Consider the following 60,948-nt stretch of genomic DNA (forward strand, 5'->3'; position numbering starts at 1 on the left):
CCACTGCCTGGCCCCTATGGCTAACTAGTGGCTTAGCGCTGCACTCTGATCTTCAGGCAAGCTTTATTTGTTAGATCACACACAAAATATCACTGCAATTAACCATTAAATCATCTCTCCAGTGACCCGGCCCCCTCAGTTTTCCTTTCAATGCTGGCGATTGAATTCGGGACTTTATACACGCTATTGTTATACTTTTGTTTTGCTTGGCAGTCCTAGGGTCCAGTGAGCCCCGGGCTTCGTTTATACCCCACAAATGCTCTGCCACGGAACTGCAGCCCCGGCTCTCCTTTTCTAACTGTAAGACACACTTTTCAGTTGCATAAACTCAGGATCTCTGAAACCTCTCTGTTCTTATCCACTTGTAAGTAAGAGAAAAGCCACAAAGAGAGGAAACATCAGTTTGACAGGTGACAGATCAGGGTGGGAGTCCCCATATCCCTTTCATGAAGCTGGGAGCTCCAGAACAGTAACTGAGAGCCTGCCTTTATGGGTAGCACTAACCTCTGTTTCTACATTTTAATCAGTTGATAAGCCCTTCCTTGTCAATCTTTTCAATTGACCATTAGAGAATCTGCATTTGTCAGGAGACTCCATTGCTATCCTGTCTGCTGGTACATGTACAATAGAGCCTACCCCAGAGTCATTCTCCATGTTAAATAATTCTAAATTGCTTCTGTATCCATAGGGATTATTGATTAAAGACAACAAATAAAAACATATTAACCTATGCCTGGTGTGGTGGTGAATTGCCTGCAATCCCCACACTAGGGTAGCAGAGTTGGGAAGACTAGATGCTCAACTAAAGTATATCTGAGGACACCCTGGGTTATGAGAGCTTTTGTCCCCACTTCCCACCACAAAACAAACAAGCAAACAAAACTAACAAGAGCTGCCGAGATAGCTCAGCAGGTAAAAGTGTTTGCTGTGCCAACCTAATACCCTGAGTTTGATCTCTGGATGCCTTGGCAGCCTCAAGCAAGTGACGAAGAGCCGGGAAAGAAGTTGGCTCACAATGAAAGATTATTTCTCACCAACCAGCTCAGCAAAATCCAGAAGGTCTGGCTGGTCCTGGTGACACAGGCCTGTGCTCCCAGCTACTCAGAGACTCCAGCAGAGGCCGGAGGATTGAAATTTCAAAGTCAGATAGGGCTACAGAGCAAGCTCAAGGCCCTGCCTGGGCAACTTAGTGATACCCTGTCTCAAAATAAAAAGAAACAAGAAACGGGGAGCCAGGGATGTGATAGAGGGCTTTCCTCCCACGCACAGAGCCCTGGGTCTGATTCCTCATTCTGAAGGGGAAAAAGAAAAAGAAAAAGAAAAAAATTCAAGGTGGCCAGTGGTCTGGCCCGTCTGTGTTTATGTGACAGAGGCCATCATCACTGCTACTGCTGGGAAGTCATTGCTACAGTGTCCATAAAGACTATGTTAGTAATGTTTTCCTTAGAGAAAAGCCAGGCTGAGGCATAGCGGTAGAGTGATCACTTAGATTTATGTGGGGTTCTATCCCTAGCATTGACTAAGAATGTTTTGTTTTTAAAATGTATTCATTTATATTATGTACACAAGGTTCTGCCTGCGTATATGCCAACAGGCCAGAAGAGGGCACCAGATCTCATTACAGATGGCTGTGAGCCACCATGTGATTGCCAGGAATTGAACTCAGGAACTCTGAAAGAGCAACCAGTATTCTTAACTGCTGAGCCATCTTTCCAGTCCTACCAAAAAAAAGTTTTTAATGAATAAAAGGGTATTTGCATATATTCCTTGTTATGGGGTGAGTTGCCTTCTCCAAAATTCAGACATCAAGATCCTGGAACCCCTCCCTCCCCCTGTACCTCCAACTGTGACCTAATTTGGAAGCAGGCCCTCTAAGAAGTAGACTGGGCCCCTGATTTAACATGCCTAGTGTTTCATAAACAAAACAAAACAAAAAGACCAAACTGGGTTGTGATGAGCCTGTTCTACAGAGTTAAGTTCCAGGACAGCTGGAGCTACACAGAGAAACCTTGTCTTGAAAAACCAAAAAGAAAAGGAAAGAAGGAAGGAAGGAAAGAAGGAAGGAAGGGAGGAAGGAAGGGAGGGAGAGAGGGAGGGAGGGAGGGAGGGAGGGAGGGAGGGAGGGAGGGAAGGAAGGGAAGAGTGGAGGCTGGGAATGTGGGTCCAAGTTAGACCTTAAGTTCAAATCTCAATACTGCACAAATATGAAAGAAGTCAGGGCATGGACATGCATCCTACAGAGTTAAATTTTGTAGTGTTGAAGACATTTGCACATGCTAGACAAGTGCTCTACCACTATTTAATAAAACTATTTTAGGGCTGGAGAGATGGCTCAGTGGTTAAGAGCATTGCCTGCTCTTCCAAAGGTCCTGAGTTCAATTCCCAGCAACCACATGGTGGCTCACAACCATCTGTAAAGAGGTCTGGCGCCCTCCTCTGGCCTTCGGCATACACACAGATAGACCATTGTATACATAATAAATAATAAATAAATATTTAAAACAAAAAGAAAAAAAGAAAAAAAAACTATTTTATTTTTTAAGATTTATTTTTAACTATGTGTCTGTGTGTGGGTATGTGCGCACAAAGTGCAGGTTTCCCCAGAGGCCAGAAGAATGCAGGAGTTACAGGAAGTGGTGAGTTCTCTACCAGAGTAGTGGGCACTCGTACCCATTGAACCATCTTTCTAGTCTGTTTCTTTGGTGTCCTGGTTAGTTTTATGTCAGCCTGGCATGAGCTAGAGTCGTCAGAGAGGAGGGAGCCTCACTAGAGAAAACGCCTCCATGAGCTCCGCCTGTAGGCAAGCGTCACACGGACACTGGCAGAGCCTGAAGGGCTGCAGTAACAAGCTAGACAGACATCCGCAGCAGATCCGCTGCGAAGCATTTGGAAGAAGCCAGCTCCGGATGCCTTGGGCTTCAAGACTCCCAAACAGTAAACAGAAGCATCATGTCTATGGTCCAGACTACCCAGAAGCCAGTCTTCTGCCCCAGCAGCCCAGAAAGCCAAGACACCCTCTGCCATTTGCATCAGAAGCTACTTATGCTACAATAAGCGGTAGGACCTATAGGGGAGGGTGGGGTGCTGAGACCCTGGCCCCGTCTGTCTCTCTCTGCTCCTCAGCTGCCGTGAGGAGAGCAACTTCTACTCTGTGTTCATGCCTCATGCTCACACTCTTTGATGGTTAATTTTGGTTGTCAATTTCACTGGCTATGGAATCAACTAAAATACAAGCCTCCAGACATTTCTACAATGGGTTTTCTTGATCAGATTGTCTGAAGAGGGAAGACTAACCCTGAATATGAGTGGTACCTTCTAGTCCCTGGACCAAAGGACGTGGACGAAGGAAACTGTATTTTGCCTGTTTGGCTTCACTCTAGCCGCCAAGTCCACCTATCCTGCTCCTCGTCACTCCTTGGCCGCTATCAGAGCCAACTTCTTCAGGCTTCCAGCTTAGCCTGAGAACCAGCAGCTCTCCAGCAATCCTCCAAGCCTTCAGCACCAGGCTGGAACCACCAAGACATCCAGCCCTGTGGACTGAACCACTCCTGGAAACTCCGGCATGCCTGAGATGAACCAGCTTGTCGAGAAGAGCGATGGACTGCCAGGCTCCACCACCCTGGGGCTTGTGTCAAGGCACACAGCGTGGAAGGAGAATGGGGCAGGTACCAGTCAGAGTTTTCTAAAGACCAATAGAATGCATACATCTGTATATATTAGAAGAGCATTTATGAGGCTGGAGAGACAGCTCAGTAGTTAAGAGCGCTGGTTGCTCTTCCAGAGGACCCGGATTCAATTCCCAGCATTCATATGGCAGCTCACACCTGTCTGTAACTCCAGTTCAAGGTCTTCTGACACCCTCGCACAGACACACATGCAGGAAAACACCAATGCACATAAAGTAAAAGTAAATAAATCTTTAAAAATAAAGAGATTTATTAGATTGGCCTACATGGTGTGGTCCAGGTAGCCCAACAATGGCTGCCACAATGGATGTGGATCTGCCCCATTACACTCGTTGCGCTCTGGGGCCTTTGCTCAAGACCAGAAATAGCCTAGAACACACCACATTGCCCAAGGAAGCAGGGTTAGCCTCATCTACAGTGCTGGTCAGCTGAGACGGGGGAACCTGGACTGCATAGAAGTACCTCAGTGGTGTTCTTCCAAATAAGAGCAGTCAAGTGCAGCCCGGCTGGGCAGAGAGCCTCCTTAGGGACTGATAAGCATGTAAAAAAGTCAAGCAGGATCGTGTCCAGCGCACTTGTAAAGCTAACTCTGGTAAGCAGGGACAGGAAGATCCCAGCAGTTGGCCTCATTAGCCTACTTAGAAGCCCTGGGTCCGAATGAGTGACCCTCTCTCTTTTTGTTTTTTGTTTCTTTTTTGTTTTGTTTTGTCTTCCAAGACAGGGTTTCTCTGTAGCTTTGGATCCTGGCCTGGAACTAGCTCTTGTAGACCAGGCTGCTGGCCTCGAACTCACAGAGATCCACCTGCCTCTGCCTCCCAAGTGCTGGGATTAAAGGCGTGTGCCACCACCACCTGGCCGAGTGACCCTCTCTCAAAAACAAGTAGAATGGCTCCTAAAGAAAGCCACGCAAGGTCCATCCTCTGATGTGCACGTGTACACACATGCATGTACCTATGTGCATGCACACAGGTGTGCACATAGTTTGGGTGACTATTGGTTGCTATGATGAAACACCGTGACCTAAAGAAAGTCGGCGAGGAAAGGGTTTATTCGGCTTACACTTCCTCATCCATTGCTGTAGGAAGCCAGGACAGGAACTCAAAAGGGTGAGGACCTGGAGACGGGAGTGATGCAGAGGTCATGGAAGAGAGCTGCTGCTCAGCCTGCTATCTTATAGAACCAAAGATCACAACGGGCGGGAGGTCCTTCCCCTCCCTTCCCCAATCAATCACTAATTAACAAAATACTCTACAGGCTTGCCTACAGGCGGAGCTCATGGAGGCGTTTTCTCCAGTGAGGCTCCCACCTCTCTCACAACTCTAGCTCATGCCAGGCTGACATAAAACTAACCAGGACACCAAAGAAACAGACTAGAAAGATGGTTCAATGGGTACGAGTGCCCACTACTCTGGTAGAGAACTCACCACTTCCTGTAACTCCTGCATTCTTCTGGCCTCTGGGGAAACCTGCACTTTGTGCGCACATACCCACACACAGACACATAGTTAAAAATAAATCTTTTTTGTTGTTTTGTTTTGTTGTGTTTTGCTTTGCTTTGCTTTCCGAGGCACAGCTTCTTCGTGTAACAGCCCTAGCTGTCCTGGAACTCGCTCTGTAGACCAGGCTGGCCTCGAACTCACAGAGATCCGCCTGCCTCTGCCTCCCAAGTGCTGGGATTCAAGGCGTGTGCCACCGCCTGGCCAAAAATAAATCTTAAAAAATTAAAATAGTTTGGGGTATGGCTTAGTGGTAGAGCATTTGTCTAGAATGTGCCAATGTCCTCAACACTACAAAATTTAAAAACTGAAATAAAATAGAAGCAGAAGCTCATGCCAGCACTGGAGGAGGGGGCAAAACAGGAGAATTGCCATGAGTTCGAGAGCAGCCTGGGATATAGAGTGAGACGCTGCCTGCAACAACAACAGAACGAAGAAGGACTGGTCTGTGTGTGCTCCACACATCTGCTGGAACGTTTCCTGAGTCCGGCTCCCTCCCCAGTCCCCCAGCCCAAACAGAAGGGCATGCTTTCAGGACACTGGGCACAGGGCACCTGCACTGTTAATGCTTCACCTGCTTAGAAACTTCCACAGAGAACACTGAGCTGTCTCTAGTGCTTCAAACTGGGGCACCAGACTGGGAAATGCAGCAGCCGTGTTTGTTTTTCATCTTTGGGAAATCACAGCCACTCTGAGCCACGCGGGTAATTTAAGGAAGCTGCAGCTTCTCTCTGTCTTTTCATCTAGAAATAACAGAAGCAGATCACAGTACTGAAACACACATGCAAGAATCCCAGAACTATATATAAAGAGCAAGACATCACAGTTAAACTCTTCGGTGTATGGCTTCGATCATTCATGAGAATCTCAGAACTCAGTTCCCTAATCACACATGGCCGGTTAGTCCCTTGTCTAGATGCCCTGCTTGTCCCTGTAAAAGTCATTTAAAGTCTGTTAAGCGGTGAACTTCACTTACTAAACAGAAAACAATCCAAGGTGGTCTTTGGGCTGGCGGGATGGTTCAGTGGGCAGAAGTTCCTGCTACCAGGCCTAAAGAGCTGAGTTTGATCCCCAGGACTTGTGTGGAAGGAGAACTAACTCCCACATGCTGACATCTGACCTCCACACGCAGTCCTGCCATGGTGCCAGCTCACATGTGGGGAGAGAGAGAGAGAGAGTGCTGACTTTCACTTGAAGAGTTGAGTCTTGGCTAAATGTCTGACACAACAGGATGAGGGGCTTCTTCAAATTTTTAAGAGTTAATTAATGTTTTGCTTTTATAGCCATCTTGCTGAGGACCCCACTTTGCATAAGCACATAGTACAAGGGGACAGAGGTGTGTTTGGGGCCATTTCAGAAAGTGTTGGGTGTTGCAGGGTATTCACACTGCTGGAAGATGTCTCTAGGCTTGCCTCACCTGCCTGAGGCACCTGATTGGTTTAATAATGAACTGAATGTCCAATGGCTAGGCAGGAGAGAAGAGGAGGTACTTCTGGGCAGAGAGAAGAATTTAGGGTTAGAATCTGGTGCAAGAGAAGACATGGGGGGGGGTAATGGTGAAGTGGGGAGGTGCACATATTTAATCCCAGCACTTAGGAGACAAGGCAGGCGGATCTCTGTAAGTTCGAGGCTAGACTGGTCTACAAAGTTCCAGGACAGCCAGGGCTGTTACACAGAGAAACCTTGTCTCAAAAAACCAAGGGAAAAGAAAAGGAGAAGAAGAAGAAGAAGAAGAAGAAGAAGAAGAAGAAGAGGAGGAGGAGGAGGAGGAGGAGGAGGAGGAGGAGGAGGAGGAGGAGGAGGAGGCGGCACCAGTAAGTAAGATACAGAGGAAATCAGACATACAGAATATGCAGGAGAGGTAAATAAAATAAAATAAGCCACATGGTAGAACATAGATTAACAGAAGCAGGTTAATTTAAATTAAAAGAGCTAGTTGGGAATAAGCCTAAGCTAAAGGTCAAACTTTCATAATTAATAATAAGTCTCCATGTTATTATTTGGGAACTGGTGGTCCAAGGAAAATCCACCAAGAAAGACCTACTACCATTGGAAATTCTGTCCTAATCCCAAACTAGGATCCATTTAACAACTTTTTGTAAAACTTGAGTCAACAACCCAAGAAGCAATTTAATGAATTATGATTTTTGAGATACAATCTCAATGTGTATTCCTGGCCTGGAACTCACTATGTAGACCAGACTGGCCTTGAACCCAGAGATCTTCCTGCCTCTGTGTCTATCTTCGAACTGCGGTCTTTCAGATGAGACATCCTAGCGCAACCCGAAGGCAGCATGTCTTAATGCGTAATTGCTGAACCAAGATGATAACAAAATGTTCTTTGTCTTCTGTAACGAAGCCGCCATGTTTCTATAGGAGTGAAATGCTTGCCCCACAGTAAGAACACTGTGTCCGTTGTGCACAGTACTCTTGAACGTGAGCAGGAGCACTGCGGGAAGAGCTTGCTGGGGTGCTGAGATGGCATGCAACATGCAAAGCACAGGTACCGGTGCAGTGCCGTGAGCTCAGGTCAGAACCAGGGCTGTGGAGCAACTCAGGCAGGCTCTGCCAGAAACACCTCAGATTCCTTACAAATTTGATTCTGAGTTTTAATTCTTGTTGCTGTGTGTTTAGAAACCTTACATAGGACGGGCGGTGGTGGCGCACGCCTTTAATCCCAGCACTCGGGAGGCAGAGGCAGGCAGATCTCTGTGAGTTCGAGGCCAGCCTAGTCTACAAGAGCTAGTTCCAGGACAGGCACCAAAGCTACAAAGAAACCCTGTCTCGAAAAAAAAAAAAAAGAAACCTTACATAGGGTGATGCCGGATTAAGAAGCCGGGCTCCAGAAGGCTCTAGAAGCTCTGAATTTCAGCTCTCCTAAGTGAGGAAGGACTCATGATCCCTTCCCATGCCACAGTCCCGTGACCCCTTCCTGACCCCTGCAATTCAGCACCTGGAGAGGAAGGCCACAGCAGACCCTGCGTCTCCACTGCCACCTGAATGAGAAGAAGAGCCAGCATAAGGGGACAGGGTAAAATGCAGACGGGACACTTGAGACCTTGAGTAATTCTGCAATTGCCTTGCTACGTGACCTTTGGTTAATCATCGGCTTCTCTGGATTTCTGCTTCCTTATTTGGAAAAATGAAAGAAATTATTGTGATCCTCCTGTTGGAAAAACGCAAAAGAAGAAAAATGTGTAGTGATGGTTTCTCTGGGGATGCAGAGAAATTCAAGAAATAGCAATTAGTGGATGGGGGACTGAGATGTCAATGAATTGGTAGAGTGCTGGCCTACCATGCACAAAGCTCTGGGTTCAATTCCCAGCAGAAAAAACAAGCCAAGTGGCCCAGGCACGTAATCCCAGTGGGTGGAGGCAGGAGGGTCAAAAGTTCAAGGCTATCTTTAGCTACATAAAAATTTTGAGGCCAGCCTTGGCTACATGAGAAACTGTCTCAAAAACAAGCAACAACAACAAGAATAATATAATAAATTGGAAAGGAGGGGGGCTTGCTAACAGCTGCAAACCCCTAAGTGAGTCTCATGACTTCTCGTTAGACCAGGTGCCCAACAGCCCAGGCAGAACGGCACCGCCCTCTACCAAGCATCTGTTGTCCTGTTTCCAAAACAGACCTCATAGTTTGTAAGATTTTATCTGAAACTCTATTTAGGAAATTATTATATACTTAATAGTTATTAAATAATTACTTGTCATTAGAAAAGATTTGTAGCCAAGCAGTGGTAGCACACACCTTTAATCCCAGCACTCAGAAGGCAGAGGCAGGTGGATCTCTGTGAGTTCAAGGCCAGCCTGGTCTACAGAGCAAGTTCTAGGACAGCTAGGGTTGTTACAAAGAGAAACCCTGTCTTGAAAAAACAAAATAAAAAAGTGTTTCTAAACTGTAAATAACAGTATTTATAGGCAGATATCACCTAAAGGCCTAGAAGCATGATAGCAGCTGACATGAAGGACCTGTGCTTTTTCTGACTGTCTGCTTCACCTCCTGTGATGATTCCAAGGAAGTTTCAGGCAGGCACCATTGGCTTTTCTCATTCATCATGAGCAGAAAGCAGTTCATTTCCTAGTTAAAAAAAAAAAACAAAAAACAAGGGTCGGGCGGTGGTGGCGCACGCTTTTAATCCCAGCACTTGGGAGGCAGAGGTAGGTGGATCTCTGTGAGTTCGAGACCAGCCTGGTCTACAAGAGCTAGTTTCAGGACAGGCTCCAAAACCACAGAGAAACCTAGCTCATCTAAGTTGGGTCTGCATCTTCTCTGAACCAATGACTATACCTGCAGGACGAGATTTTTCTAACTTGCTTATACAGACCAAACCCCTCCCCTTGAGTGGGTCACTTCTGACCAAGTCACACAGCTAGGAAACCCCCTCTTAGGCGGGGTGTGGGCAAAGGGTGCCACAGAGGCAAACACTGGCAGCTTTATTAACCAGATGGCTTCTGACCTGAAGACTCACACATCGGTGAACCCCAGGACTTGTGGGGTGCTGCAGTAATGACATTTATCTGAGAGTGACCATGAACAAGACCGGTGAGCTGATGTCAGCACAAGAGGTCAGCAGATCATATAAGATGATCACATATGGCCTTGTGACCTGTCCCTCCTGGTCCCACTGGGTCCTCCATTCCTGTGGTTTTTCTCACAGACATTAACGAAGCCCCACTGGAGACCTGAGCTCCCTTCCAGCTTTGGGGCCCCAGGCAATGCATAGTCTTTTCAGACAGGAAATCTATCAGCCGGGCTTGGAAAGAGGGGGCAGCAGAGTGGGCATTGCAAAGCATCTTGAGAGCTACTAGAGCTCCCTCCCACACCAATTCTCCAGGGATGGGACTTGGCCAACAGAGAAGAGAGGGCAGTGCCTAGCTGGTCATTCCTCAAGGAAGTCTCCAGGTACCCAGATCTCTCCACAGCAGGGATCTCAGCCAGATTCCTACTAACTGCCCTTGGGAGGACCACATGTCTTCTAGAAGCTTCCTGTATATTACCAGGGAATTCAGCTGCTAGTTGGGGTCCCAACCCTGCTGTGTACACTCGAGACTCCCACAGTCCTCTCTGAGCCTTTAGGGAAGTAATGTCGGTGACAGACATTCAGTCTTTTACCTACCTTCAGGCCCACCTCTTCTTGGAGGCTCAAAACCAGGTGAGACTCACCTATGAAGGACATACACTGTTGTCAACATTAAGCCTTCAATCTCACTCTCCAGGCAGCACCTGCTTTTCCAGGATTGGGGTAGATCGGAGAGGTCCAAAGAGAGTCAAAGGGACTTGGGCCCAGTATGAAGATGATTTTCATCTTTGTACAAAAAGGGTTAGGCATGCCGGGTGGTGGTGGCGCACGCCTTTAATCCCAGCACTCGGGAGGCAGAGGCAGGCGAATCTCTGGGAGTTCGAGGCCAGCCTGGTCTACAAGAGCTAGTTCCGGGACAGGCACCAAAGCTACAGAGAAACCCTGTCTCGAAAAAACAAAAAAAAAAAAAAAAGGGTTAGGCATGCCTAGGGTGGAGAAAGCCAGCCTCACCCTGTCTCCAGCATGACCTAAATGAACCTGGCCAGCCAAGGCAAGGCCTGCCATAGACGCAGTCTCTGGTCTATAAAACAGTTTCCAGTGGACTAGCCTGCAGGGACTTTCCAGCCTACTGGGCCATTCCAGAGTCATAAAGGAGGGAGCTGGGGTAACTGGACCAGGGCAGCAAAGGAGGAGGGCAGGCATAAAGGTCATCTGGTCAAAGCCCCCAGACAAAGAGGTCTCAAGTAAAGACTTTGGACATTGTCCCTATACAGGTCTGACTCAGGTACAGAACATAGCCAGCATAGCTGAGTGATGGCAAGACCATCTAGGACCAATTACTGAAGCACACCTTTTGTATAACTAAGAAAACTTATGCTTCTTATTTTTATTTTTCAAGAGTGTGTGTATGTGTGTGTGTGTGTGTGTGCACGTGTATGCCTGTGTGTTATAGGAGTCTGCTCGTGTGTTCTCGGCTGCCCAGACTCCCGAAATAACCATACAGAAACTATATTATTTGCAATACTGTTTGGCCAACAGCTTAAGCGTATTTCTGGCTAACTCTTTTATCCTAAACTAATCCATCTCCATTAATCTGTGTATCGCCACATGGTTGTGGCTTACTGGCAAAGTTTTGGCATGTCTGTCTCTGGCATCGTCTCAGTGGCTTCTCCTAACTCCGCCTTCTTTCTCCCAGAATTCAGTTTAGTTTTTCCTACCTACCTCGGTTCTGCCCTGCTCTGTTATTGGCTCAAAGCAGTTTCTTTATTCAGTAACCAATAAAAGCAACACAGACAGAAGGACTTCCCACACCACGTGTGTATGTGCACCCAAGCCATGTGCATGTGTGAAAAACACATTGTATGTCTTCTTCAATCACTCTCCACACTATTCTTTTTAATATTTATTTATTTTGTGCCAAGTGAGGTGGCTCATATCTTTAATTCCAACACTCGGGTGACTGAGTTAGGCAGATGTCTGTGAGTTCAAGCCCAGCCTGATATACAGAGTGAGTTCTAGGCCAGCCAGGACTATATAGAAAGTTCCTATCTCAAAAAGAAGAGGAGGAAGAAGAGAGAGAGAGAGAGAGAGAGAGAGAGAGAGAGAGAGAGAGAGAGAGAGAGAGAGAGGGGAAAGAAAGGATTGCATTTGTTTTATGTATGTGGATGTTTGTCTGCATGTGTGTCTATGCACCTTGTGTGTGTCTGCGGTACACAGAAACCAGAAGAGGGTGTCTGATCCATCAGAACCTCTGGGATTGCAGTTACAGATTGTGAGCCACCACGTGGATGCTGGGAATCAAATGCAGGTCCTCTGCCAATAAGCCATCTCTCCAGCCCCCTCCAGCTTATTCTTTGAGATAGCTGAAGCTGGAATCAAACATCCTGCTCTGTAAATCCAGCAGTGGTGGCATACACCTTTAATCCCAGCACTTGAGACAGAGGCAAGCAGATCTCTGTGAGGTCGAGGTCTCCAGAGTGAGCTCCAGTACAGCCATAATTACCGCAGAGAAACCCTGTCTCCAAACAAAAACAAACAAATGAAAGTTCTGGTTCGAGTCCTTGGTGAACATTGTTTCAGGTGGAGCTGCTGGAGCTCCACCCACCCAGGGCTCTTCACCCTGTGCCTTTCTCCCATAGAAGGGTGTGTCCTAACTCTCTGGCACTAGGAGGTGCCACAGGTTCACCTTTCCCTGTCCGAACCCTAGGATCAGACACTGCTCCAAAGAAACAAATACTTCAACCTGGCATGGTGACACATGTTGTGTCCCTAGCACTCAGGGGGCAGAGGTTGGAGGATTGCCACAGTTTCAAGGCCAGCGAAGCAATGGTTCTCAGTCTGTGGGCTGTGACTCCTTCAGCCACTCTGCATATCAGACATTTACATTACAATTCCTAACAGTGGCAAAATTACAGCTGTGAAGTAGCAATGATCATAATTTTATGATGAGATGTCACCACAACATGAGGAACTGGATTATAGGGTGGTGAAGTTAGAAAGAACCACGGAGGTAATGTGTTCCAGGCCAGCCAAGGCTACATAGTGAAACTTTGTCTCAAAATAACCAAGAAACCTAAACAAAAAGAAGTAGTTTTAAAAACAAGCTAATGATACAAATATACTGTGTCTCGTTTGAAAACCTGATTTAAAAAAAAGTTAATTGACCAGGCAGTGGTGGTGCATGCCTTTAATCCCCGCACTCAGGAGACAGAGGCAGGTGGATCTCTGTGAATTCGAGACCACCTTGGTCTACAGAGAAACCTTGCCTCAGAAAACCAAAAAAAAAAAAAAAAAAAAAAAAAAAGTTGATTGTTCAGTTACCATTTAAAACCAGGCCTGGAGAGAAGGTTTGGCAGTTAAGATCACTGGTTGTTTTTCCAGAGGATGGGTTGGAATCCCAGCACCCCACATGGTGGCAGTTCAAAGCAGTCTGTAAAGCCAGTTCCAAGGGATCTAGCGCCCTCTATTGGCCTCCTTGAACACTGGATGCATGTAGTACACAGACAAACACGCAAGCAAAATACCCAAACATTAAAAAAAAATCCTTTAATCCCTGCACTCAGGAGGCAGAGGCAGGCAGACCTCTGATTTTTAGGCCAGCCTGGTCTACAGGGTGAGTTCTAGGACAGCCAAGGCTACACAGAGAAACCCGAAACCCTCCCTCAAAAAATAATAATAATCTTAATTTTTTTATTAAAACATACACTGGGTGGTGGTGCATCCCTTTAATCCCAGTACTTGGGAGGCAGATGCTCAAGGACAGCCTGGTCTACAGAGCTAGTTCCTGAGTTCCTGGACAGCTAAGGCGGTTACACGGTAAAACCCTGTCTTGAAAATTAATTAATGAATAGATAGATAAATGGATAGATGATAGATGGATGGATGGATGGATGGATGGATGGATGGATGGATGGATAGATGGATAGATGGTTAGATGGATAATAAAACACCCCAGGTCCAGCAAGATGGGTCAGCAGGTAAAGGCACTTGATGCACAAGCTTGACAACTTGAATTCCATCCTTGGATCCCACATAAAGATCCAAAACACAGGAGGGCTCTTTCTTGGCTTGCAGGAGTCTTAGTCACTCTGTAGCCACTCAGCGTGAGAGTCACTGTCCAGCCCTCTAGAGAGGGCTCAAGTTCCTTTGTCATCCCCGGACTGAGTTGGAGTCATTTCTGGGGCCTTTCCCTCTCCAGCCTTCCCCCACTTAGCCCTGAGGGGTGACGGTCCAGAAGTTTCTAGACCTTCTCCAGGTGACAAAGGACAGGAAGACTCTAGGAAGGAAGTGGCAAAGCCTAAATTCCAAGACCTACATGCGAGAGGCAGAGTAGGGCGTGGGTTTGGGATGATCAGGTCTCTGGGCTCCTGGGAACTGGGCCAATGCTTGCAAAACCCAGTTGTAAATAGAACATGGCTTCTCAGGAGCAGCCAGGGCTTTCTGCAGAAGAGGGTGTCTCAGGAAGGAGTCATCGTCACAAACCGGAAGAAAGGGAGACTGTGGCTTATGGGGAACTGCGTGACTCATCGCTGGCTCTGCCAGCTGCCTCTGATAAGTGCCGGACAGCCCAGGGCTTGGAAACACTGGTGGAACCCCTGTCCGGTCCCCTCACCAGAGGACCACCCAGGCAGCAGAAGTAGTTCCTAACTCAGACATGTCACTTTGTGATTTCACCATCTTAAGAGCAGTTGCCATAGAGAGCGATGCCCACTGCCACTGAGCACACATGAAAGAGGATGCAGGAGATGAGGGTGCAGTGTGCTGAGCTCAGCAGCAGTGACCATGAGCATGCCACATGCCCAGCACCAGTCATGAGCTGGCACTCAGCAAGGAGAATTTGGTTCCCCTCTCTGTTCAGCCCTCCCCCCCAGCATAAATAAATAAGACCAAGAACCAAACAAGCCTTCATGTTTTGATGATATTTAGTAAGTCTTAAGGAACAACCTCACGACCAACTAGCCGTGTGTACCTACTCCTCACAGCCTCCCAAAGCCTCCACAAAGCAGGATCGGGGAGATGGCTGCAGCAGGGAAGGCTACCGATTTTCTTTTTTTTTTCTTTTTTTTTTTTTTTGGTTTTTTGAGACAGGGTTTCTCTGTGGTTTTGGAGCCTGTCCTGGAACCACCGCCCGGCTTAGGCTACCGATTTTCCAGCCCCACCAACTCTGGGCCTTAACTTTACCCTTCCCAACGTTTGAGTAACATTTTCTCAGCTCTCCAGTTCTATAAGGGCAAGCCACAGTGGTGCACGTCCGTAATCCCAGCACTCAAGACAAACATAAGAAGCTCACAAGTTGGGATCAAGCCTTGTCTACATAGCAAGACCTTGTCAGTAGATTAAATATGCAAATAAGAAAAGAAAGAAAGCCAGCACGGTGGCGCGTGCCTTTAATTCCAGCATTTGGGAAGCAGAGGCAGGCTGATTTCTGTGAGTTTGAGACCAGACAGCTCTACATAGTGAGTTCCTGGTGAACTAAGGCTACACAGTAGGACCCTGTCTCAAAAAAAGAAAAGGGGTTGGGCGGTATTGACACAAGCCTTTAATCCTAGCACTCGGGAGGCAGAGGCAGGCGGATCTCTGTGAGTTCGAGGCCAGCCTGGTCTACAAGAGCTAGTTCCAGAACAGGTTCCAAAGCTACACAGAGAAACCCTGTCTCGAAAAACCAAAAAGAGAAAAAGAAAAAAGAGAAAGAGGAAAACAGTTAATATCCAAATCATAGACACAGCATCCAATACAAGTGAAGGGATAAGTAGTTCTGCGTTTCTCCATGAAGCAGGATGCTTTTCAGCAGGAAACCAAATAAAGGATAGTATGCAGGCCACAGACATGGACTTTCACCATCATAAGCCTGTGTGAAAATGGAACCATATCATTACAGAAGGAGTCTATTTACCTAAAATTCCAAGCAGAAAGCACAGCACACAAGGGAGCAACATGAGGGATGACCGGCACAGCAGTTCCTCCAGACGAGGGAAAGCAGTGTGGTTGGGGCACCCAGACGTCCTCAAAGGCATCACACTGACCTATTGGTCAAGTTAGATGATGGATAAATGAAAAGCTAGTCGTGGTGGCACATGCCTGTCACCCCAGCATGTGGGAACTCGAGGAAGAGGATTAAGATTCAAGGAGAGTCTCTGCAACTTAGTAAATTCAATGCTAGGTTGGTCTCCAGGAGACCCTGTCTCCGAACACAAAACAGGGCTGTAGAGATGGCTCAACCATTAAGAGCACTTGGCACTTATTGCTATTGCAGAGAACTCAGGTCCAATTCCCACATCACAGCTCATAACAGTCCCTAACTCCAGCTCCAGGGGATCTGACACCCTCTTCTGACCTCTGAGGGCATCAGGCATGCATGTGGCACACAAAATTAGATGGGGGTAAAATATTCATATATGTAAATAAAATAAATCTTTTAAAAACAACACAAAGTGTAACATAGGTGCGGTTTTAAAAATTATTATTGGGAGCTGGAGAGATAGCTCAGCCGTTAAGAGCACTGGTTGCTCTTTCAGAGGATCCTGGTTTGACTTCCAGCATCCACAGCTTACAACCATCTGTATAACTCCAGTTCCAGGGATCCTAAGCTCCTTCTGGCCTGCTGGGGCACCAGATATACACATGGTATGCAAAACACCCATGCTCATAAATCAATAAGATAATTAAAAAAAATAAAGCCAATACAATTATTGTTATCATTTTTGGCTGAACATGTGCAGTTATATATGTAGTGTCTTTTACTATAAAATCATTTTAATAAACAGACAGCATTCTTAGGGGACACCTATACTTGACAAGCAAGTGTAACACGACTAAAGTAACAAGCACTTCATTTTGAGTGTTTTGGCTTCTCGAGCCTCAGTTTCCCTATATACAAGCATACGGATGATGTAATAGACTTTGTTCTCCATGTGCAGGTCCTGGGGTTCCTTTCTCCCTCTCCTCTTCCCCTCTCTCTTCTCTGGCACATACACACACACACACACAGTGACAGCCAGGATCCCTCTGCCATGGATCAACGCTGACCCCCAGAATGCTCATAGTGGTCCCTGATGCTCTGGAATAGGATCTCCTGGTCTTGGTGTCTGGCTGAGGCCATTCAACCTTTTCTGAATCTCTGGGGGTAAATGGAGATGGCAGGATAGCTCCCGCCTGTAACTGCAGCATTCAGGAGGCTGAGGTAGGAGGCCACTGGGCTCTTCAAGGATAGCACGGGCTGTGTAGCTTGACCTTGTATCAGGAAGAACACAAAACCCAAAGGAAATAAAAGGTCCACAAGCACAGGGATCTGTCCATCATCTGAGCCCCAGGTAGATACAGAAAAGGATTGTGCTCATCTGAGGGATCTTGAGAGTGAATGATAGGATGAGTTTTGCAGTGTGCTTAACAGCATTCTTCATGAATTCGCCCAAAGAGACTGGCGTCAATATCCCTCCTTTCCCTGGCTTTTCCTCCACCACTGTGCATCTGTTGGGGTGGTGCCCTCCTGTCTTTGGAAGGTATTTATTTCAGGAAAAGTGCCCCTAACCCTGAGTTTGGCTCCATCTCTGAAGGGGCTTCAGACACAGCCTATGGGACTGAAATGGAGTGGCCCGGTTTCCACCTAACAGGAAGGTGCGACCTCCGATGGTGGTGGCCTCACTTGTGCATCTGGAAGTCTGGACCAGGTCGGTGGGCCTGTCAAGTAGTTGAGCTGAGCCATCGAGGCCGTGCTATTCCGGTTTTGCACAGTGCGCAGAACCTGTATCTGCAGCGCCTGCCTTAAGCTGTCGGGTGGCACAAGCTCCAAGCGGCCCAGACTTGGAGTGGCCAGGGGCGTGGCTAAGGATGCTGGGGCGGGGTCTGGTCAGGGACGGGGCGGGACCAGTGCGGATCGCCAGGGGCGGGGCCGGGGCAGGAGCGAGGCGGAGCAGGAAGGGGCGGCGGCCCTGCCCGGCTTCCGCGTCACGGCCCTTAAAGCACCTGCCCGCCTGTCGCGGCTACGAAGGTGCAGTTGGAGCTCTGGACTCGGCTCCATGGACGCTCTACGGGCTGCGTCCGTCACTCGGAGGGGTGAGTGAGTGTTGCGGGGTGGCATGAGTGGTGCGCTGTGTTGGGTCCGGCCTCGGAAGGGTCGCGGTCCGCGTCTCCATCGCGGATCGCGGGGACCCCGCCGAGTTCACCCCGGTGAGTGGAGCGGTGTGTCTTGGGGCACCCAGCATGCGCAAGGCTCTAACCGGGGCCGCCTCGCGTCATCGGGCCTGGTAGCCAACCAGAGTCTCCCAGCAACTTTTCTCCCTGTGGGTCACCCCGGAAACTTGTCCTTCCCGGAATGGGACTCCGGCCCTGGGCTCTTAGTATGAGACTCTAGAACGAAGGCGATGGCCACAACGGGGAAGCCCCTGGGTCTCCTGCGCACTTCCAGCCCCCAGTTCCCTTCTGAGAGCCCCGCCCCTGCCTTCTGGGTCCCTTGGTGGAACAAGACGGGTTTGGGGGTGGAGTCAGACAAGTTGAAAGTTTTTGTGTCACAGACTCACTCTTGAGTTGATGACCTTGAGTAAATTCTTATTGACTGTGCCTCAGTTTCCCTATATAAGAATAAACTCCTTGCCGAGAGCTCTTGAGATCACAGTCTGAGCTGACACAGGAGGATAGATCAGTTCATGTTACCTTATCCTGTGGGGGAGAGAGGCTGAAAGAGCTACAGTGGGTATTCCTTGCCCCTAACGCTATGATCTCGTCAAAAGGAACTGTGATGGACGCCTTCCAAGAATCTGAGATATGAGTGACCCCTGTAGAAAGAAGCCTATCCAAGAAGCCAGTCCCACCATGAGTCTGTGGGATCTTGAGGACAGCCACAGCTGCCGGGGTCGCCCTCAGCCAGTCCAGGACCCTGAGGCTAAAGAAGCCTCTGCTGAGTTGCAGATGAAGGTGGACTTCTTTCGGAAGCTGGGCTACTCATCCTCCGAGATCCACAGTGTCCTGCAGAAGCTGGGGGTCCAAGCGGATACCAACACGGTGCTGGGGGAACTGGTAAAGCACGGTTCAGCTACTGAGCGGGAGTGCCAGGCCTCCACAGACCCCTGCCCTCAGCTCCCTCTGGTGCCCAGGGGCGGAAGCACCCCCAAACCTTCCTCTCTAGAACCTTCACTCCCAGAGGAGGATAAGGAGGGCAGTGACCTGAGACCTGTGGTCATCGATGGAAGCAATGTGGCCATGAGGTATGTGTCAGTTCTGAGGAAAAGACCTGTGGAAATGTCTGTGGCTCTTCCTTTGGGACAAAAAAAAAAAAAAAAAGCTTGGCTTTCCTCATGGATTGTTGAGGGAATGCAAACACTCTCTGTGAGGTTCCGTCATGTGCCAGGAGGCTCCCTGAAGCCTTAAGACTTCTTGGAGTATTTCATGAATGTCCTAAGAAGGAAAATAGGAGCTTAGACCCGCAAGCATTCAAACTCAGCCTTCTGTGCCCAGAGTGTACTTTGTACTGTGGTCTCTCCTGATCCCAATCCTCTTCTTGCCTCTGACATGAGGCAGGACAATGTAGGGGAATGGCCTGTGGGCTCGAGCTTTCTGGGAGCCAGTTGCTTCACCAGTTGAGCCGTTTCTTCACTCTCTCCTCAATCTTTCCTCTCAGGTGGCCCTTGAGGGGAGAAATGCATAGGATGTGGAGAGTTGTAAGTACTAAGTGAATAGTTCTTACAACCTCCGGGACCTCCTTGTCCGAGACTTGCGCTCCCACAGAAGCAAGACTTAGTTAACTATTGCGAGCGAGCGTCCTAGCCCTAACCAGGTGTGACCTATTGGCCGGATCTGGCTCCCTGGGTGTGTGCAGGTGGCCTGATGCTCTGGGCTCACGTGAGCCCTGATGGGATCTATATTGGCTGAACTGATACTGCTTGGGCTGGACTCATCTCAGGGGGTTCCCAGACCTTTGCAGATTGCTCAGGGAAGGAGGCGGGGTGGAGGCAGAAATTGAGCCAGGCTGCCTCTGACCTTAAGGAGCCCTTGACTTCTCCCTTCCATCCAGGCCGCACCCTTCAGTCCTGCTTTCTCCCAGTTGCCTGCACAACGGGCTGGGTGAGTCAGGCCTGGGTGGATCACACACAAGGAAAAGTTCCTGTTGGCAGGGACCAGGGGAGACCCCAGCAAGAGAACAGGAAGAGGGGAAGTCTCTTTCCTGGTTGCCCCAAGGGCTGTCCCAGGTGAACTGCCCAACTTGTCAAGATGCCAGCTTCTTCCCTACCTGACATTTGGTCCCACCTACTCCCAACCCAGCTGGGTCAACTGAGCTGTCTAGCTGGCCCCGGCCCTACTTAGCTGGTACACGGGGGCAGCCCTCTTCAACACCTTTGGGTCCGTCTTCACATCTTTAAAATGAACTGATCTTGGGTGGAAGGCTTGAGAAACGCTGGCTTCCATGCCAGAGGGCAGCAGGTCAAATTTGTCCCTTCAGAGGCTGCTGTTCTCTCGGAGGTTCTGAGACAGGGTAGGAATTTGGAGAGGTCTGACCTTCCCTAGGAATCGTGGGCTGGGTGTCTTGTGGGCAGCCATGTGCTATGTGTATTTGTATCCTGGGCAGCGGAAGGAGGGGCCTGGGCGGGAGGAGGGGCAGTAGTGGAGGGGTTCAGGAGAGCTGATACCAAAGAGACAGACAGCTACTGTCTGCCGGCCCGCCTGCCTGCCTATCTGCTGGGGGTTTCTGAGCTGGGGTGGCCACGGAAGGGGAATTCCAGCCTCACATTTCCTGTCTCAGCAGCTGCCTGGTTCCTACCCTGCTGCTCCCCACACACACAAGGGCTAGCCCCCACCATATGCAAATCGTGGGGAAATTCACCTCTGTTTCCTTCTAAGGGAATTTTCCTGTACTCACTAGGCCCAGCCCAGGCAGTTCTTTATACCTGGGGAGGCTAACCCTGCCTTGTCCTTGGGCAGGAGCTAGAGTCTTCCATATGCCCAACCCATCAGGCTGGGTAGGGGCCCCGACCTGGGGGCCTGCGGGACTCTTGAGGGTGGGAGGAAGTTGGTTTTCCTGGGCCAACCAAGCTTCCTGCATTGCAGTGAACTGAATGAGTAGTCCAGGCGGGCGTTCTGGGCCTCAGGCCTCAAGTGCTGCCAAGAATAGGGCTCTGACTACCTGCTGAGGGAACATTCCGGTACCAGCACGGCTGAGAGGAGACTTGTCCCCAGCCAGGGAGGTAAATGCCCAGAGGCAGTACATCGGGAGATCCTCAAGCTTGACATGGCTGGTCCAGGAGGGGCCATGAATCCACAGAGAGGTCAGGGGACATGTGGACATGGCACACTCAGGACAGTAAGCCATGGTGCAGACAACTACCTCACATCTGGAGGAGACAACAGATGGGCCAGGGAAGGAGACAGTCTGATGGGGCCGTGGGCTTTGTGAAGCCACAGACGGGGATGTTCCTCAGAGGTTTTGACATGTCACCTGGCTTCCGAAAGGAAGTGTAAGAATTTGCCGAGCCCATTTCTCTGGCTCAGGGGTGTCCCTTCCTCTCCATATGCAGAATGTACGCCATTGATGCTTGAGTTCTGACACTCCTCCTGCTGCATCTTCTCTCCGCATCTTCAGTAAGGGCAACGACAGTGACCCAGTAGCCCCACACTCCAGTCTGGCTCTCACCTCTTAGCACTAGCCAGGCTGCTTGTGCGTGTCATGGAGTCTTCTTCCCAGCACTGATATGGTCTAGGTGGAAGGGCTCCGAGCCCTTCCCAGCCATCAGGGCTGTTGGTACCTAAACGCCAACAGGAGTGGTTCTGTTCACATTGGCTGCTGTGTGACCCATGGTGGCTAAGTTACCCTCTCTGGACCCTCTGAACAGAGGGTAATAGCAGTGGTCTTCTTGTGGGCTTGATGATGATTCCAGGGAGAGCACAGAGCGGCCAGGTTTGCGGCTCCCCATGAGTTTTGACTCCACTGTGAGCAGGCTACATGGGAGGCGGGGAAGGAGGGGTTGGAAGTGCTGCCTTGGAGATGACTTTGTTTCCTCTACAGTTCAGGGACTGAGAGACTCTGGAGCCTCACCCTCACCCCACCCCACCCCCGCCCCGGATAGCCTCCATGCCTCCAGCTGCCCCACTCCCCACTCTCTGTCTCTTGGGACTCCAGCTATCACCCCCCTCTCCCTAAAGCTACCCACAGGATGTGGTCTGCCATGGACTTGCCTCTTTTGCGTAACATTTATTCTGTTTTATTTGCCAAATATGAGTCTGAGTCGCTCACTATGGGGCTAACCAAAGGCTGGGATTGCTGGGGACGGAGCCCCCCTTCAGCACTTCCAGGAACTCCACCTTACCAGCGTCTTTAACCTCAAGCCCCCTGGTGTGAAATGGCTTGTCTAAAAAAGGTGCCCTCCACCAAGCTTGCGGGCAGAGACACAGGCTAGGGCAGCCTAGGAGCCAGCTAGGTTACTTCTGAGGAAAGCCATGTTTAGATAGAGCAAGCCCAAGGCCTGATGCCCCAGCCCTTCTTGTGAGCAAGCAGAGTTCCCCAGCAATTTCCTGCCCATCTTTCTGCCAGGAGTCACACCCACCCTGGGGCGGCGGCAGTACCCCCCCCCTCCCGCGCACTCAGACATGCAGGGAGGGGCAGGCTTGCAGGGAACTGGCCTCTTGAGAGGAAAAGAGGTGGCCTTTCACTTTCGCCCTGAAAATTTCCTGGAGTGCCTCCTGACTGTTATTTCCTGACCCCTGTAGAAGGGTGACTCCCCATGCTCCTTCCCTGCACCCTTTAGGGACCCAAGCCAGCTGAGACCTTGCGCATAGACTGAACTTTAATCCGGAACAGTCTGGTTTCTCTCCTGCTTAACATGGCTGGTGCCTCCCTCGCCTCCTCCTCCTCCGCTGGTGCCTCCTTGCTGTATAGTGTTGAGGGAAAGAAGTGACTCAGCCTACGTGTGCAAATCTGTGTCCCCGTGGTCCCCGTGGCTCCTGGGTAGGGCAGGATCCCCAAGTCTCCCATCACCTTTACCCACCCCCAGATATGTTGCAAGTGGCCCGACCCTCCCCCTCTACGTGGGGAGCCAGTGTGGCTAGATTCCTGGGTGGATCCACACTTTGAGGAGATGGAATCTTAGGGAAAGTCCCATCTGGGGCTGGCCACCAGGCGCTGTGGGAACGGGCCCAGGGACAAGGCCTTAGGCCCTACATAGGCAGAGAGCCAGGGACTGAGTCCTGCAGCTACCCAGCAAGGCCAAGCAGGGCTGGAGCATGGCCCACTTCCCACTTCTGCTTCGGCCTGGGTGACCACAGACTGGCTACTCTGTGAGCTAACTTACCCCTCCTCTGCCAGTCACGGGAACAAGGAAGTCTTCTCTTGTCGGGGCATTCTGCTGGCTGTGAACTGGTTTCTGGAGCGGGGCCACACAGACATCACCGTGTTTGTACCATCATGGAGGAAGGAACAGCCTCGGCCAGATGTGCCCATCACAGGTATGTGTGCTGGAAGTGGGATGGCCTCACTGTACCAGCGGCCCTGGTGCTCCCCAAAAGAGTCCTTGAATAGGGCCAATACCTTCTAGATGATAAGCAAGGGCCAGCCTGTCTTTTTCCAATGCCTGCTGCCTTCAGAAGCCCAGTTCAGATGAGAATGGCTGGGAGTCACCTTGTGTAGTCTTGAGGTGTCTCATCCTATTGCAGAGGCATCCCTCGTTCAGCATCCCCAGTGGCAGAGGGGCAATATAGTTTCATGATTGAGACTGCGGGTGCTGGGACAAGAAGACAAGGTGAGAGGCTTGGCCCCGAGTAACCCAGACAAGGGCCTTAGGGCTCTGAGCCTTGAGCTCTTCATCTTGAAATGGGGCAGGGTGGAGGTGTGCTGACAACAGCCACCAAACACTGCCAGAGGAGCAATCGAGACGGTATGGAGGTGCTTAACCCAGCACAGCGAGAATGCGTGGTGTGTTCAGGCTGCGGCCATCACCCCCACGAGAGCCCCCACCTTGAGGAGGAGGGAGTGAGAAGACAGTTTCTTTAGAAGTCTGCAAGGCTGGGCCAGGCTGGGGACTCCCGAGCCTCTTCTGAACAAGGCTGGGAGCGTCGTTCTGAGTGTGTGAGGGACATGGCCAGTACACTTCTTCCTGGACCCCCGTGGTGGGGACACAGGCCAGAGGGGAAGCAGGAAGAGCCACTCTGGGCTCGGCGGTCCTGCTGAATGGGATGCTCAAGCACACAGGTGCACTTGGTTTCCACATGGCTGCCTGGTTTCTGTCCTCTCGGAACTGGTGTGAACGGCCTCTGAGCCTAGCCACTGTGAGCCATGGAGCCTTGTTGGGTGACTCAGGGGCCCCTGACCGGCACCTCTGTCATCCCCCAGACCAGCACATTCTGCGAGAACTAGAGAAAAAGAAGATCCTGGTGTTCACACCATCCAGGCGTGTAGGTGGCAAGCGTGTGGTGTGCTATGATGACCGCTTCATTGTGAAGCTGGCCTATGAATCCGATGGGGTGGTAGTCTCCAATGACACGTACCGGGACCTCCAAGGCGAGCGGCAGGAGTGGAAGCGCTTCATTGAGGAGCGGCTGCTCATGTACTCTTTCGTCAACGACAAGTATGTTCCTGCTGGAGGACTGGGAACTGGGAGAGATCCTGGGGGTGGACTCTGTGGGCCCATGGTCTGGGTTGCAGCTTAGGCAGTGACGTGAGTAACGGAGAGAAGGCTGGGGCCAGCAGAGCTTTTGACTGGGGGCTGGGGGTCGAAGCTAGCTTTAGACAGACCCAATGCATTCCTCGATGGCTCTCTCCAGTAAGTCTATGGCAGCATACATCCCAAGATGCAGTTAGCTTGTGGCTTCTTGAGAACTCCCAGCCTAGGGAGTGGCCTGAAGGTAACCCTGAGCTATACCCCTCTGAACTGAGGGATCCCCTCTTCCTTTGGGGTGAGCCAACTGCAGACTCAGAATTGGGGCATCCTGCAGACAGGCAGTTTGGGGGCTGATCTCTCCCCAGGAAGCCTGGCTATCCAGCCCTTTCCTTGGGCCCTCTTCATGACTTCCTTCTCCTGAGCATCCCTTTCATCTACCATAGGTTCATGCCCCCTGATGACCCTTTGGGACGGCATGGGCCTAGCCTGGACAACTTCCTGCGTAAGAAGTCACTGCCTTCTGAACACAGGAAGCAGCCATGTCCCTATGGTGAGACCCAGCTCCGTCTTCAGTAGCCTTTTTTACCTTCCCTCTTGTCTGCCCATTCACCTAGGCCTGCCTGTGTCCTGGTGGCTTCCTTGTGAAGACTACCTAAACCCCAAAGTCCCTGCACCTCCTCTTCTCTCTGGCCCCATTTCGAGACACTCTTTGTCCTTCTTGCAGGGAGGAAGTGTACCTATGGAATCAAGTGCCGGTTCTTCCACCCTGAGCGGCCGAGCCGCCCCCAGCGTTCCGTGGCTGATGAGCTCCGCGCCAATGCCCTCCTCTCACCCCCCAGGACCCCAGTGAAGGACAAAAGTGGCCAGAGGCCTTCCCCTGCCTCTCAGCCCCGCTCTGTGTCTCCAGAAGCTGAGAAGAGCAGTCTAGATGGGAAAAAACTGGGGGCCAGATCATCCCCAGGCCCCCACCAAGAAGGCTCCACACAGACCTTTACTACGGCTGGCAGGAGCCTCCCTGTTAGTGGGGGCAGCTTTGGGCCCACCGAGTGGATCCCACACACCCTGGACTCGCTCCCATACACCTCCCAGGAGTGCCTTGATTCAGGCATTGGCTCCCTGGAGAGCCAGATGTCGGAATTATGGGGGGTGCGAGGAGGCAGCCCTGGGGAGTCGGGCTCCACTCGGGGTCCTTATGCTGGTTATCACACCTATGGGTCTGAGCTCCCAGCAGCACCTGCCTTTGCTCCCTTTAGACAGCCCATGGGTGCTGGCCACTTCAGTGTCCCTACCGACTATGTGCCCCAGCTGCCCACCTTTCCAGCCAGAGAGTACTGGTCTGAGCCATACCCTTTGCCCTCACCCACCCCAGTCCTTCAAGAGCCCCAGAGGCCCAGCCCAGGGGCTAGTGGGGGCCCCTGGGGCAGGGTGAGCGAAAGGGCCAAAGAAAGGGCTGGTGTGTACACCAAGTTGTGTGGCGTCTTCCCCCCACACCTGGTAGAAGCTGTGATGGGGCGCTTCCCACAGCTCCTGGACCCCCAGCAGCTGGCCGCTGAGATCCTTTCTTACAAGTCCCAGCACCCCAGTAAGTAAGCCAGGAGGTGGCTCAAGGGGCTGTCAGGCATCACAGATCAGTCCCCAGCCCCTAGCCTACCTTGGAAGAGGGACGAATGGAGCTGGCAAGAGAATCCTCAAACCAAAGATCCCATAGGATTGGTTCTGGCCCTGTGGCACCTCTATCTATCCCGCCTGGGTCAGAAGCGATCACCCTGTTGATACACATTGTATCTCTGTCATTTAAGGAGACGTTGCCAGTCAGGCCGTCCATCCGTGGCTGATGCCCAAACCCTCTTTTTTCTCAGAGGGCGGGGAGGGAGGCCTAGGGGAGCAGAGGCCTGAACTAGGCCCCACCCTCCACCCTGTCCCTGGGACGCCGGCATCGCCGGCAAGTTGGGCACCATGTGCCTGCCCTCCGAGGCCCCCCTCAAGCCAATGCGGCTTCATCCCTTTTCACAGGGCATGAGGCTTCATGTTAGTAAGCAAGATGCTTCTTATAACCCACCCGCCCGCTCTGTCCGCCGACCCCGTCACCCCACCAGGGCTCCAAGGCCCTCTGTCCCCACACCTGTTAACCTTTCCCCATGGGTGGGAGGACACATGTATGCTGTGTACAGATACGAAACTGAAATATTTTAAGTGGAAAGAATGACAAAAATAAAGGCTATTGTGAGTCCTTGAAGAGCTAATTGTCTTTGATATGCTTGGGGGGAAGAGAGGTAAGGGCTAATCTGGAGTGAGGAGAGCCCAGGAGGGCAGGTGGCCTCGAGCTTTCACCCTGGGGGAGCCATTTGACGTCATTCCCTGTCCTCAGAAAGGAAGGTTTCCAGAATTGGTGGGTCCCTTGGAGCTGAGCCTGGATGGGAGGTGGGATGTCCCTGGACACAGCGGGTGACAGGTGCCGGAAGCAGAAGTGTGACAGCAGAGAGCCCTGAGGCTTCAGCGGGATAGTGGTGGCGGGCGGAGCTGTTCCCCTTTTCGATGCTGTAGAATTGAGGGTAGGAAATAGGGAACCGATCAACCACTTTATAGCCTTAGAGGGTGGGGCACCTGGGAGGGGTGAGGGTAGGAGGGAGCTCTTGAGTGCTGCACTCCAGGCCTCCTCCCAGGTCTGCTGTGTTTGAAGGATGAGGGTTGGGGAGAGCTGGGGTAGGGACAGCAGCGCTGGGAGGCCTTGCCACTGACTGCCACCTGAAGCAAAGGGACTGTCCCTCCAGACCTCAGTTTCCTCATCCTCTGAAATGGGAATACTAATGGCAGCCACCTTACAGGTTTGTCACGAGGATTCAGTGAGATAATATGTGCTGGGCATGTGGCCTGCCTCCTGCCACATAAGAACGGCTCATCCGAGGCCTCCACAAGCATGACTCCTGTGGGTGACTTCACAGACCGACCCCATCCACGTCAAACTGCTCCCCAGCCTAGACAAGCCCAGGCAAGAGGATGCTTCCTTCCCCCCTCCTCCCTGCTCCAACCTCAAAAATGATTGCACGTATTAAATATTTTAAATGAAAGGCTAGGCTATCACACAGTCCCCGAACAAATACTATCAGCTGGGGGAAATGGAAGAAGTTACAGCTTTAATAATCCCACCTTTTTTAACAAGTCCTCGGGTTTGTACTTAATGGCCGGTGCAGCCATATTTTCTGCTTTAAAAACGACTTCAAGTACAACACAGCTGTGATGCTGTGGAAGAAAATGTCACCCTCGGGGCCCTGCCCACCAGTGCCTGGCCACCCTGTCAGAGATCTCTGCTTGAGGCAGGGATCAGGGTACCTCGCCATGCATGAGCTGGGAGCCTCTCTCCCACAGACATTCAAGGTGTCTGTCCCAAGCTCGTTGCTCCCAGCCTCGTAGGGAGGTTTTATCAGCACGAGGAGATGGCAAAGTCTTACTTATACTTTATAATCCAACTACATTTTGCCGTTTAAGGAGCTGGGAATGCAGCCAGCCGCGTTCTCTCCTCAGCACCTGGTGCTGGGGCAGTCACTGGCAACCCCAGCTTCGCGAAGCTGTGGGAGGGACAGAAGTTCAAGGCCATCTTTGGTTACAAAGCAAGTTCCCAGCCAACTTGGCCTGCCCGAGACCCTATCTCAAACGGGAAACAAAACACACAAGACACACAAACACTCCAGTGTGCTCTCAGGTTAAAGGGCTATTTATGGGCATCTGTTTGTCTTTACGGGATAGGAAGCTAAAATACCGGACCGTCTAGTTCATTATCAGCCGCCTGGCAAGGCTGAGTGACTTGCCCAAGGTCCCACGGAGGAAGAAGGCAGGCTGGGGCAGGGCTTTCAGTACTTGTCCCTGATCCCAAAATCTGACACCAGTCTACCGTGACTCAAGCCCTTGCAGAAATGGGAAGAAATGTCCTCCCAGAGAGACAACTATAACGCCCGTCCACTTCAGCTGCCCAGGAGGGCCCAGGCTCTGTACAACATAATGAAGCTTGAAATCAAGGGTCCTCTGGAAGGGGAAGTGGAAAAGTCTTCTGCCTGGTCCTTCACCAGAGTTGAAGTCATTTGCTGACTGTCCTACGGGGGTGACATATGAGGGGATCCCACGGGCAGATAGGCAGCGGCATTAGTGCCAGCAGGCTGTGGCTGTCAGGAGGCAGGGCCTGGCCCTGCTGGTTCACTGACAGGAACCAGCGAGGACTACGGAGCCACACAAAAGGTGCCACCTGGGGCTGGGCCCTGGGGAAGAGAGGGTCAGCTCAGGCCTTCTGTGAGCCTGCCCTGGCACCCATGCTTCCTGACAAGGAAGCCAGCTCAGCTGGACTAGCCGGCCACAGAGCCATGCCTCCAGGCCTCTTTCTCAATCTAGCTTCCGGGCAGGGCAACGCAGGCAGCCAGGCTCAAAGCCAAGGCTGTTCTCTGTGACTTGCTTCAGCTTAACTCCAAGGTTCTCAACCACCTCTTGTCCCCTGGCTCACTAAAGTGGGTTTCGAAGGGTGGTGCCGAGTCACAGGGCCTTGGCCTCCCTACCTGTGAACAGGACACAAAGACAGACCACCTCTCCAGATATACAAGAGGCTGCCACAGCTAGACGCAGCTAGAGGCAGCTAGAGGCAGCCAGGCACCAGTTCAAGCCCCACTCACTAGCAAGGCCTCCCCTGGGGGCGACTCACCACCCTCCTCACGGGGCCTCAGCTGCCTGGCCCACAGTGATCCACGTGTGAGCTTAACAGGAGAGGGTGGCAAGGACGGAATGTGACTCCTGAGACCAAAGCTCAAGTCACCAGGCAAGCTGCAAGGGATCAAATTCCAAGTAGCTGCCCCAGTTGCTCTTTCCTCCTGCTTTTCCTGGTTACTCGAGCCAAGAGGCTGATGGGGAAACTGGTGTGTATGCAAATTCCCACTGTTGGGAAATGATCCCTAGATGCCAGGCCTTCCCACAGGCCCCTCCCACTTGCACCAGCAGGTGCCAGCTCCTAGGTGCTTCAGCAAGCTCTGTGCCACAGATTTAACCCCTTCAAGCCCCACCCCACCCCCGACCCTGGCCAGCTCAGAAGCCAAAATGGCTGTAGTCTGATATAGGGAATCTCTGCATTTCCTGCCAGACTGAGCCAGCCCAAAATGAAATGAAGCAGCCCTGCTCTGGATGTCACTGTCTACTCAAGTCTCTAGCAGGCTTCTTCAGGATACGGGAATACCTGGCAGTCCCCAAAGAAGACCCACCTGGAGCTACTAATGTCCCAAGCTGCTGGTCTTTCAGGGGATGAGGAAAGCCAGCGGCTGGGACAAGGCCAGCACCCATCTCTGCAACTCCCATTTCTTTTCCTTTCCCTCAATCCTCTCCAGGAACAGCCTGCACAGAAGGGCAACCCCTGTGTGTTGAGGAGACAGAACTTGGGGCTGGGTCATCAGATAAGCCCTGTCAGAGTGAAGGTGGCCCCAAGGACCCCAGGACCTTTGTCCCAGGCTTCAACTCCTGGCTCATCTTCTCTGTCATTGGCTCATAGCCAATAGAGTGACAAGAACCTGTCCTGGGGACCTCCTAGTTAATGGTAAGGGTGAAGGAGATTTGGCTGAAAGAGGCAGGAAGTAGAGCCCTGTAATTAAGGAAGCCCAAGCTATCCTAGGCCGTGGCATGTAAACCCTTCCAGCCAGTTCCTGGAGGGGGAGGAGGCCCACGCTGTAACCTAGGGTGTGCCACCTGAAGCTGCTATCAAGGCTGGTGATCCTAAACTGCTTACCAATTTAAGAAAGAGCAAGGAGACTCTCCGTGGGAGGAACTGCTTAGGCACCCAAGCCTGCCATATGCCAGGCATGCGGTACCCTGCTGCCACCTTCTGGTAGCTCCCAGTACTACTACTACCACTGCTTGGAGTGAGTGACTTGCCCACCTGGAACTGCTAAAAGCCCAAACTGCTGGTGTCTTTCGGAGAGTGAAGGTAAGAGTGGCCCCATGAGATCCGAACTAATGTGCTCGGGAGAAGTGGCTCTGTCTGGGAGAATACGCAAAGCAGAGCACTGACCCATACAGGGAACTCCTGTTGGCTTTCGTTTCTGGACAGGGTCTCCGTACGTAGTGCAGGACTGTATCAACCTCATAATCCTCTCAAGTCCTTCCAACACAGCTGTGTGCTTTTTGTTTAAGCAGTAAATTTTCAAAGGCATCTGCTCAGAGTTCTCACAGTCCCGGCAATGAATTAGCCAAGAAAATTCTTGGGCAGGAAGTATAACTGAGTGGCTGAGTGCTTGCTCAACAGGTACCAATCCCCTGTTCAACCCTCAGCCACATGTTGCAGACACACACACAAGCTGGAAGAATAATCAAGGAGAAAAATCACAATTATATATAATAAAATCACCACAAGCTGCTATTCCAAAAGAATTGAAAGGGCCTGTTATGGTGGCGCACGCCTTTAATGCCAGCACTCCGGAGGCAGAGGCAGGTGGATCTCTGTGAGTTCGAGATCAGCCTGGTCTACAAAGTGAGTTCTGGGACAGCCAAAGCTACTACATAGAGAACCCTGTCTCAATAAATAAATAAATAAATAAATAAATAAAATAAAAGGAAACGAAAAATAATTTAAAGGTTGAAAATGCTGTCTTTTGGGCAAGATGTGGGAAAACAGGGAATAATTCTATCGCTAGAGTCATACTGTCGACTCTGGAAGGGACCTGGTACTCAGCTTACCTAAGAAACAGTGCCTCTTGACTCAGCAATCCTACTGATTTATCCCGAGCCCTCGTCTGCAAAAATGACGGAATGCGTTTACTGCAGCAGCAGAAGCTGGGAAGCACCACCACCACCACTAGAGCACAGGCTACAGAACTGGCACGCAGCAGTGGACTAGTAAAGCCAGTGAAAATGAGGCAGCTGTGTATTTGGAATTTGGTTTTGCTTTGTTTTGCAGGTAGCTTGGCATAGGAAAGCTGCTGCCTCAGTTTCTCACTTGCTGGTTGGGATTACAGGTGTGCACCACCAAGCCTGGCTCTGTATGTTTTTGCATTTGTGTGTGCACGCATACACATGTGCATGAGTGGACAGTTTAGGTCTATGGTGTGGGTCCTAAGGATTGAACTCAAGCCATGAGGCTTAGGGCAAATGGCTTAGCCTGCTGAACTATCCTGCCACCCCGAGGCCGCCTTTGGGCTGTCTTCTAATCTAAGGAACGGCAGAGCAGAACGAGCACTTTACCATCTTTGCAAACAGTGTTTGTCCACGCTCCTCAGACCCCACAAAGTCCCTGCAAGACACAGCACTGCCGTCTCTAGAGAGGCTGTACGACTGAGACCCAAGTTCCCGCTGAATGCACTCCAACACCATCTGAAGGTACCATTTGCACATGGGTATGGCCAAAAGTTCTCCCCAAACCTGGTGGTAATTCTAATCACCAGGGTGAAGATATCAAGAGGGAAAGTTAACAGATGGTGAGCTCAAATGGGTGGAGCTCTCTAGAGCAGAATTACAAACTCATCTCTCAAAGAGGCTTGAAGCCGGGTGGCGGCGGAGGCACATCCTTTAATCCCAGAATTTGGGAAGCAGAGGTGGGTGGATCTCTGTGAGTTCGAGGTCAGCCTGGTCTACAAGAGCTAGTTCCAGGACAGGCCCCAAAGCTATAGATAAACCCTGTCTCAATTAAACAAACAAACAAACAAAAAGTGAACATTCAAAACTAATTTAAAAAACAAAAAAGAAAAAGAGGGCTAGAGAAGTGGCTTAGTGGCTTAGTGGTTAAGAGCACTGCTGCTCTTCCAGAGGACTCGGATTCAATTCCCAGCAACCATGTGGCAGCTCACAACCGTCTGTAACTCCAGTGCCAGGGGATCTGATTCTCCCACACAGACATACTTGCAGGCAAAACACAATGTATTTAAAGTAAAATTAATTAATTTAAAATGAATCAAAGAAGCTTCAAGGAGCTCCCTCCCCACCACTCAAGGAGACAACAAAGGCCTCTGGGAACCAGGATCCAGACCCTTTACCAAGCACATACATCTACAGGTTATCTAGGGTGAAGGTGTGGAGCGGGAGGACACTGACCAGGGGCCTCCGGCGTGTCGCTGCACATAAGCAACAAGGATTTGGAGTGCACACACCTCCAACACGTGCTATTAAACCTGACGGCCACTCTCACCGGTGAAAACAATGCCACTGTCAGCAGTTTCTTGTGGTTCAACCTAATATTTATTATCCACATATAAATTATCCACATATTAATGAACTAATATTTAGGCGTATTACACAACATATTCCAAGTGAAGAACTACACAAGGCTGAGGTCCAAAGAGAAAACACATCCAAGATCTGCTCTTTCCCTCCCACACCCACTCCCTTTCCCGTGGACACATAAGCAAGGGCCAGCACCCGTAACGACCCACGGCATGGCTGACCCCACAGAGCAGTGTTCAAAATGAAACCTGTGCTTCAAATCCTGAGGCTAGCCCTGAAGACCAAAACCTGGGAACACAGGGATAGACTGACATGCGCTCGCGTTCTCTCTCTCTCTCTCTCTCTCTCTCTCTCTCTCTCTCTCTCTCACACACACACACACACACACACACACACACACACAGTCTTCCTAGGCACTATACACAGCCCCATGCTGGAAGGAAGTTGTGCATACAGAATATCATCCACCACTTCCATCAAGTCAGAGCTTCTGAAAAGAATTTTCCAGTGTGCAAACGCCTCAGTGACTTGGAATAAAGCTGAGGGTGGGAAAGACCAAAGTAAGTGCAAAAATTAAGCCAGAGAGCACTTTAGAAACACACGCCGACTACTTATGACGAAGGCTCTTCAGAGCTTTGTTTTTACTGCGAGGGTGGAGACAGGAGCATCGCTCTCTACTTCCTGCACGCAGGATCAAAAGCCTCGAGGTGAAGGCCCCACTGCTTGCTTCCTACTGTTGGAACAAAGGATTTTCCTGAGAGTGAACGGCACAGACTCAAGTGGGGGTTTAACGGTTTAAGCCGTGCAACGACAGAGCCATTTCTTACAGTGCCAAGGCTGCTGAGACCTGGGGTCTCTGGATCAGCACAGTGGGTTTAAAAGCATTGTTCCTGGTCCACACTGGCCTTGTCCCAAGCTTCCTAAAGTCCCTCCTCAGGCCCCAACTCTGTGGGTTGGTCTTGTTCCCCACATTCTCCTCATGTACCCCAGGACACTGACTTTAAACAGAATGGCCCCTTCCTCAGTCCTTGGAGCTGTGGGCTTGGCACTCCCATGAAGCTTTGCGCTAGACTATCCTCCAAGTAGCTGACAATAATGTTACCACAAAAGGCCAGGTCTTGTCTTTTAACTACCAGAGGCCAAGGGCAAGCTCTTCTTCCCGTGTTGGAGAGACGCACAGAGCAAGGGTACCTGGTGGCAGAAACAAGTGTGCCACCCTCCATTCCTGTCGTTTGTCCTTCTAAAGGACAGGTGCATCGCTGGAGCCAGCTGGTGCTTCTCACCCACTCCCCCAACACAGGACGGCTAGCTACAGCCCGGGCTGTAGGACTTAGGAGCTGGCTTACTCCATTAAACCAGTCCCTCTCACAACACACAGGGCCCTGGTTGTCACTTCAGGGACTGCTGGCTGGCTGGTTGCAATGAAAGACTACCCTGTCCACTGAGATTAATGTTCTCTTGTGTAAGCACAGCCATTCTTTCCATCGATGATTTGTAAGCAAACTTGGTGGATAAAGTCAGGACCACAGCATGGTGCAGAGAGGCAGGAACCTATTGGAGTTGGTCCTTTTTTTTTTTTTAAAGTAAGGTTTCTTTTAGCTCAGGCTGACCTCTAACTCCCTTGACTTCCGATCCTCCTGCGAGCTAGGACTACAGGCAGGCACCACCATGCCCACACTTACACGGTGCTGAGGATCAATTCCCAGGACTCTGCATGCCAATCGCTCCAGATGCCTTTTTCTAAGCCACCCCAAGACGGGAAAAGCAAGTAGTCTCTCGGAGCCTAAGTAACACTGGCCAGCTGACAGAAAAACCGGAAGACCCAACCAATGGGTAAACCTTACGGGGTGGGGGAGGCAATAAAACAAACAGCTCACAAGCCACAATCTTCTGCATACACACGGGGACAGTCACATACACAGACATGCTGCTACATGACACACGCTTAGGGCCTGGGAGGGTACTCAGTAGTAGATCACGTGCCTAGCACGGTTGATGTCTTTTACCCAACTCTCTACGATGCAAGAAATAAATACTACACCTTCTACTGAGCAGCACCGCTACTTCTCTACACACAGCCAGCTATGGAGGCTCAGATGTGTTCACGTTGACCATTTGCTTTCCCCAGAGTTTAGGATAAGGCGATAAACCAAGAAGGAAGGATCCAAAACGCTTCTGGGTTTTCGTTTTCAAGGAACAATCTCCGTATTTTAAACTACTTCCTTTAGAACTGGAGTTCTGCTTCCAAATACATGGCCAATGACTGGAAAATCATCGAAGGAAATGGATTTTAACAACAAAAGGAGCTGGGCAGTGGTTGGGCGCACACCTTCATCCCAGCACGGGCAAGGCAGAGGCAGGCAGACCTCAGTGAGTTAGAGGCCAGCCTGGTCTACAAAGGAAGTTCCAGGACAGCCAGAACTGTTACACAGAGAAACCCTGTCTCAAAAAAAAAAAAAAAAAAAAATAATAATAATAATAATAATAATAAATAAAGACAAAAAAAAAACCAAACAAGAACAAAAGGCAAAGCCTTTGCACACCAGAGGGTGGTTCTGGTAATAGGCCATCTAGGCTCAGCCCCCTACAAGGCCCAGGCATCAGAAAGGACTGTGACTAGACAGTCAAAGGACAGGCAAGGCCCTGAATCTCACCACTCGCCCGACCCAGGCTGTATGGCTCAGTTTCTAACACAATGGCCTCAAGCAGGCTCCTAGTCAGCAGCCTGGACTCTGTGAAAGAATCCCTTTGGGAATGGGATCTCAGCACTGGCATTGGGCTGAGCTTCCCAGGTGACCACAATGTGCATGCAGCCAAGGCCACTGCACTGAAGACAGCCAAAGCCGTCAGGGACTCTGCAGGCCGGGCTCTCTGTGGGCAGTGCTGGCTCTTGTGAGGCTCTGACTCCACTCAGTGGAAGCTGACTTTTCAGTAATTCTGGGCTCTCCCATGGGCTTGGTGATTTTTAGAATAATATCTAACCAAGTGAATGTCAGCAAAAGGAGAAAAGATGGAAGCCGGGTGGTGGTGATGCATGACTTTAATCCCAGAACTCAGGAGGCAGAGGCCGGAGGATCTCTGTGAGTTTGAGGCCAGCCTGGTCTACAGAGTGAGTTCCAGAACAGCCAGAGCTACACAGAGAGAAGAAACACTGTCGAGAGAGAGAGAGAGAGACAGAGACAGAGACAGAGAGAGACAGAGAGAGACAGAGAGAGACAGAGAGAGACAGAGGGAGAAGGGAGAGGGGAGAGAAGGGAAGAAGGGAGAGAAAGTGTGCGAAAAGATGGAAAAGAAAATCTCCGGCTGAGAAGGAAAGCATGAGAGATGGAAGGCAAGGAAATTTTATTTCTACAAAGGAATCCAAGTGTCTGTTCTAGGAGGATGGCGTTTTCCGGCTTTCTTGTTCCTCGGACATGAGACTGCTTCCAACACGCCACCATTAAACGCTCTCTACCTTCCCCCTACAGAAGTCAAAAAGTCAAAGAGCCAAACTGCCCATTTACTTCTGAAAGCCACTTTAGTTTCAGTTATGAATATTGACACCACATGAAACAGACCATTGGATGTGTCATCAGGAAAGTACAGGCATCACAAAATGTCCCAAAAGAAAATCAGATGATAAAAACAACAATAAAAAAATAATACAACACAAAACCAAACGAAAGAGTGGCAGATATTTACAGCCTCCATCTGCAGTGGGACCCGGGCTCTACTTTCAGCGGAACACAAAATCAGAGATGTGCACTTCTCGATTGGGGGGGGTCACAGATGGAGCTGGTGCCAGCCAGTTTGGGGGGAGACATTCATTCTAAGAAGGGAGAAATGCACAGTTAGCCACCCGCTGGAACTGGGACCAAGAAGAGATCTTCCCGCTGAACTGCTACTACCGGTGACGATGGCAAATGACCCAGTCTTATAGAAAGGACTCGTCACTACAGTTAAGACCGACTAGCCAGTTACAGGCACTGGGTCTGGGAAAGCAGAGGCGGATGGCCACAGTCAGGTGAGGGACATTTGTCGCTGTGAGGTCAGAGGGGAAGCAGGGCTCCACAGCTGGAAGCTGCTGCTAACAAGTCTTCTAATAGTCCTAAAGAGAAAGAAACACAAGTCATGGTACACTCAGAGCCTGGTTTGAGCAAATGTGCGTGTGTGTGATAAACACACCCACACCCACATACTAAAATAAATCTTTTTTTTTTTTTTTGGTTTGGTTTGATTTTTCAAGACAGGGTTTCTCTGTGTATCAACTCTGGCTGTCCTGGAGCTCACTCTATAAACCAGGCTGGCCTCGAACTCAGAGATCCGCCTGCCTCTGCCTCCCAAGTGTTGGGATTAAGGCCATGTGCCACCATGTCCATTCTAAAACATTTTAGTAAAGAACAGCTGGTAGCTGGAGTATACAGATGGACCCTCAGGGTCTAGAAACTAGAGTGTGACCCTAGATTAGGATCATACAGACTCTGAAAACCAAAACTATCTACAAGCTCGTCAGCCTCTGACTGGGCCCTTGTCTAGCACAGATGATGAACCCTTTAAGAACCCATCAAAACCAATTTTTTTAAAAAACAAAACAAAACACTGCCAGTCTTTAAGATTTCTGGCTGATACTTACAGCTCGGGGCTTTTTGTTTAACTTCAGATCAATCCTGTGGTAGGAAAAATAAAAGAGATTTGCACTTTAACTTCAGAAACAGGGCAACAAGCAGCTACTGCATAGGGCACAGCTATAACAAAGGCTACTCAATTAAAGTCCACATTCTTCATTAGACTATGTCACAATTTAGCTGTTTCCTCAGATAGTAAGCAAGTATTAAAAAAAAATGAGCAGATATTTTTGCCATAAGGCAAACTGAGGTGACTAAAAAAGGAAATATACAGCAGTTATAAAAGCCAGAATTTTTAAATAAAAACTATTGCAAAATTAGTGAAACTGGATTAAGAGGGCATGCTCAGGTCAATGTGTTAGCTCTGTAACTATGTCACTGACAGGTTCTGAGACATGCAGTGACCAACAGCAAACAGACTAGGAGTTTGTGTTTCTGGATATGAAACACAAAAGAAATTATAAGAATTTCAAATTTTAAATCTTTTAAAAGCAAAATATCAAAATCTTAAGCTACTAATCTCCTTAAGAAGCAAAGCCAGAAAATCAATTTAAATATGAATTAAAAGTACAGGTTATCTATTTTAAAAGAAATTAAAATGCATAAAAGTGAAGTTTACTTAATTTTGCTTAAGTTATTAAATAAAATGTTACCTCCATCACGTTTTTCTGTTTTTAAAAAAAACTTCCCAGCCTAACCTAATATACATACCTACAATCAAACAGACAAACTATGGGTTAGAAAGGTCTCAGAACAGCATCCCGGGTCTACACACTAAACAACACAGCACAGACACTAATGCAAATCAAACTTACTCAAAGTCATAATCAAACATGCCAGACGGGCTGAGGGGCAGCATTGGAGAGGAAGAAAGCAATAGAAATTAATATACTAATTGAACAAGTTAGTCGATTAGCCACCCTAGCAAGATTTGTGGAAACAAAGTCAGTTTTAAGAATCTTAAGCCATAAGGTTTCGAACATCAAAGCACCAAAGACTGTGTGGTCAGGGGGACTCCCTTCCCGCAGTGCGGACCAGCGCAGAAAGCAGACGACGGGAGGGCAAGTGACTGCATTTGAGCACTCAGAGGCCACAGCCCTTGTGTTAGCTGCCAGACTCAGGGTTAGAACTGCTAAGATATTGGTACTGAAAACAGAATTGGGGCATTAGAAAAGAGAGGGTGGGGGAGACAGAGATTAGCAGGGGAGAGAAGAGGGGACAGCCAGAGAAGGGGGGGAAGAGGTTTAGTTACACAGCAGAAGGTGCTACAAGTAGGCATTACATATTGTCATTGAAACAAAAGGCAACAAAACACTTCCCACTTTGAAAATAGCAAAGCATGTAACTTTCTATTCAAGCTCAAGTTGTGAACATGCCCAGTGCCACCCAGGTTCTTCCTGGAAGCCAGACTCTGAGGCCCGAACCTCCGTGACGGTTCTCTTTCACAAGCTCTGCCCCCTAAACTGCTGACAACACCTCACTAGCCTTTTTTTTTTTTTAAATGAAATGGGGGGGAGGTCTCACAATATAGCCCACACTGGCCTCGAACTTGCTGTCCTGCCTCAGTCTCCAAGTATTGCAAATGCAGGCACATGACACCTTGCCTAGTATGGCAAGTCTACTTGTTTACATCAGTGTAGCAGCTAAGGAATACCAAGGTCTGAAGACCCTTACCCCAGCAAAACAAAGGTAACTGGGATCCATAAACCAGAGGAGAGGATACAACTCTGCGCTGTCATGGCTGAAAGGCCAGAGCGAGCGTCAGCCTGGGCTCTGACTCCAGCTCCTCGCTTCTCTGACACCTTTCAGACTGGAGACAGGCAGGAAGACGATGCTCAATTGGCTGTTCTGCTAGACCATGTCTGTGGGCATCGTACGAGAGCCGAGTTTCAGCACCACTTACACAACCATCTCACTTAGGACCGTCCTGGACACACACACCAGCGGACAAGCGGGACTTTTTAAAAATGGTTTCCTCTCAAACTGATTCAACCTTCACAAATGAAAATAGATGGTATCAGCTGGGGGCGTGGCTTACTGGTAGATGCATGCTGGGTTCAATCCCTAGTAGTAGAAATAAATACATACACAAATAAAAGTGTACTTATTTAACCAAACTTGGTAATCCCTGTCAATCCCAGCATTCGGGAGGCTAAGGCAGAAGAAATTAGTTTGAGGCCAGCCAGGGCTACATAATAAAACCTCATCTTAAAACAAATAAGCAACAATTTTTACAAAAACAAATCTTGGGTGTGATGGAATAGCAGTAACCTCTAAGAGCACTAGTATTTGTTTTCTCTTTAAAGACAGTGGGGCTTAACTACTGTTCAGACGCAAAAATGTAAGAATTCAGAAAGCTGGTGATTTTCATTTGACTAGCATGCAACAAGTTTTGTGTTCAATCCCCAGCCTTGGGGGAGGGGGGTTCTTGATGAATTTTCATATCCCAGAAGAGGGGTAAGCTCAAGTATCTCCTCCTACTGCTCCTCCACAGTGTCTGGCATGTGGCAAGTCCTCAGACATCCTGTCACCATGGCCTGACTTTGATACACAGGCCACTGCACAGTGGAGAAGGAAGCACTCACTGCTCTGGGTGCCAACTCACCAGTGTGTCCTGTCCGGATACTGAGCTCCACCCCTGAACCTCAAGTGTGCAAAGGTAGCAGGACTCACCCCAACTGCCTTAGCCCACTGAGGTGCCACTTAGGGCAGTCCTGACCCAGATTCCTAAGAAATAAAGCAACCCGGTGCCACCAGTCTTCAGGGGCAAATGAGCATGTGAGGCTCTGAGAGGCCACCAGACAGACAGGATCCTGGAGACAGAACTCAGTCCACCTTCTGAGTAGGACTAGCCTTGTAGGAGAGCAGTGCCCAACAGCAGTCTTTCTTAACGCTGGTGTGCTTCTGGAAGGAATTCATTCCCGGGGCCAGGAAAGGGAGGGCTAGGGACGAAGTGTTATTCCCATGGAGGTGCTCTAGAAACCTGCAAGGGTAAAGTTAAACGGGGCGCTCCTCCAGCGCCTTTCGCCAGTCTAGAGCTAACCGCATCACTGGCACACAGGTGTCACACACAGCAGAGGACCTAGAGAGGACACTGGTGAGTGATGCAGAGCCCCAGGGACTTTCAAGAATGTTCTCCCTGCTCTAGACACCTTGAAATAGGAAAAGAATCGCCAAAATGACAACAAAATAAATGTAATAAAAACAACACAGAAGAAAATATTAAATTATCATGCCAATTTGTGTGTATATGATATATACATGTATAAACACATATATGCATATGGAGGCAGAGGTCGATGCTGGTGTCTTTCTTTTTTTTTTAATATTTATTTATTTATTATGTATACAATATTCTGTCTGCATGTATTCCTGCAGGCCAGAAGAGGGCACCAGACCTCATTACAGATGGCTGTGAGCCACCATGTGGTTGCTGGGAATTGAACTCAGGACCTTTGGAAGAGCAGGTGATGCTCTTAACCACTGAGCCATCTCTCCAGCCCTGGTGTCTTTCTACATAGTTTTTGAGAAAGGGTCCCATCACTTCTATTAGACTGGCTGGCCAGCAAGCCCCCAGGATCTCAATGTCACCAGTGCTGGAGTTACAGACACATATACACCTCACTGAGTGCTCTGACGTGGGTGCTGGGATTAGAACTCAGGTCCTTACACCTGCAGAGCAAGCACTTTACAAACTAAGCCATCTCCCCAGCCCATAAAAACTCTTTTTAAGAGTATGGATCTTGGGCTAGAGAGATGGCTCAGAGGTTAAGAGCAGTGGCTATTCTTCCAGAGGTTCTGAGTTCAATTCCCAGCAACCAAAAGGTGGCTCACAACCATCTGTAATGAGATCTGGTGCCCTCTTCTGGCCTGCAGGCAGATATGTAGGCAGAACACTGTATACATAATGAATAAATAAATAAAACTTAAAAGTAAATAAATAGTTTAAAAAAAGAGTATGAGTCTCTGCTATCTGTGATAAGGTAGCCCCAAGTCTACCGCAATGCTCCAATAACCTACAGCCTTACCAAGACGGTAGGGGGCAATTCTTTGCTGTTTCTTACTATAGTTTGAGATTAGCACAGTGGATTTTTTGTTTGCAGAAAAATGTAAAGCAGCGGTCCTTCAGCCCTATTTAGTGGGAGGAAACTCTATTTCTGCAATTTAAAAAAGAACAAGAAAAACTTAAAAGGATTCAAAACTCTGTTGATGAAAAGAGGTTTAAACCAGTTAAATTTCACCTTAAATCAGCCAGTGCCAGACCTGTGAGTTCACAGTGGGACACCCTAGGTGCCAGGCCTGTGAGTTCACAGTGGGACACCCTAGGTGCAGGAAGGGACACCCACAGGTTTCTAAAGCAACTTAACTCATTAGCCAACCAGAGGATGGGTGCCCCCACGCAGCCCTGTACACTCCCTTCACCCCCCCAGTGTTCAGGCTTCCAAGACCAAAAGGAGGGAGAGCCCCTCCCCTCCTCTACAGACTCATTCCCCTCTGAGTTAAGGCCCAGCATTAGCATACAAACCCAGGCAGAGTGACCCACTAAGATCCCTGCGACACCTGACCTCTCTGTCCACTGCTGTCATTCCCATCTCATTTCCCACTGCAAAAGCAGCAGTGCGCAGATGGTTCCTACGAAGGAACGCCCGCATTTAGGGGCTCTAAGTGTTTCCCCGTATCTGAAGGCAGCATACTCAGAGAACTACAAAATAGAAAAGTCATAACAATCAAAACCAAACCCGTATTTAAAAAGTCAGAGAAAGGCATGTCAACTGAGCTCTCACAGGAGCAGACAGGGCCCAGGAGTCAAAGACCACAGGTTCCCAATAACCAGAGTCACTCTGCAAGGACTCGTTTCTATTTCCATTTTCCTCTTAGCAAGGACCCAAAGCTCGCGATGTCAGGTGGCTTAAAGGAGTCACATTCCATCCTAGCGACTCCCATTGATCCTTCAGGGCCTCTCTATTGCCACCCACTCCCTCCCTCAGAGAACACCAGCCCACTTGACCTGCACCAAAAGATTTTCTGCCACCCCAAGTATAAGGGCTCTGCCACTGTCCCAGGTATTTTCATTCTAACCAAGTCCCTCCCAGTAGTCACAAGAACTCTGGGACTGGGTAGGACCTTGTCACTAACCTGTGCCGGTTTTTATTCTTCCGTTTTTTGTGGCTGCTGTGGTGACTCCCTGAGGAAGTAGAAGAAGCAGCCTTCTGGGGCTTCACTCCCTGTACGGAACCGTCCAGGTCCTCAGGGTCCTCCTGGGCAGGCTCGTTCTCCTGATTGTGGAAGTCTGGAGAAGTATCGCTTTCTGTCCCACTTCCTGGTTCCCCTAGAGAAGAGAAAACAGGGCCCAAAAGCCTGATCAGAATCCCCCAAATTCCTGTCATCAGCAAATGTTTGCTTGTGAACCCGCAGGCCAAATTACAGAAGAGACAGGGAACGTCCATCCAAAGCATCAAAGCTAGGAATCCTGGAAAGCCTGCAATCTGCAACAGTGTAACAAGAGTGCAGGGCTAAACCTGACGGCAGCTCTGGCGTCACCCTCTACATCAGGGCTTGTATGACTGACTGCATGGCCGGCGCTGAAGAGAGCGACACTTACACCTAGAGGATGGGAGACAGTGACCCTGGCAAAACCGGCAGAGAAGCCTGTCTTTCTTTAAAGGGTTGTGGGGGTGGGGAGAACTAGAGAAATGACCCCAGGGTTAAGAGTAGGTACTGCTTGCTCTTCAGAGCCCCAGAGCCTACACCATGAGGTGCTAAGATAGCCAACACCTCTCCTTGGGTGCCTGCACTCAAATGCACGCACCCCATACAGACACATACATGTGATTAAAAATAAATTTTAAAAAAGAAAAGGTGGGGCTGGAGAGATGGCTCAGAGGTTGGGAGCATTGCCTGCTCTTCCAAAGGTCCTGAGTTCAATTCCCAGCAACCACATGGTGGCTCACAACCATCTGTAATGGGGTCTGGTGCCCTCTTCTGGCCTTCAAGCATACACACAGAATATTGTAATAAATAAATAAATATAAAAAAAAAAAAAGAAAAGGTACCCACTGGGGAGGAGAGTCCAGTCAAATCCTTGAATTACTGAGGCTTTGGATCTTTTTTTTGGGGGGGAAGGGATATGTCACTCAAGCCTTGAACCTCCTAGGTCAGAGGATAACTCTGAACTTTTTTCAAGAGCAGTTACTTAGCCGGGCGGTGGTGGCGCACGCCTTTAATCCCAGCACTCGGGAGGCAGAGGCAGGCGGATCTCTGTGAGTTCGAGACCAGCCTGGTCTACAAGAGCTAGTTCCAGGACAGGCTCCAAAACCACAGAGAAACCCTGTCTCGAAAAAAAAAAAAAAAAAAGAGCAGTTACTTAGTCCACTTTTAAATTCTATGTATGAGTGTGCAGGCAGGGTTATGGGCAGTGGAATACCCGTGCCTGTGGAGGCAAGAAGACATCAGATCTCCTGGAGTAGGTATTGCATGCCATCAGACATGGGTGCTGGGAACTGACCCAGGGTCAGCTGCAGAAGCAATAAACGTTCTTAACAACTGCACCTCTCCAGCTTCCCCTCCTTTTTTAAATCACACTTTATTGATTAGTGTGTATGCTGGGGGTACCACCAGTTTTGAGGGTATCACCTCAAATTCACTGAGATCCTCCTGCCTCTGCACCTCGAGTGCTGGGATTAAGGGTGTATGCCACCAATGCCAGGGGAATCTGGCCTTTAACGGCTGAGCCAGCTCTTCAGCCCTAAGTCACCAATTTTAAAATAGCAGTTCAAGAGCCAAGTGTGTTCGGGCCATCTTCTGTAATGAGGCAAGGCTTCCAGTGGAGGTACTGAGACGCCAATCCAGCCCACAAATCGTTTGACCTACAATTTGCCCTGCCTGTAAGATGTGCTGGGGTAAAGGTAGTATAGAACTTGTAGGCGTGGCCAACCAATGACTGGTTGCATTTGAGAGCCATGCCACGAGAGGGAGCCCATGCCAGACACGCCCGGAGGACAGGAACCAGAAGCTGAGAGCCCCAAGGTCTAGGATAGAAGCAAGCACGACTGGAAGAAAAAATAAAGGTCATGAAATGATTCCCCATTTTTTATCTTTTGATTTTTCAAGACAGGGTTGCTGGCCTTGAACTCTCTGAGGTCTGCCTGCCTCTGCCTCCCAAATGCTGGGATTAAAGGTATGCACCACCACCTCCTGGTGAAATGATTCCTAATGACACTCTGCTATACTGTAGACAGGAGAGTAGCATAAACGTCATCGGGGAGGCTCCATCCAGCAACTGATGGGAACAGATGGAGAAACCCACAGCCAAACATTAGGTGGAGCTTGGGGAATCCTTCATCCTTCGGAAGAGGAGGACAAAAGATTATAGAGCCAGAGGGGTCAAGGATACCACAAGAACACAGCCCACAGAATTGATTACCCAGGGCTCATAGGGGCTCACAGAGACTGAAGCAACAGAGAGCCTGTATAGGTCTGACCTAGGTCCTCTGTGGGACTCCTCAAAGTGGGAGCGGGCTGTCTCTGACTCTTTTGCCTGCTTTTCAGACCCTCTTCCTCCTACTGGGTTGCTTTGTCCAGCGTTAACATGAGGGAGGTACCTAGTCTTATTGTAACTTGTTATGCCATGCCTGGGTAATGTCCTTGGGAAGTCGGCCTTTTTCTGAAGGGAAATAGAGGAGGAGTAGATCTGGGTGACAGGAAAGGTAGGGGAGAGAGACTGGGATAAGAGGAGGGAGGGGAAACTGCAGTCAGGATGTAATATATGAGAGAAGAATAAATTTAAAAAAAGAAGGCGGCACAAGCCTATAACCCTGCCACTTGGGAAGGTGAGACAAGAAATCTCAACTTCAAGGCCAGCATGGGCTAATCAAGAGATTCTGTGTTGGGACTGGAGAGATGGCTCAGAGGTTAAGAGCACTGGCTGCTCTTCTAGAGGACACAGGTTCGATTCCAGGCACCCGGCACTCACAACTGTCTGTAACTCCAGTTCTAGGGTATCTGATGCCCTCACAAAGACATACATGCAGGCAAAACACTAACGCACATAAAATAAAAATAAATTATTTAAAAAAGTAAAAAGCAGGAAAGGCTGAGTAGATGGCTCAGTGGGTAAAGCACTTTACAGGTAAGAGCAAGAACTTAAGTTTGTATTCCTAGAACCTACATAAAGCTGGACATAGAAAGCTGGACACAGAAGTGTGCATCTGTAACTCCAACTCCTACAGGGAGATGAGGGACTGAGCCAGGAAAATTCCCCCAAGTCAGCATGCTTGGAATATGAATGTAGAACAAGAAGAGACCCGGTCTCGTATGATATGGAGGGTACATGCTAACATCTGAGGTCGTCCTCCAACCTCCATTGAGTGAGGGTGCAGAGAGAGAGAGAGAGAGAGAGAGAGAGAGAGAGAGAGAGAGAGAGGGATTAAAACAAAGTAAAACAGAAAGGTGTGGCATAATAGCATATACCTGTAATCCCAGGCCCATCCCTGTAATCCCAGAGCTGAGAAGCTTGAAGAAGGAAGATCAGGAGTTCAAGGCCAGCCTAAACTACTTAAGAGAGCTTACTTCAAAAACACATTTAAAAAACATTTTTTAGAGCAGAAGACCCCACCAAGATGGCTTAGCAGGTCAAAGTGTTTCCCTGTACAAACCTGACAGCCTGTGAGCGATCCCTAAAGTGCTTCCTACCAGCCTGTGAGCGATCCCTGAAGCCTTGGAAGAAAGAGAATCAACTCCCCAAGTTGTTCACATGCATGCCATGGAACACATATACACAGACCCCCAACACACACTTCTCCCCGCTCCCCCGCAAAAAAGCAAAGAAACAACCAGATCTCAGAAATGAGGGACCAATTTGAACACGATACAGGAAGGCACCAGGAGAGGGAGCTCCAGAGCCACGGAGCTGCACAGGACTGGCAAAGCATCTTGACTTCACATAAAGTTTACCAAAAGAGCAGAGTGTTGGCACACACTCGCCATCACATACTCAGGAGGCTGAGGAAGGAAGATCATGAATTCAGGGCTAGCCTCTGTCAAAACAAATGAACCAACAGAAAAGGCTAGAAGGGCTTCAAAACTTACCTTCACAAAGCTGCAACAACCAGCATTGCGCTGCTCACGGTGGACAGATAAACAGAGATCAAGAGAACAGTCCAGCATGAAGTCTAATGTTAAGGTCTGCTGATCCCCGACAAGCAAGGCTAATGAGACAATTCAGTGCAGAGAGAAGTTCTGTTGGTGCAAGACCAGCCTGAGCAACACAGCGAGACCTCACCTCAGAAAGATGAACCGGGCTGGAGGGATGGCTCAGCACTTAAGAACACTAGCCGCTGGGCTAGAGAGATGGCTCAAAGGTTAAGAACACTGGCTGCTCTTCCAGAGGTCCTGAGTTCAATCCCCAGCACCCACATATGGCTCACAGCCATCCGTTATGAGATCTGGTGCCCTCTCTGGCACGTAGACACTGTATACATAATAAGTAAATAAATATTTAAGAAAAAAAAAAAAAAAAGAACACTGGCTGCTCTTGTAGAGGACCTGGGTTTGGTTTCCAGCACCGACATGGCAGCTCACAACCAGGGGACCTGACCTCTAGGACTGTGTGCGTGTGGTGCACACACTTGTAGACAAAATACCTATATATATATATATAAAACATAAATAAAAAAGATAAAATGAGGTGTGGAAGCACATGCCTTTAGTCCCAGCCCTCAGGAGGCAAAGGCGGGTGGGTCTCCTGTGAATCTGAGGTCAAGGAGCAAGTTCAAGGACAAGCTATGCAGAGAAACACCCCCCACCCCCAAAATTAAATAAATAAACAAACCTAACCTAGGATCTGAAAGATGCCTACAAGACACTTTGCTGGCAGTGGTGGTACAAGCCTTTAACCCCAACAGTCAGGAGGCAGGGCAGGCAAATCTCCCTGTTCAATGCTAGCCAGATCTATGTGGAGTTCCAAGCCAGGCAGAAGCACACAGTAAAACCCTTCTATCTCAAAAAATAAAAACAAACAAGAAACCTTTAAGATACTGAAGAAATAAGTAGACAGGAAGAATTCACAGTGACTAACATGTGACGGCTACCAAAAGCGATCTGCAAACCCAGTGTAACCCCATTGAAATTCTTGACATGTTCCACATAATTATTTTTAAAAAATCCTAAAATTCATATAGAAGTACAAAAGGCCCCAAATAGCTAGAGCAATCTTCAGCAGGAAGAACAATGCTGAAAGTACCTGATCTCAAATTATAAAGCCATAGTAACAAAAACCAGCATGGTACAGGCAGAGACAGATACGTAGCCCCATGGACTAGAACAGAGGACCCAGCAAGAAGCCCACACAATCACAGCCCACTCTGACAAAGCTGTCATCGGCTCACACTAGAGAACAGCATGCATAGCACACACAGAGACTGAAGCTAGATCTGTAGCTCCCACTCAGCAGACACCCAGTCGTCAGAGATCACAGCCGGTCATATAGGACTGGAGGCAGAAGCCCTGACGACACAGGCAGGGGTGCTCACCTGAGCTGGAGACCACTTGGAGGCTGAGCTATACTGTTCTTGTGGAGGACTGAGCTATAGCACCTGTGTAAGGCTCCACGATCACATGTAACTCCAGCTCCAGAGAACCCAATACTCTCTCCAGGGGCAATGAACTCAAGCAGACCCCCACCCTTACCCGCCACACACACTATACACATCAAAACAATATATATACATACACATATATATTTAAAATACAGCAAATGCAAGAGGTTTCTGCACAGGACTCCAACAGCACAGGACCGAATTCTAGACACTGACAAACGGGATTATAAGGAATGAAGAAGCCCGCATAGCAAAGGAAACAGCAGAGTGAAGGACAAGGTTACAGAGGGGGTAGGAGTCTTTACCATCTTCATATATAAAATTAGGTATCCAGGATGTTTTAGTTTTGTATTGTTTTTTAACTGGGGAGGGGGGTAAGTGAAGGAAATAACTGAGTGCTTAAGAGCGCTTGCTATGTAATCATGAGGACAGAGCTCAGGTTCCAAAACCACACAGGTCACGCCTCCTGCATACCCTCTTTAACCCACTCTGCAGGTGGAGATAGAAGATCCTGGGGTTTGATACTTTCCAGCCAAGCAGAGAAAATACAAGCCTTGGGTTTAGGGAGAGACCCTGCCTCAAAGAACTATACACAAACACATATGCACACATACACACATGCATTTATGCATTTTTTTTAACTGCAAAAATTACACATAAAAACCCAAGTCATCTGATCAAAAAAAAAATGGGCTAGGGTTGAAGAGATGGCTCTATGGTTAAGAACACTGACTGTTCTTCTAGAAGTCCTGAGTTCAGTTCAATTCCCAGCAACCACATGATGGCTCACAACCATCTGTGATGAGATCTGGTACCCTCTCTTCTGGGGTGCAGGTGTACATGCAGGCAGAACACTGTATACATAATAAATAAATCTTCAAAAAAAAATGGGCTAATGAACTGAAGGCAGTTGTCCAAAGAACTAGGCATTAGCAGGGAATGGGGGGGGGGCACACTTTGATCCCAGCACTTAGGAGGCAGAGGCAGTGGACCAGCCTGGTCTACATAGTGAGTTCCAGGACAGTCAAGGCTATATAGTGAGACCCTGACTCAAAAATTTAAAGACAACAAATGCTGGTGAGAACATGGGGAAGAACCTTTATGTGGGGGGCGGGCTGTGTACAGCCACTACAGAAAGCCGTTAAGTGTGGACGGTTCTCAAATCAGTGAAAACAGACCCACCACATGGCCCAGTGAAACCCCTCTCGAAGGACTCTAATTCCACACACCACCCAGATATTTGCACTTACAGCCAAACTGCTCACAATAGCTGGGATCTGAGCCAGCCTAGACCTCCATCAGCACGTGGCTGGATAAAGAGCAGGTGTATGAATGACTTCTGTAGGAAACTGGATGTGACTGGAAGTCATCACGCAGAACTAAGAAAGCCAGACTCAGAAAGACACCATGGCGAGGAGCCTAAATCTAAGGCTCTGTATACATGTGGACATGTTTACAGATGTGTGCTTACAGGCCAGGAAACTAGAAAAGGGACCATGAGAGGAAGAAGGCATCTTCAAGGAGGGAGAACTACAGGAGGGGCTAGGAGACAGTGCCAAGAAAGCAGAATTAGATGCTGGGGTGGGGGGCACCAGCTGGAGGGGCACACGGTGAGGGACCAAAGACACAGCATCATAGAGATGCACAGGCATGAAAACCAGTACTTCCAGTGCCAACCCACAGACCATTTCCTTTGTGTTACTATTGTTGCCTTTTAAATTGTTGATATTCCCAGGAGCTTACTGGAGTCAAGGGCAGTGGGGAGGGGGAGGGGCATTACAGGCCCATAGGTAACTCACCAGGGACTCAGTCACTGAAGAAGTTGCTCCCTCTCCCAGCTACCATGAACTGCCTTTAGACCCTGGGTGGGAGGGACTTGATAGTGGAGGTGAGCCATCTCTCTAGCCCCTAATGATCTTTTCTAAGTGTTGGGAGACCACAAAGCCTTGGACCAGAGCTGGTGATGGGACAGAAAAGGACTGAGTTGGCAGGGGCCGGAAGGGCAGCTGGCTGTGCATCTGCAGTCTCTGCTACAGGAGGCCCATGCAAACAGACAGCAGGCCATGCTCTAGAAACTCTCTCCATGTCCAACCGCTCAAAGCCTAGGATCCCAGAACTCACCTAGGTCTCCTCTCTGATAAACAGTTATCCAAAGCAACAACTCTTGTCCTAAAGGACTGACATGGACATCAAGAATTATGAGAAACGGATGGGATGTAGCTCGCCTACCATGCTCAAAGTCCTGGGTTCAATCCCCAGCACCACACGAACCATTCTAAGCAGCACGTGTGCATGTATGTGTGCATCTATCATTCCAACATTCAAGAAGGTAAGAAGTTCAAGGTCATTCTTGGCTGCACAGTGAGCTTGAGAGCAGCCTGGGTTATGAGACCCTGCTCAACAGGCTCAAAAGGAAACAAAGTTAAAAAACCCCACACACAAAAAAGATGGGCTCTCTTTCAGGAGCTGCATTTTAGTTGCTGACTTGCAGTGCTAGGGATCAAACTCCAGGCCTCACACATGCTAGGATGCTCTACCACAGAACTCCAGTCCGTCCCAGCCCAAGACTTGTGTTGCAGAATTACGTTGAAGATACATGACAAGGAACTATGGGGACCAGATGCTATTACAGTACAGACAAGAACTCCCTTCCCTAGCTCACAGAAACTCAAGGCCTGTACATGGAGCCAATGTCCCACCGACAGCGCCACACTGAGGATGTTTCTCACGGACAGAAGAATGAGCAGCATGGCTGTAGAGCAAAGATAAGGAAGTCTACACACTGCAGAAGAGCAGGGCGACTGCGGCCTGTGACTGCTGATGGAGGGAAGGTTTCCAGGAGAAAGGGAAGCCCTACAGCAGCGAGCAACTCTGCGGGAAGCTTCAGAGCATGCAGCAGTGCCTGCCGGGCCTGCCAAGGCCACGAGGTGAAAAGCCACTTGCTTGCTGTTTCTTTAACTATATTCTTTACACTAAAATGTCTGATGCTGCGCAATTTACACAAAAGTCCTCTGTAGAGGCCGTGCAAATCCACCCTTTTTCTAGTTGGATAAAAATACAAAGCCAAAGGAAGCAGAAATAATGCATTTAGAGAGGAGATTTCTGTGAAATGGTTTGAAAATAAAATGCTCGGAGTAGAAGTCTGAAAGAGGATATAAAGCAATGTTCTGCCTTTCCTTTCTGGGGATCACAGGCATCATCCACACAGGACTTGGTCCACAGTCTTGTTTTTCAGAAAGTCTGCAGCCCTGGAGAGTCCACACAGAGGAGGGGAGTACAGGTCAAGCACACTGCTCCTCTCGTGGGACACAATCATGGGATCAACACTTGGGCTTCCAGGGACCCTCAGGTCCCCCATCTGCTTTACAGACGACATCCAAGCAGAGGCCTCCTTCAGCTGGCTCCACAGACAAAGGCTCCTGCAACAAAGCCTTATGACCTGAGCTTGATCCCTGCATCCTACGGTGAAAGGGGACACCAACTCCCACAATGTGCCCTATGACCTCCAGATGTGCACTGTGGCACAGGTGTGGATACAAGCAGTAACAAGTAAATAGAAAATTTTATATTAAAAAATGAAAGAGGGAAGTGAATAAAAATAGAACTAAAAAGAAAAGGAATCCAAGGAAACCCAAACACACAAAATCAGATGAAGAACTTTTACTAAATCTTATTAGTTGAAAAGAAAATCAAGGTGAGCCAGGTACGATGCCGCAGACCTTTGATCCCAGCACTTGGGAGGCAGAGGCAGGACTCCTGTGAGTTTGAAGCCAGCCTGGTCTACATGAGTTCCAGCTCTCCAGGGCTACACAGAAAGACGTAAGTCTTATTTTTTTTTAAAGATTTATTTTATTTATTATGTATACAACATTCTGCCTCGATGTATGCCCGCACGCCAGAGGAGGGCGCCAGATCTCATTATAGATGGTTGTGAGCCACCATGTGGTTGCTGGGAATTGAACTCAGGACCTCTGGAAGAGCAGCCAGTGCTCTTAACCTCTGAGCCATCTCTCCAGCCCCCGTAAGTCTTATTAAAAAAAAAAAAAAAGGAAAGAAAAGAAAAGAAAAGAAAAATTAAAATTTTTGTAAGAGCAACTTACAGTCCCAAGACTTAGGGAGGGGAGGCTGAAGAGAATCACCTTCAAGGACAGCCTGGGCTACATAGTAAGACCCTATCTCAAAGACAAAATAATATTAGTAGAAATTTTTTCTCTTTTTTTTTTTTTTTTTTTTTTTTTGGTTTTTCGAGACAGGGTTTCTCTGTGGCTTTGGAGCCCGTCCTGGAACTAGCTCTTGTAGACCAGGCTGGTCTCGAACTCACAGAGATCTGCCTGCCTCTGCCTCTCAAGTGCTGGGATTAAAGGCATGCGCCACCATCTCCCGGCATAGTAGAAATTTTTTTAAAAAAACAGGGTTTAAAGAAAACACTATAGGTTTTGGTTACAGAACATGGAAAAATCAAACCAGAACAGAGCTAGAAGCTCCCTCCTTCTTGGCTAGCTTCCATAATACCGTAAGGTTCTATGCTGGCTGCTGGGGGCGAGGTCACTGGCAATCTTACTCTGCTATGGAACTTGTGTATAACACTATCAACACGTCAGGGAACAGTGTCAAGGCTTGAGTGTCAAGGGAAGCAACCATTCATTGGCTGGATATAATGCCCACTCCATAGGAACTACTGTAATCCTGGCCAAAAGCCTGTGGTGGGGGAGGTCACAGGCCCTAGTGGAGAAGCCACGGCTGTGGATTTACTAATGAACCTCACAGGCCCTAGTGGAGAAGCCACGGCTGTGGATTTACTAATGAACCCGGGAAACTGCCATTTCGATGTTTATATTTACATCCGTAGACTGGTGCTGCTGTCAACCTTGGTAGGTGAAGCTTCTTTTCGTAGAGGGCCATGACTCAACCAGTCAGTCCAGTGATGAGAACAAATGACCATTGAACAAGCAACCCTGACTGGGACATCAACATCACTCCCTCTAAAGGGTCAAGGATCATGGCGAACAACGGCAGGAAGGATGCTCTTATAGAAGGAAGGGGCAGAATGTTAGGAAACCCTGTCTTCTGGGCATGACAGGGCCTTGAACTCACAGACTCACAACACTTACGGTGACTTCTGCAGGACTGAGCCTGTCACCACGTCATCATGGATCTGAACTACTCACAGGTCCCCAGCCCTCCCTGATCTATAAGCATGTAATAATTGCTCAAAGACATTTCTTCAGGGGAGCAGCTGCTGGTAAGTTGCCCAAGGTCATGTGAATCTCCCACCCGTGTTCCTATAAGTAACTCAGTGACGGAGCGCTGGCCTAGCACGTTCATGGCCCTAGGTTCAAGACGCCATACCATAACAACTAAATAGAAGCAAAGCCAGGTGCTGGCTTACATCTGGTCCCAGAACTCCCAGCATCTGGGAGGCAGAGCAGGCGGGTCTCTGAGTTCCAGGTCAGTGAGAAAGAGATTCAAATAACCAAAACAACGAGTTGTCAGGGGAAAACCAGCCCTGAAGGAGGCTAGCAGTCAGCAGCGATGAAAAGCATCTGCAACATCCTCTTGCAAAACACAGGGACAAAGGCTGGAGCAATGGCTCCATGGTAAAGAGCACTGGCTGCACTTCCAGAGGACCAGAGTTTGGTTCCCAGCACCCACATAGTGGCTTACAACCATTAGTAACCTCAGTTCCTGGGGATCGGATGCATTCACTTATACATACACGTAAATTAAAAATGTTTGACAAGGCCAACAAGGTATGTAACCATTTAGCCAAAACTAACTTGACATGCAGTAAAACCCAAGTAATACCAATCATGTACTACAGGAAGATTTCAAATAGCTGGCCAGTGTACACTTTAGAAAATATTTAATACCTAAGTTCAAGGCTAGCCTGGGCTATACAGCGAGGGCCTGTCTCAAATTTAAAGGATTTGTAGCATGTGAGGTAGCCAGACAAGCACCCAACCACACTGTGCAGGGTTCTGGGATGGGGAAGGACAGGAGTAACAAAACATGACATTGGACAGAAAACTTCTGAAGGACACTGAATAAATCTGTTTGGACAAATGTTGGGATTTGACTCTGAGTGGAAATGACTCTGGAACAGGCAGGACTAAGGCACAGGAGTCTGGCTGGGATAGAAACCTACGCAGAGCTAATAACTGAAGTCACTGACACAGGCTTGTGAGGCCAGCACTAGAGAACAGCAGAAGCGGGTCAGTTAGTTGAGGCCAGCTCAGTTATTAGCGGGCTCCAGGTCAGCATGGGTTAGAACAGACTACCTCAAAAAAACAAACAAAATTCCTAGGAATATAAGCCCTACAGTAGCGGTGTCAGTTTGGGGTCTTTCGGTATCTCCAGCCCAGCTTCATGAGAAAGACGTGGCAGCAGGCCGGGAGCTCCTTCCTTGGAGAAAGATACAGTAGATGGCATAGTGGCACAGGCCTTTAATCACAGCAAGCGGGAGGTAGAGGCAGGTGTATGTCTGACTGGGACAAGTACGATCTACACAGACAGACAGACAGACTATATAGCAAGATCTCCCACCTCCAAAACAAAACAAAACAAAAAAAGACTTGGGGAAGAAGCCCAAAGGCTCCCAACTTCAAGAAGCAAGAGAAAACCACAGAAGATACAATTCTTAGGTACCCAACCGGGTAAACCAGAGTTAACTTAGGGCCTTTGGTGGCTTTAAAATAAACTGATAAAGAAGGTAAAAAGAGACTCACTCTTTTCGATGAGCTGGTCCTGAACTCCCGCCAAGGCACTTACTGCCTAAAAGAGAAGTCATCGGTTACCTGACAAGTGACCACAGACCCCAAGACACCAACCCACACAGGGAGGAAGGAACAGTCCACACTGCTCAATAAAGGGCCACAGGCAGGCAAACCCGTTCGCTGCCACAACCACTTACAGCTGCCGATGTGACTGAAGATTTGCTGAAGAGCCGTTCGGCCTCCTTGAACTTCCGGTTCCTCCGATCGTTTTTGCTATTGGAGTTTCTAAAATACAGAAACGAGTACCAAGGTATGAGTTCAACTCAAACTGGGGCGCCTGGGGCAGATGCGGAACTACGGATGACTACTGTGTTTGTGATAACGTGTGTGCCGCAGTATGTGTGTGGAGGTCAGGGGACGACTTCGCGGTCGGTTCTCTCCTTTCACTCCAGGGACCGAGCTCAGGGCCAGGCTGCAGAGAGCACCCTCCCCGGCTGCGCCATCTCCCCAGCCACACTCTTTACTTTTCACACAGCAGTTCATGAACACCTGGAACTCCAGTCCCTGGAGATCAGACGCTATCTTCCGGCCTCCGAGGGCACTAGGTCAATGTGGTATACAAACATACATGCAGACATAACACCCATCTACATAAAATAAATGAACAGTGTTTTCAAGTGACTACAGCAGCATGGTAGTGATGCACACCTTTAATTCCTGTATAGACCAGGCTATCCTGTAACTCACAGGTTAATTCCAGCACTTGGGAGGCACAAGCAGGCAGATCTCTGTGAGTTCAAGACCAGCCTGGTCTACAAAGCAAGTTCTAGGTTAGCCAGGGCTGTTACACAGAGAAACCCCGTCTCAAAAACAAAAACAGGGGACTATAGATGGGCATTATAGTAGATATTTTTAATTCCAGCATTTAGGAATCAGAAGCATATGGAGCTCTGTGAGTTACAGGATAGCTTGGTCTATACAGGAAGTTCCAGACTAGCCTGGGCTACATAGTAAAACCCAGTGTCAGTAAGTAAATATATAAAATTACTAGTACAGACAAGTGATAGAAAGTGTCTCTTTTAAATAAATTTAATTTTATACCAGGATTCCTTTGAGAACTACACAGGGCAAAGGTCAGTCTACTGAATAAATACTTGGGGAGATGCTGGAGGGTGGCACAGTCCTTTAACCCCAGCACTCAAGAGGCAAAAGCAGGTGTAGCTCTGTGAGTTTGAAGCAAGCCTCATCTACATAGCTAGTTCCAAGCCAGCTAGCACTATAAAGTGTATAGTGTGACCCTCTCTCAAAAAAAAAAAAAATTTAAATATTTTGCTTTTTATTTAGCACGTATATGTATGTATATGTGCATGTAAGAGGTAGAGACAAGCGGCACAAGTCGGTTCTCTCCTACCACCACATGGATCCTGGGTACTGTGGGTCATGGGGACATAACTCGGGTCACCAGACTGGCCGACAAGCATCTTAACCCACTAGGCCATCATGCTAGCATGAAGAAAGCTGTCTTTACAGCGGAGTAGCAGGACCACCTGACACCATGTCACCCGGTAAGACAGAGGTGCAGAACCAAAGGGTCACAAAACGCTTACACTTTTGCCAAATATGTTTAAAGGATTGCTCATGAGGTCACAGCACTAAAACTATAGGGCTCAGCACTGTGGCAGAACACTCATGCGCAACCATAGCCTTGGGTGCTATCCCTGCACCAAAAAAAGAAAAAAAAAGAAAGAAAGGAAGAAAAGGAAAAAAAATCTGAAAGCAGGCCCTGCAGGCAGTAGTGAGCAGCTTTAATCCCAGCACTCAGGAGGCAGAGGCAAGTGGATCTCTGTGACTCAGAAGCCAGCCTGATCTCTGTAGAGAAACCCTCTCTCAAAAAAACAAAAACAAACCAACAAAAATATTAATGCCATAACTGTTGAAAGCAACTGGACCCAGGATCAAAAACTGCTTTGGGGCTGAGGGAAGTTGAAGGAATCAGTGTTAAATCTGAAGCTGTAAGCGTCAGAGCGATATGCAGAAATGTCCTGCTCTTCTCAGGAGGTAAAAGCTAATATGCTTAGGTGCAAAGATTCATGGTCCGAGTGTCTCAGTTCTCAGTGAGCAGGCGGAAAAGCACAGGGAAACAGAAGTGATGAAAGGAGTCCATGAAGGAGAGCTTCCCGACAGCAGATCCGGTCTGCACCTTTTCTTTTCTTTTTAGTTTTTCAAGACAGGATTTCTATGTTGCTCTGGCTGTCCTGGAACTCGCTTTGTAGACCAGGCTGCCCTTGAACTCACAGAGATCCGCCTGCCTCTGCCTCCTGAGTGCTGGGATTAAAGGTGTGCGCCACCAGCGCCAAACTAGCTCGGCATCTTTGAACACATACTAAAATGAGAGGGCAACTTTCCCGTGTTGGCCCTTGCCTGCTACCTTGTTGAGCCAAAGTCGATCTTGTTATTTTGACAGCACTGCATATTCCAGGCTGGCTGGCTGGCCTGTCCCCACCTCAAATTTCCATGCTCAAAAATGCCAGATGTGCACTTGGGAGGCAGAGGTAGGCGGATCTCTGTGAGTTCGAGACCAGCCTGGTCTACAAGAGCTAGTTCCAGGACAAGCTCCAAAGCCACAGAGAAACCCTGTCTCGAAAAACCAAAAAAAAAAAAAAAAAAAAAAAAAAAAAAAAATGCCAGATGTGCATTTTCTAAATATTATACCATATTTGTGTTTAATGTGTTGGGGGTTATGTATCCATAAGGGCAGTACAGAAAGTTTGATCCCCTGGAGCTGGAGACATAGGTAGTTGCAAGGCACCTGGCATGGGTGCTGGGAATCGAACTCCTGTCCTCTGACAGAGCAGTGTGTATTCTTAACGCTGCATCATCTCTTGCCACATCTTTTAAACACAGGTTCTGGGTTCTAAACTCGGTTCATTGGGCTTACACATGAAGTGCTCTTACCCACTGAGCCATGTTTTACATCTTGTGCTTATACACACATGATAAGATGCCATATAACTATACACACACATCATGCCAATTTCTGTTTCCTGGTTTTGATAATGTACTAATATATAGTTACATAAAATGGAACCATCAGAGAAAACTGTGTGAAGAACATATAAGACCTCTCTGCTGTTTCTGCAGCTTCCTATATGAACCTGCAATTATTTCAAAACAAACAATCGTAAGTATACACAGATGGTTTCATATATTAGAGCTTACACCCACAGTAAGTTAGCAACTGATGAATTTATGGGAAAAATACAAATTGATCATGCATTACATCATCTCAATTCTATAGATTTGAAAAATTCTCACAAGTCTTGAAATTTTTATAGGATCATATTGCCAAATCAATAACGGTACAATTAGAATACAGTTATGGCAAAAATCATAACTGTATACCATGGCTGACTAAAATGCAGAAGACAGTTAAGTTACATGCTGTATTTCATTTACACCTACACACGCCTGCACCATGGGTCCGACTTTCCCTTGGCACAAATGTGGGCTTGATCCAGTGTTACTCAGGGAAGCAATGGCCAGCCGTGTCAGAGGACAAGCTCAAGCTTAGACCTCATTTCACACTACGACTGTTAGCGACTCCCTACAGAGAGGGTACCAAGAACAAACACCCCAAGATGTACAGTGGCAGCCCACACCTTTAAATCTAGCAAATAGGAGTCAGAGGGAGAAGGAAGTACGTAAGTTTGAGGTCGCCTGGCTTACATAATGAGTTCCAGGCTAGCCAGGACTACATGGTAAGGCCATGTTTTCAAAAAATAAAACAAAACAAAAAACCTATTAGTAGGAGACAGAATGGATAGTACTAGATTCTGACACTCACTTTTGATTGGTCAGATACCGATCCCAGCCACGGATAATATTGCCATACATCTGAGTGTCTTCCAGGTAGCTTCCTTCAAAAGCATAGATCTGTCGCTCCAAGTTTGCAAGTGTTTCCTAAGTGATGAGAAGAGGGACATGGAGAAACGAGCATTAAAGCATGAGCAAACTGAGATCTGGATACAGACTTGTAAAGCCAAGCTTACCCACACCGAGCCATTTTTGTGAAAGAGTGGAGGTGATGGACCTTTTTACAAATAAAGTCCTCAAAAAATGCACACACATGCAAGATTTTATATCTACTTCAGAGGGAAACCTAGCTATCATGAGCAGGGATGAGACAGTGTGTGAGCTGTCTCTATTCTCACTCACTAAACGTGTCGCTTTCCAGCAGAAGGATGAAGAGCTTTTCAAAACCATCTTTTCTACATCAGCAGCTCCCTCCCAGCAAGCTCTGGAAGGGCCGCCCGCAGCGGATGCCGGTTGCTATGGAAACCTGGAAGGGCAGCTTCAGGTGAGCTTTGCCTCCCGGATGCTCGACGCAAAAGGCGGGAGCCTGGAGGAGTGAGCCACCAGGGTGCCGGCGGCTGCGGGTGCGCGTCACCATTCCAAATTCCCTAGACTGCGTCCTGCGTCTCCCGCCAGCCCCCTCCAGGCATCCTCAAATACACCACATTCTCCGGCCATTGAAACGCGCCGCGCGTGCAATATGCCGTGGGTACCCACTCGACACGCTCCCGAATCCTCTCCGGGCTGGGGTCTAGCAGCCTCCTTCACACCAGCTAAGCCCGACGGGAGCGCGTCCCCGCCTCCCGCCTCTCGCCCTTCCCGCGCCCTCGCCGCCCCGCCCCGCCCCGCCGAGCGCAGGCCGGGAGCCGCGCCGCCGCAGGGAACCGCGCCGCGCCCGGCCGCCCAGAGCGCCCGGACCCCGGCCGCCCGCCGCTCTCGCGTCTGGAGCGGCCTGGGAGGCCAGGCGGGGACGGCGGCCCGGCCCCGGCCACTCACCGCCAGCTCCTGCTTCCGCTTCACCAGCTCGGCCAGCTCCCGCCGGGTGTCTGGGATCTGCGGCGGCGCCGTCTTGTTGTGCATCGCCATGTTGGGCTCCAGCGGCGGCGGAGGCGGCGGCGCGCGACCGGTAGGCGGACCCTGCGCGCTACCGCCGCAGGCCGCCAGGGGGCGCACCGCCAGTGCGCCTGCGCGCGTGGCTTCCGGGACACTGGAGTGCTCGGGGCGCGAAAGAAGGCGCCGGGAGTGGTGCTGGATCGTGTGTTGTCGGTCTTGCTTTCCTCGCTCCATTGTGAGCCCCTGAGCTTTGCAGACACCCACGGATGTTCACTGCATTCAAAGCCCAGCTGCAGCATAAGCCTATAAAGTAGCCGATGCGTCTTGCCTCAGACAATGCCCAACTGCAGGTGGGAAACCTGAGCAAGGTCGGGCCCCACTATCCAGGCTGGAGAGCAGATCCCACCCCCCAACCTTCCCTGCGTGGTTGCACACGCCTTTAATCTCAGCTCTCAGAGGCAGAAGCAGGCTCATCTCTTAAATTTGAGGTCAGCCTGGTCTACACAGAGAGTTCCAGGCCAGCCAGAGAGATACACTGTTAGACCCTGTCTGAAAAGGTAATCATTATAAGAATTGTGAAGCGGCAGAGCCTAGTAGCTCAAGCCTATAATGGCAGCAATTCAGGAGGTGAAGGCATGGGTTCATGAGTTTGCAACCAACATGTTTTACACAGCGGAGACTGTTGTAGGGGAAAAGGGCCAACCAAAGAAACCCACTCTGGCCCTAGGGTCAGAGCCAGTGGAAAGAAATACGCCCTGAGCCGGGTGATGGTGGCACACGCCGTTAATCCCAGCACTCTGGAGACAGAGGCAAGCCGATCTCTGTGAGTTCGAGGCCAGCCTGGTCTACAAGAGCTAGTTCCAGGACAGGCTCTAAAGCTACAAAGAAACCCTATCTCGAAAAACAAACAAAAAAGAAAAAAGAAATATGCTCTGATCCTGAAATCAGACCCAAAAGGCTAAAAGGGGCAGTGAAAGAAACATACCTTGGCCTTGAAACCAAAGCCAAATATACCCCTGACCATCTAAGCAGAAAACTAACCAATCTCTGAGCAAAAAAACCAACCAATCCCTAGCATGAGATCTAGCCAATCTGAGCTCAAGGGACTGAAATCTGACCAATTCCCACCCTGATAATCTTCCCCCTGCAAAGATACCACCCCTAAGAAGCCATCTACAAGCCATGCACCTGTTCCATTTGCTGCTGCTTTTTCCTCCCTGGCAGAGGCAGCCACTCTCTTGGATTCTTCTCTCCCAATAAATCTCTTGAGTGAGGTATGGTGAGACCTTCATTCACTGGAGTGGTGTAGAGCAGGGCTGTAACCGTTTTTTTTAATTGATATTTATTGAGCTCTACATTTTTCTCTGCTCCCCTCCAGTCTCTACTCTCCCCTCTTCAACCCTCCCCTAAGGTCCCCATGCTCCCAATTTATCAGAAGATCTTGTCTTTTTCTACTTTCTACTTCCCATGTAGATTAGATCTATGTAAGTCTCTCTTAGTGTCCGCATTGTTGTCTAAGTTCTCTGGAATTGTGGTTTGTAGGCTGGCTTTCTTTGCTCTATGTTTAAAAACCACCTATGAGTGAGTACATGTGATAATTGTCTTTCTGTGTCTGGGTTACCTCACTCAAAATAATTTTTTCTAGCTCCATCCATTTTACTGAAATATTC

At 49.1% G+C, this 60,948-nt stretch overlaps 2 protein-coding genes across 6 annotated transcripts; one reads left to right on the forward strand and one right to left on the reverse strand.

Annotated features, from left to right (window-relative positions):
• The first annotated feature begins 17,671 nt into the window (after positions 1-17,671).
• Positions 17,672-26,494, forward strand: Zc3h12a (zinc finger CCCH-type containing 12A). Its single transcript, XM_057784422.1, has 6 exons — positions 17,672-17,756; positions 18,431-18,904; positions 22,993-23,132; positions 24,016-24,250; positions 24,727-24,833; positions 25,008-26,494. The coding sequence occupies exons 2-6, from the start codon at positions 18,465-18,467 to the stop codon at positions 25,871-25,873; spliced, it is 1,788 nt and encodes a 595-aa protein (XP_057640405.1). The 5' UTR covers positions 17,672-17,756; positions 18,431-18,464; the 3' UTR covers positions 25,874-26,494.
• Positions 26,495-32,606: 6,112 nt separating this feature from the next.
• Positions 32,607-59,334, reverse strand: Meaf6 (MYST/Esa1 associated factor 6). 5 transcript variants are annotated; one of them, XR_009057986.1, is made up of 9 exons: positions 59,222-59,334; positions 58,218-58,333; positions 54,571-54,658; positions 54,386-54,431; positions 42,202-42,394; positions 37,881-37,910; positions 37,719-37,776; positions 37,074-37,107; positions 32,608-36,548 (listed from the first exon to the last, which is right to left on the reverse strand). XR_009057986.1 is itself a non-coding variant. In XM_057784305.1 (8 exons), exons 1-8 carry the CDS (start codon positions 59,309-59,311, stop codon positions 36,540-36,542), a joined length of 606 nt encoding a protein of 201 aa, XP_057640288.1. In that variant the 5' UTR covers positions 59,312-59,334; the 3' UTR covers positions 32,608-36,539. The 5 variants fall into 5 exon arrangements, 3 of the variants coding, with proteins under 3 accessions (XP_057640289.1, XP_057640288.1, XP_057640291.1); XR_009057987.1 differs by lacking the exon at positions 37,881-37,910; XM_057784305.1 differs by lacking the exon at positions 37,719-37,776.
• Positions 59,335-60,948: the final 1,614 nt, after the last annotated feature.

The sequence above is a fragment of the Chionomys nivalis genome, chromosome 11 (genome assembly GCF_950005125.1).
Source record: "Chionomys nivalis chromosome 11, mChiNiv1.1, whole genome shotgun sequence".
NCBI lineage: Eukaryota > Metazoa > Chordata > Mammalia > Rodentia > Cricetidae > Chionomys > Chionomys nivalis.

Coding starts and splice junctions, on each gene's coding strand:
- Zc3h12a (XM_057784422.1), top strand. CDS start 18,465: ATGAGTGACCCCTGTAGAAAGAAGCCTATCCAAGAAGCCAGTCCCACC. Junction 18,905..22,992: donor GGAAGCAATGTGGCCATGAG/GTATGTGTCAGT, acceptor CTCCTCTGCCAG/TCACGGGAACAAGGAAGTCT. Junction 24,834..25,007: donor GAAGCAGCCATGTCCCTATG/GTGAGACCCAGC, acceptor TCCTTCTTGCAG/GGAGGAAGTGTACCTATGGA.
- Meaf6 (XM_057784305.1), bottom strand. CDS start 59,311: ATGGCGATGCACAACAAGACGGCGCCGCCGCAGATCCCAGACACCCGG. Junction 58,334..59,221: donor AGCGGAAGCAGGAGCTGGCG/GTGAGTGGCCGG, acceptor CTCATCACTTAG/GAAACACTTGCAAACTTGGA. Junction 54,659..58,217: donor CGGTATCTGACCAATCAAAA/GTGAGTGTCAGA, acceptor TCTGTATTTTAG/AAACTCCAATAGCAAAAACG.